The 69,490-nt window shown below is 54.0% G+C and overlaps 3 protein-coding genes and 1 gene segment (V, D, J or C); 3 read left to right on the forward strand and 1 right to left on the reverse strand.

Annotated features, from left to right (window-relative positions):
* Positions 1 to 18,440: 18,440 nt before the first annotated feature.
* On the forward strand, positions 18,441 to 21,120 carry LOC123351355. The segment is given in 3 exon segments: positions 18,441 to 18,459; positions 20,413 to 20,548; positions 20,643 to 21,120. Coding segments are annotated over 2 exon segments (423 nt in total).
* Positions 21,121 to 27,030: 5,910 nt separating this feature from the next.
* LOC123351890 (sulfotransferase 2B1-like) lies at positions 27,031 to 30,793 on the forward strand. Its single transcript, XM_044991570.1, has 6 exons — positions 27,031 to 27,538; positions 28,125 to 28,333; positions 28,598 to 28,724; positions 29,205 to 29,299; positions 29,810 to 29,990; positions 30,311 to 30,793. Exons 1-6 carry the CDS (start codon positions 27,403 to 27,405, stop codon positions 30,418 to 30,420), a joined length of 858 nt encoding a protein of 285 aa, XP_044847505.1. The 5' UTR covers positions 27,031 to 27,402; the 3' UTR covers positions 30,421 to 30,793.
* A 6,716-nt stretch (positions 30,794 to 37,509) lies between these two features.
* On the reverse strand, positions 37,510 to 42,558 carry LOC123351889 (sulfotransferase 2B1-like). Its single transcript, XM_044991569.1, has 7 exons — positions 42,499 to 42,558; positions 40,076 to 40,218; positions 39,233 to 39,441; positions 38,842 to 38,968; positions 38,426 to 38,520; positions 38,058 to 38,238; positions 37,510 to 37,853 (listed from the first exon to the last, which is right to left on the reverse strand). The coding sequence occupies exons 2-7, from the start codon at positions 40,209 to 40,211 to the stop codon at positions 37,744 to 37,746; spliced, it is 858 nt and encodes a 285-aa protein (XP_044847504.1). The 5' UTR covers positions 40,212 to 40,218; positions 42,499 to 42,558; the 3' UTR covers positions 37,510 to 37,743.
* Positions 42,559 to 67,271: 24,713 nt separating this feature from the next.
* Positions 67,272 to 69,490, forward strand: part of LOC123351887 (sulfotransferase 2B1-like) — a 3,342-nt gene continuing 1,123 nt past the window's right edge. The window contains exons 1-4 of the mRNA XM_044991568.1: positions 67,272 to 67,422; positions 67,836 to 68,044; positions 68,300 to 68,426; positions 68,939 to 69,033. Coding sequence (XP_044847503.1) covers positions 67,287 to 67,422; positions 67,836 to 68,044; positions 68,300 to 68,426; positions 68,939 to 69,033 — 567 coding nt within the window. The 5' untranslated portion in view covers positions 67,272 to 67,286. The remainder of the gene's footprint in view (positions 67,423 to 67,835; positions 68,045 to 68,299; positions 68,427 to 68,938; positions 69,034 to 69,490) is intronic.

The following is a 69,490-nucleotide window of genomic DNA, read 5'->3' on the forward strand; positions in this document are numbered from 1 at the left end:
ACCCAACCAGGAAGTGGATAGCAACATGGGCCATCATCCTTCGTTTTCTCAGCAAAAGGTTCTCTTGGACACTTGTCAGATTGCCAGAGGTGATGTTCCACTCTGAAGATGAGCTCATGGAATCCCAGAGATCACAGTACTGCAAGCTCAATGCAAGGGATAGGATCCATATGGCCAGAATAACCAAAGAAGCCAGGTGGGGCGACCTGTGGTTCTGGGACCACACAGGGTAGGCCATGGAGATGCAGTGGTCGGCGTTGATGACAGTGAGGAGGAAAACCCTAGTGAACATGTTGAGCGAGGTGACAATAATGGTCAACTTATACATCACGGTGCCCAAGAACCAACGAAAACCCAAGGTTGTGTAGATAACTCTGAAGGGTAGGAAGGAGGTGAAGATGAAGTTAGCAATGGCCATGTTAAGGAACCACATAGGAGTGACTGTCTTCTTCACCTGGAAGCCAGTGATGAGGATGATCCAGCCATTTCCCACCATGCCCAAGAGGAAGGCCAGGCTATAGGCCACCATGAAGATTATGTGAGTCATGTCCAGGAGAACGGGATTATGAATAAGTGCTGCCATCTAGGTGTGGGTTCAGGCGGTGCAGATCTTGTACTGACCAAACAAAGAACAAATGTCATGTCTCTGGAAGCTTATCTTGATGAGGATAAAAGGTCAGGCCCACTGGAACAATTTGTATAGTGGGGGTGCTGACAGCCATTGCACCAAACTATAACCCTGTTTATGATGGAAACCACTTCAAGCCCCAGAGAGTGCAGCAGCATCCCTAGGACCTATGTAAAAGCTAGAGTCTGCAAATACATTTATTAGAATGCGCATTGATTAGCTAATCAAACGTGGACATTTTTCATTAAAATGATTTTTCAAGGACAAATAGTGTTTTAGTTGAAATCGAAATATCTAGAAAAAAACCTGCTGATTTTGATAAAATTTCCTTTTGAAAAACAAAACAAAGTGAAGCATTTCAACATTTTCAGAATGGAGTATTTTAATTTTTTATTTAAAAATGAAATTCATTATTTTGCATATAAAATGTTGACATTTTAAAAAGTTGAAACAAAAGATTTCAAATGACCTAGATCAAAAAAAGAATTTAGAATTTTCTTTCATGGGAAATATTGAATGTTTTTGTGTTTCAGTTGAGACTGGAATTCTTTTTAATAATCCTGAGAAATGAAATATTTGGTTCCTGTCCAGTTCAACTAGCTAATATGTTCTAAAATCATTCCACAATATATCTTCATCCATACCATCCTAATGAAGGCAAGTGGCTACAGGATTTCTAAGCATCTCACAAGCTACGGAGGAAATATATAAACTCCCCTCTGCATCCCAGGACCAGGCAGAGCTCCGAGAGGTTCATATTTTCAGAGCAATTGGCACCAACATTTTAAACTCAAGTTTGTTAAAATAAACCCCAATCCTGTGGATTTCATCAGGGCTTCTCAATCTTTTTCACAGAATGAGCCATGGTTTAAGAGAGACTGTCTCATAGACACCTCCCTGCCCATTGGCCATTTCCAGGTGAAAACGCCTCCCCTCCCATCTCCACTTTCATTCCCATTCACTTGATACCTGACATCTCATTCCCCATCGCCCAGCCACCACCGTCCCCACCCGCCAAGCCTCCATCTACCCTCCCGTTTCCCTTTACCCGGTCCCACCTCCCCTCCCATTCCCCCTCACCAGACCTTGCCTACCCTCCCGTTCCCTCTTGCCTGACCCCACCTGCCCTCTGGCTGCCCCTTGACTGCCTCCCATCTCTCCACCTGGTCTCCAACACCCAACCCTGTCTCCCTTCCCATTTCCAATCCCCAAGCCCCGCGTGCCCTCCTGTTCCCCACTGCCTTGCCGTCCCCACTCTCCCATTCATGGCCTCATAATGTCACTGTGGCAGCTACAGGAATTGCTCACCGACCAAATACTGTTCAGAAAACATTTCATGTGTCTCTGGCTCCTGTTACCATAAGACGGGTCAGCAACACGTAATCAGCCAGCTCCCTATAGACCACCAGGGGACGGGGCCTATTCCCAGTACTGATCCAGCCTCCGATGTCCTGAGGCAGGGTTGAGGGGTTTGGTACTTTCTTACCTGCGTGTTGGTAGGATGTGGCTTCTAAGGGTTAATCTCTGTCCAGGGCCAGGTCCCTGACACAGTCGCTGCAGTCCGCACAGACTGACTCTGCCCGGGGCAGGAAGCTCTTCTTTTGTGGGTTTTTTAAGGGGAAGGAAGGGGCGTTCGTGACTGAAAGGTGCGAAGGGATTGGTTTTGATGGTCTCTCCTGAGTGTGACGGACAGGCAGCTGTCCTGCGATTGTGGGCTTCTAAAGATTCCTTAACACTGACATTTCCTCTGTTGTGTGCAACGCTGAGCCCCTGCTGTAACCACTAAACACTGTATCCCTCCCAGGGTCAGGGAAAAAACCCAGGAGTCCTGTCTCCCAGGCCCCCTGCTCCAACCCACTAGACCTCACTTCCCTCCCAGCAGGGGACTGCGCAGAAATTTACCTTTGACCCCTTTTTTGCAATCACACCTGCCCAGGCCCCGGCAGGAGCTCACTCTTCCCTCCCTCCCTCCAAGCACAGCCCCAGGGCTGGACGAGTTCTGTGCCCCTGACGATTATTGGGGGGGGGAAGGGAGTGCCCCTGCTTACCCCTCCTTGTGCACACTCCTGCCTCCCCCAGTTGGGAGTAGAACCCAGGAGTTCCTGCTTTAACCTACTAGATTCTACACCCTGCGAGGCACTGAGAATAGGACCCAGGCGTCCTGACTCCCAGCCCCACATCTCTCCCCCGACTGAAGACTGTACAGCTTTTTAAAAGATCATTTCTGATTGGTCTATAACTTATGGGCTCGATGCAGAAATGATGGGTGAGGCTCTTTGGCCCGTGTTACTCACGAGGCCAGACTAGATGATCCTAATGGTCCTTTCTGTCCTTAAAAAGCTGCGAATCTATTAACCACTAGGCTCCACCTTCCCCCACCACTGGGAATAGAACGCAGGTGTCCTGGTTTACAGTCTCACTGCTCTAACTCACTAGATTACATTCATTAGTCCAAGAATCTTTTGAGGATTGACACAGAAGATACAGAACTGGATTGGGATATACAAGACTAGTTCGAATTAGGCTGTTGCACAAATCGTGCTCAGGATCCATAGGGTCAACAGAGAAACATTCCCTACGGAGAGCTCTTGCTTCCAGGGAGATCTATGGAGAAAGAGCGCTGGGATGAAAAGGCGGAACCGGTGTGGAAGCAGGGAAAGCTTCAATAAGGATTTGAAGCGGATTTTAATGCGTGTCAGTCAGTTAGCAAGAGTCAGGCCATACTGTAACCCTAATGACGTGAGATTTGTAGGAGCAAAGATAGTGCGAGGCGACAGGACAAGAACTGTGTACAAAGTTATTACGACCTTGCAATCACTAACCAAAATGCAGGCTTGCTTTTTTTAAGAGAGAGACAAATAAGATAAGCCTCTCTGCTATGTATAAACAAAATGTATTTGTTGCTTTTTACTGTCTCCATGATTGCTAGAAATTGTCTGTAACAAAGGTATAAAGGCTTGATGTAATTGTTTACCAGTTGAGAGACCTGTCCAGGACTGGGGCGACCCTGTGTCCTATGGCACTCTCTCCCTCCATTGTAATTACTGGAGAAAATAATAAAGTATTTGATTTTGCTGCACCCAAACAAAAAGCGAGAACTGAGTTTTTCTTCGACACCGGTGAGAGGAATTCTGAGATAGACTGGAAAGAGAAACCTCTGCAGCCGCAGCTGGCTCAGTCACAGATACTAGGCCAAGGTCTGCTCCAGCCAATTCAGGACATTTTAACCCCTGAGAAGCCTGAGGGAACTGGTAAGTCAGCAGTACTAAGACAGACAAAAGGATGGATGTGTGTCTACTGTGGACAGCAAGATCATTTAGTACAAGACTGTGAGAACTCACCTCACCGCAGTTTGGTGCACCAACAGCAAAGCTGCCTGCTGGAGGATTTGTGGGACGAGGACAGCCAGCAAAGCAACCATGTAGATGCACAGAGTACAAACTGGGTCTCAGGAGGACAATCCTGGAGAAGACTCAGCATATCACAAGTTTCAAACACCGAGACCATACCTTGGAAGGACAAATGCCCAAGATTCTATTCCCATTGACTGGAAAGTTTTGCAGTGACAAGATAGGCATATAGGACACGTGATTCACTTCCTGGAGTCTGGCCCTAGGCCCAGTCAGGGTGAGGAAGTGAAGGAGAAATATAAGACCTGTCTATACTTACGAGAAAGGCCAAAGTTTTTTGTGTCCAATGGAGTTTTGTACAGAAAGATTCAGAAAAGGGAAGATTTGGGATAGCTAGTGATTCCCTACGCTCATTGAGGCAGCATTAGAAGGAATCCATGAGAAGATATGCACCACGTGAATAGAATAGAAAGAACACTAGAGTTCGTTAGAGGTCAGTTTTATTGGCCTCAAATGACCCGAGCCGTAGAAAGGAAACGTCTGCAATCAGAACTCAATCCTCAGTCAGAGGAATTTGACCCAAACAAGAGGAGTCAACTTCATGAAGATCAACTGGAAGGGACACAAACCAGGGAAACTTCCCACCACAACAACATCTGTAGAGAGTACTGCAGAGGTACCTATTGGATCTCACAGAACATGGAAAGTTAGAAGCCAGCCAGTCCAATTTGGGGACCATCTCCCTCCTTGTTATTAATCCAAGGGCTGGAATGTAAGGAACCCTAGACTTTGGTTTGCTGACAAGGAAGAGTTTGGGAAAGAATCAAGATGCTGCCGTTCTTTTCAAGCGGTGATGGTGACACATGCTACATGTTATGGAGACTGAGACCTCATCTCAGAAAGAAGATCGGCGAGCAGCAGGTTTGCTCTGTGTGTGCTAACGTGTAAAGGCTAATTGAAAGCTTGTATTTAAATATATGCAACAGCACCAAAGCGGAGAGGTTGTAAAAGGGCTAGATTTAGTACCAAATAGCTTGTGTTTAAAAATTATTCAGAAGTATTCCAGATACTATTTGCAGGGTGTTGTGTTAGTTTATAAGAGATTGCACTGGACTCTCTCTCTCTCTGAAGCTGCCTGGGAACTGTTAAGACCTATGTTCAGGGTTTTACAGAAAACAGCCCTGAGGTTTCACTCTGTGAAAAGCCCGTGCTTCCGCAAAGAGCTCAGCTGAGGAGGTGCAAGAAAGAGGGGTATGTAACCAAGTTCTACATTCTAGTGGTGCAGCAACCCTTATCCTGTAACGTGTCATCTAAGCTATCACCTCCCCTCTCCTTTCTCCTGTCTGATGTCACCGCAGAGCCCCTGTCGTTTCCCAGGCGATTGTAATAAACAAGTCCCTGGAGGTTCTGCTTTGCCATGTGAGTAATGGCTTCCTCAGCCCCAGGCCAGTTCAGTTACTCACCTCAGAGCCAAGGTACTGAATGTAAAAACGGGGGATGGGGCGTGGGAAGGAACCAGTCGTTTCTGGAGCTGACTAAGAAGAGGGCATGGTAGAATAACACGCAGGCCAGATGGCTCTCCCAGTCTCAATGGAGGTGGACCATGCCCACGTTCAAGTCAGTCAAGACCTTCTCTGCCTCCCGACCCACCATCCCATCCTCCATCTCTTCTGCTGTCGCTCTGCCTCTCACCCCCATCACTGCCCCTCCACTCCCTTTGCTGCTCCCATGTTGGTCTCCCCACCACACAACACTGCCTGTTCCCTCGTTCCCCTCCCTGGGACTCTCACCTTGTTGTTTTGGTTGTACCTGTGCAGGCAATGGAGGGAACCCAGCAGCTCCTGCCTCAGCCATCACCTCCAAGCCCAAAGGAGGAAGCGGAGGGAGCGGCCAGCAAGAATTCCTGCTCCCCCCACCGCCCATCTTCAAGCAGACAGCTCTGCCAAGCCACAACCCAGGGCTCATCTACAGCCTGACGGATGGCACAGTGTCCTCGCCCTCGGGGCTGGTCCAGACCCTGCCAGGGTCCTTCCCAGACATCTATGATGGAGACACCAAGAAGTGGGAGGAGCATTTCCACAGCATCCAGAGTGTTAGCCAAAAGGGCCCGTTTCCCCCTGGAGCTTACCTAATTACACCAAGGAGGCACGGAGACAGGAAGACGAGTACCACACCCTTTATTGATCGGTCAGCTGAGCGGGTGCTCCTCTCGGCTAGTGCCAGAGAAAGAGACACACCTTACATGGCCAGATGGGCCTACCTTTATACCCCGAAACAAACAACTTAGCCTACGTTTGTCTACGTCATTTGGTTGACCTGTAGAACCTGTACATGCATCTGTTAGGGAATAATTGGATATGCAGGATACATATATCATTTTGTGGGGGCTACAAGATACATACAGCTGTTGAGGATACATTTGTCATTCTGAAGGGGAAACAAGATACACCCGTCGACCCTTTGTGCTATATACTTTGGAAACATTCATGGGAACACAGCTGCATTTACTGGGGAGCCAAATAAAACTGATAAGCAAAATAGCTGACTTAGGTAGATACACGGCCTTCAGTCTAATAAGTTCTGTAAGCTTTCCAACACGGTTTGGGCAAGCATAGCATAACTTTGGTTCACTCAGGCCTAATACAAAAAGGCTTCATTAGCACTATGATTTTCCAACAACTCCCCCCTTTGAGAATACTCACCAAACCTTTTGGCTGAGTTTTCTCACACTTTGAGGCCAAAAAGCAATGAAGCTCTGCAGAAATATTTACAACTGCTCTTTTAAGCTTAGTCACCCCCAACCCAGGAATGAATGCATGGACAAAAGAGTGGAACCTTGTTCATTGAACAACTAAGGGATTGGGGCACTGACTATAACTCAGGTAGGTATACCTAATGGTTTAATTTCCCAGATGTCTCAGTGAATAATTTAGTCCCATATGCATCCTCCCCATGGACCCGGCAGGATTCGGTATGTGGTAGCCACACCCACCCTAACCGGTTCATATGCTTGGAAGGAGCACTGTAAATGTACACACTTTCATCCAGAAAGTGTCCAAATATGTTTCCATGACCACAGATCAGATGGTACTTCAGATGTGTCTGTAAGGGCAGTGGGCCAAGTCTGGTGCTCAAGATTACTCCAAATGGCCATCAGCTGGTCATTCAGGAAATCCTGGATTTCTAAACATACTAGATCCCACTGCAATGCCTTCCCAGTCTTAGTGATATTTAACACCATTTCTGTCAGTAACTTCTGGGTCATAGAACTAAGGGTGGAAATGACATGTAACCTACCAACTCCAGCCTATACTTAAGATAGCTGAGCTTCAAAAATAAGGCTAGTGGCCTTTTCTAGTTGGCCCAATTTCTTAGCATATTCTTGGCTTTGAAAAATAATTCAGATGACTGCAACACTATTGGCCCCAGCCCACAGGGATCTGGTCAATTCCCCTTTCTCCAGAGGAAATAACCCAGGCTCTTTGTTGTGCTAATCTAATGGCAGCCCCTTGTGAGCAATCTGGGTATGTAAAAGTGATCTGAAAACTGGATAAAGGCAATGTCATTTAAAATCCAATTAGGGAGGGCAATACATACTAAAGGATTTATCCAAAACACAGGGCGCAGCCTGTAGAATAAACCCCAAAATTCAATTAATACCACATTTCCAAACAGGATCCCACAAGTTTCTTCCTGCCAGTGTAGAATTTTTGTTTCTTTACCAGGGTCAGTTCTCAATGTCCTTTTTAGTCAGGAATTCCTGGACTTTGGCAATGTCAGTGGAGTGAGCGTTCCTTCTCCTTTCCCAAAACAATTGTAGTTTAGCATTCTACAGGGGAGAGATTATCAGCACATCACCCTGTAATGGTTTTTGATTCTTCTAGAAAAGTTCAAAGGCACAGTAGGTCTGTCAGCGGACAAGGGAGAGGTTAGCTAGCACGTCACCTTGTCCTTTTTCCCTGCTGTCCAGAAGGCACAGTGGAGCTAGAAGAAGGAATAGGCTAATCATATAGGAGAGTTCTCCTTATGTGGACGGGTCTTTTTGCAGTGAGAATCATGGGTCCAAGCAGTCAGTCTTTGGCACTTCACAGCGGTGTTGGTAATCAGCAGGACTCAATAAGGGCCTTTCCAGCGTGGAGCCAAAGCAATCTTCGTTGGTGGACCTGTACATTGATCCGGTCTCCAGGTTCCATGGAGTGGCAGGGCTGCTAGGGTCTTCGGGTAGTGCGTCTTTACCTGTGTAAAAAGGAAACCTAACACATTGCATTAGTGTCTTTGCAGATTTTACAGCTGGTTGGGCATATTCAAGCCCCCCTTTTCTGGTTGTTAGCCAAGTGTCCTTGAACGAAGTCAGTGGTTTGTTTTTTGTTTTTTTTTTGGACTGAGCTTGCTAATTAAAGTTTTTCTCAGTTAACTCGTTCTTTTTCCTTTTCCCCTTTTTGGCTTCTTTTTTTTTTTTTTTTTTTTTTTTTTTTTTAACCTACAAAGGAAACTTTTACTTGTTTTACTTATACACCTTTTGTTAACAATGAACACATACACATTGCTGTTATACAGTACATTAGTCTTATTATTTAATATATGCCACATATACCCTTCTACTAAAATAACATTATTACAGAGCTTTGGAACAACAAGCCAGGACAAGCACACCCACTTTGATGAGTTCATTTAATACAAGCTCTAGTTCAATAGCTTCCCACCATCCCCAGCCCTCTGGCTAGAAATTTGAGGTAGCCAGAAGGATGCCATGCACAATATGGGGAGTGGGTTAACTTTTCATGTCCTCGCTTCCAAAGACTGTTAGTATGCAAATTTTAACAACAATTTTCAATTAAAAGATTTGGCCAATGTAGTTTCTTTCTCTTACTTAAGAAAATATATTAGACTTTAATAGATCACATTTTTCTGATGTATCCAAACACTTTGTATTTTAAGTTGAACAAAACAAATATCTGCATTTCAATTCAAGCCTTCTGCTTTATTTCAAACCAGACCATCCCATGAAAATATTTTTACTCTGCCAGTAAATCACGATACGTTGAATGCTGTTCAGCTGGCATTAGTTTTCTTTGATTATCTGAAAGACCAAAACAGAGGTCTACCCCTTCTGGGCAGTCAATTATTGCTTAAAATATACAAATACCCTTGTTGATTTCAGGCAAAACAAGGGAATTACCCCATATTGTCTTATATGTGTTTCATAGACAGCCCAGATTTCAGTGGCCTCTACCTTATCAGTTAGATAATTTGCATTAATACAGATGCTTTCTGGCTTGCTTTTTACTTTTAACTCCTGCTTTTAAACACTGAAAGAAAACATCACCACTTATAGTGCCTTAGAGCCTAATAAATTTTCATTTACATAGCACTGTATACATTCTTCAGCTAATTCAACAAAATTGTTCATAGCCAAATGATTGCAATCTAATAATTTCTTTGCCTGAATTTATTTACAAACATTTAAAAAAAAAAAACACCAAGAACTTTTCTCTTTAGCATTTTTACAAAGTTCAACTACTATTCCCTCCAGCAACTACAGAGTTAACTTTTCACTCTCCTTCAGATCACTTGCTCTTTCCTTATATCACTTGCTTGGCTCCCAACAGCCACTTACCAATTCAAATCGCCATTCCAAATATCCTTCTGAGTATTTGAAATCCCCATGCTTATACTCACTTACTTCTTCCTTCCACGAGACCCTCAAAAGTTTCCAACCTGTTCTCCAAGCTCTCTGTCTGTTGCCCGCCCGCCTGGGCCCGATCCTTTTTTTTTTTTTTTTTTTTTTTTTTTGCGCTGAACCGTTTCTTTCATGGGCTTCTGCCCCCACCCTTCTGGTCTTTTCCCAAAACATTTTATTCACAAGACGACCCGAGTCCTCCCTCGTGAGGCTTGCCACCTGGGCAAAACGCATGGCCCACTGGCGTTAACTATTTAATTGCCTCTTGTAGCAAACACACTGCTGTTACGGCATATGCTGAGCACGAATGGTTACATTTTAACAAGTCCCTGAAGGACTGGTACTTGCTTAGCCAGGGCTTCCTTTTCTCCAACTACTCTATTGCCCAGTCCTGCTACGACTGGGGGTAGATCCTTTCACCTGCCACCCTTCCTGGTCAACCAGGGTGGAGAGAGGAATGCTAAACCCTTCTCCAGTTCTCAGACTTACTGCAGCTGAGAATGGGCACACCTTTAATTATGCAATCCTCAACATATAACACCAACAGAACCAAATAAAACAAACATAAAACAACAAGGGTAAAACAAATAGATGGTGTAAATTCTACAGGGTTCCCCCATTCTCTATTGCTCACCAAACTGTGACAAATTTCTGTTACCAATTTATGCCTCATGTCAGGTGATCAAACTGACACTGCAGGACGTTGCAGGAGGATAGAGAAAATACACCATATAACCAAATTTTAAAGCTTCATTAAAATGATAAAACAACAATGGAGAGTGTTGGGAATGCTCCCACATCACTCAAGAAAGATATAAATGCCCCATACTTACACATATCCAGACTGGCCACGTCTGTATATAACATTCAGAAAAGGGGAATAGGTGGACGGGAGATTATCCTGTATACAGCTTGTTCAGAATTTTCAACATGCTTTCGCTCTTGGGAGGGCTGTTCTTTTACACCCTGGAATCTCCTGCGGTGTCTCTTTCAGAGATTCTAGTCCAGGTCAGCTACCTCTGGCTTTTCCAGTGTCACCAAGCCACACCAGCACCGGCATCCGTCACAAAGTCAGACTGTTGGATCTCACCAAACAGTTAAGCTTTGCAAATGTAATCTCAGTTCTGTTACTTGTACTGCCTTTGGTTTGCTTGACCTTGAGCATAAAACAACTTTCTCTTTTTATCTCTGGGCGAAGCTGAGTTTTAAATTAACCCGTTTCTAGACAAATTGCTCACACTGTGTCAGAGGCTTTTCTTTGGTGATTAAAAGCTCCTCTGAGATATATGATCCTATCTAGATTAAAGGTACCTTTTAATGGGCATTGTTTAGATGGATCTTCACGCGTATAAAGATTCCAATTCTCTAAATACCTGCAGGTTTTAGAACCATAATGTACGTACATATAATATGCTGGGGTACCCTTAGGGGGTGAGGTGGAATGTTTAGACTGTCCCTTACCCACACGGAAAAGAAGGGGGGGGGGAGAGAAGATGGGTTCACACGCTCCTAGACCCGGTTACAGTTTTGGCTTCCAGCATACCAATAGAACAAGAAACAAAAGTACCCCTACCAAAAAGAAAAGCCAGCCCTGGGGCTGCTCTAAGTCCCAGTAATTGTTCAGCACGGCCCACGGACTCGTGGAGTTAATGGAATTATTCATTAGCCGTGTCTGAACCTAGGTACCTTAACCAGAAAGCTTTTACCCACACACACCTTCCTATCTGTGGGTTCCTTCACCATTAGGGGCCCAATGTCCCAACCCTCACTCTTCGGGGGCGTTAATCCTCAAACCCAAGAGGTAAACGCACTTACCACGCCCGGAGTGGCCACGTCTGGCAGGTGGACTCCCCTCTTCTGGTACTGTCTTGCCTCCGTGTCGTTTGGAGCTCTCTATGGAGGGGGCGTAGCCGTCCCGGCCGATTGCGGCGACCCGGAGCTTGAGCAAACCAATAGCTCAAGGTGGCCACTCTCCTGAGCCGTCCTCGGCCGCCGGTCAGCGCCCCCAACAGGGAGAGAAGTCCCGGCGGAGTCGCCATTTGTTAGCCAAAAGGGCCCGTTTCCCCCTGGAGCTTACCTAATTACACCAAGGAGGCACGGAGACAGGAAGACGAGTACCACACCCTTTATTGATCGGTCAGCTGAGCGGGTGCTCCTCTCGGCTAGTGCCAGAGAAAGAGACACACCTTACATGGCCAGATGGGCCTACCTTTATACCCCGAAACAAACAACTTAGCCTACGTTTGTCTACGTCATTTGGTTGACCTGTAGAACCTGTACATGCATCTGTTAGGGAATAATTGGATATGCAGGATACATATATCATTTTGTGGGGGCTACAAGATACATACAGCTGTTGAGGATACATTTGTCATTCTGAAGGGGAAACAAGATACACCCGTCGACCCTTTGTGCTATATACTTTGGAAACATTCATGGGAACACAGCTGCATTTACTGGGGAGCCAAATAAAACTGATAAGCAAAATAGCTGACTTAGGTAGATACACGGCCTTCAGTCTAATAAGTTCTGTAAGCTTTCCAACACGGTTTGGGCAAGCATAGCATAACTTTGGTTCACTCAGGCCTAATACAAAAAGGCTTCATTAGCACTATGATTTTCCAACACAGAGGGCCTACAAGGAATTTGGCAAGGATGATGACTTCGCCATCCGGGTGCTGACCGAGGACTTCACCCTGCCATTCCCATTCACCTGGCCATCCCTGCAGCCATCCTGTGACCCCACCGACTGCTCCGGCTTCGACTTCTTCCTGCACCCAGGCAAACCCGTCCCTCGGATCCTGCAGCCGCTGCACGCCACCACCCAGGCCTTCTTCAAGAAGAGACGGATTCGACGAAGTGGGGATTCACCCACGAAAGCTCATGCTGCAAAACGTCTGTTGGTCTATAAGGTGCTACAGGACTCTTTGCTGCTTTTACAGATCCAGACGAACACGGCTCCCCCTCTGATACTTATCAACAGTCTGTTCCACCGCTCAGAACAGGCATGAGGTGGGAGACAAAGCCTGCTTTCTGCAACCCTCCTGCCCCCAACAACTCGCTTCAGCAATTCCCAAAATCAGCCCCACTTACCAGAGGCCTCCTCTCCTCTTTGTGCTTCGCCAAAATCTGACTGTTGTGACCGGCTAGGCTTCTCCGGGATAGAAAAGAGCTCCTGGCGGCCTGCATCTCTGGCCTCCGAGTCATCCTCTGCCTCTGGGTCCCCCTCTTCACCCAAGATTTCCTCCTCCTGGCTCAGTCCACTCTCGACTGGCACACAAGCCAATGAAGTATCCACAGGGCCCTTCACAGTGGAGATGGGGTCGCCGCCGAGTATCGCGTCCAGCTTTTCGTAGAACCTGCAGCTCGTGGGTGCAGCACCGGAGCGGCGGTCTGCCTCCCACGCCTTGTGGTAGGTGTTCTGCAGCTCCTTCACTTTGACCCTGCACTGCAGTGTGTCCCGGCCATGGCCCCTTTCTCTCATGCATCGTGAAATCTGTCCGTAGGGATCATAATTCCTACGGCTGGAGCGCAGCTGGGACTGCACAGCCTCCTCTCCCCAAATGCCGACGAGGTCCAGCAGCTCGGCTTTGCTCCAAGCTGGGGATCGGCTGGTGCATGGAGCAGGCAGGGCCACCTGGAAAGATGCGCTGAGACCTCTGCACGCGTCACCGAGCGAACGGGGACTTTCAAATTTGCAAAGGAATGTACAGGGCTGGTCACCCGAGGGCAGGGCAGTAGAGTTCAAACCGGTGACCAGAGAGGCGAGAACAGGCATTGTGGGACACCTCCCCGAGGCCAATCACAGCGCTGTAATCACCATGGTGTCTACACTGTAGCCCCAGCGCAGGAAGCTCTATGCCTCTCGTCCGAGTGCTGCTGCAACGGCGCAGTTCTGCGCACTAAGGGGCTTGGCAGCGTCTGCACCTCGGGAGTTACAGCGCTCAGAGCTGCTTTGCTGCTCAGACCAGGGCCGGCTTTAGGCCAATTCAAACAATTCCCCTGAATCGGGCCCCGCCCCTAAGAGGGCCCCGCACCCAAGCCCCGGTACAGCGTACGGGCAAGAGCCGGTGCGCTGTACCGGGTGGCCTGGCTTCTCCTGGAGCCCCAGGCCCTTTAAATTGCCACCAGAGCCTCACTGCTGGAGCCCTGGGGTAGGGCTGCGGGGCTCGGGGGCTATTTAAAAAGTCTGAGGCTCCTGCTGCTTCTACCGCCCTGGCCCTTTAAATAGCCGCCGGAGCCCCGCTGCTTCCCCAGGGCTCCCGCGGCTATTTACAGGGCTGGGGTGGTGGAAGCAGGGGAGCCCCGGGCCCTTTAAATAGCCCCCGAGCCCCGGGCTGCTGCTGCTGCTACCCCAGTGGAGGAGGGGGCACTCACCATGCTACCCTGGTAGAGGGTGGTCTGTACCCCCTGTACCTGCACCCCCTGACTGCAGCCAGCCCCTGCTGCACCCGCCGCCCTGCCTGCACCAGCCCCTATCTGCAGCCAGCCCCACACCCCCTGCTCACAGCCAGCCTGTCTCCAGCCAGCCCCTGCCGCACCCCCTGCCCTGCCCGTATCAGCCCTGCACCCCCCGCCCTGTCTCTAGACAACCCCGCTGCCCCCGCTGCCTGAAGCCAGCCAGTCCCGCACTCCTCTGTCTCCAGCCCTGCCAACCCCTGCTGCACCCCCTGCGGCCCTGCCTGAAGCCAGCCAGCCCACCCCACACACCCCCTGTCTCCAGCCAGCCCTGCACCCCTTGCCCTGCCTGCGCCAGACCCTACCTCCAGTCAGCCCCTGCCCTGCCTCCAGCCAGCCCCATGTCCACTGGTGCCCTGCAGTTCCCAGGGCAGTAACCCTGCACACCTGCTTCAATGAGGGGGGCAGGGAGCAGCTGGGACCCACACATGTGCACACCACTAAGGTGACCAGACAGGGGGTCGGGAGATCCTTTATAAGAAAAAGACCCAAAAATCGGGACTGTCCCTATAAAATCAGGACATCTGGTCACCCTAGCACACCCCCGGAGGCGGGGGGGATGGGGACCCACACGTGTGAAGCTCATTTCTAGTTCAGGCCCATCTTTTAAAAAAAGAACTTTAGGTCGGGGTAACATACAGCCGTATTTTCCCGGACATGTCAGGCTTTTTGGTTCTTAAATCGCCGTCTGATAGGAATTTTTAAAATTGTAAATAGACATACGGTAACCCTATTGGTACAAAACATACACACTGTGGCACATCCCTTAAATCAGAACTTTTTATAGGGACCCGGTTGCTAAGAAATGAAAGGCTTTTTTTTGCATTTTTTTTTTTTAGTCATCCCTGCCGGGGCCCCGCCGAAAATGTCTGAATTGGGCCCCGCACTTCCTGAAGCCGGCCCTTGCCAGTGTAGACGGTGAGGGGAATCCAGATACTGCTAACAGAAAAACTCAAGCTGCAGAATTGTGCTTCTCTTGTGTGCCGGTTGGGAGCAGCACTCCCCCAAACAATCCAGCACGAGGCACAGGACCGGGATCTAGAGACAGTGAAAAAATACCTGTCAGCAGGTATCAGAGCTGTAGCTCCAGCTATGATCACGTGTCCATAAAAACTGGAGTGTCTTGAATAGTCACATGTCTGAATGTGGAATTTATCTGACAGCAGAGTAAAAATGCGCAGCGCAGAAGAGGGAGCTTTGGGGAATCGATCGGTCAAGGTGTCACAACGAGGACTTGGATTTCAAAGGGGCCGAAAAGTGCCGGGTGTCAAAATCCTATCGCAGTTTGTTGGGAAATAGGTACAAATGCTCTCAGCTTCCTTTGAAAACTAACCAAACGCAACAATAGTTCTAACGTTCTCTTGAAAGGAGGCATCGGGTCCCAAACACCTCTGCCCTCAGTACAAACACAGGTTTCCACATGCTGCTGCCTGTACACCAGCCGGATACTGTTCTCTCTACGGGCCTGACCCACCGTCCGCTAAAGCCAATAGTGGGTCTTTACATTCCCTTCAACAGACGGTAGCTCAGCCCTTGCGCCTGGAGGGATGTGACTCCAGCCCCTTCCCGGGATCCTGTCGGATCCCGTTCATAGATTCTAGGACTGGAAGGGACCTCGAGAGGTCCTCAAGTCCAGTCCCCTGTCCTCATGGCAGGACCAACTACTGTCTAGACCATCCTGGATAGACATTTATTTAACCTGCTCGTAAATATCTCCAGCATCGTAGCAGCACCTGGCTGGGCTGGATCAGACAGGAGCTGGGAGAGGGGAGTGGCTGGTGCTGTATCACGACGAGGGGAACAGGCAACAGCAAGTACTAGGCCTCCTCCGTCCACGGCTAGTGGAGAGCAGAGCAGAGAGCAGGGCGGCTGGTGGACAGCGGAGCGGAGTGGATAGCAGGGCGGCTGGAGGAGAGCAGAGCAGATAGCAGGGCGACTGGCGGAGAGGGGAGCGGAACGGATAGCAAGGTGGCTGGCGGACAGCGGAGCAGATAGCAGGGCGGCTGGCAGAGAGGAACGGAGAACAGAGCAGAGAGCAGGGTGGCTGGTGGACAGCGGAGCGGAGCGGATAGCAGGGCGGCTGGCGGAGAGGTGCAGCTGGTGGTGAAGGTTGCAGCAGAACCCCACGGAGAGACGTGGCATTCGGCCATCAACCCAGGCAGTGGAGCATGTAAGAAGCCCCCCAGACCTCCCTCACTTCCACCCAGGCTGGGAGATAAACTCCACAGAGGAATTTCTGAACTCTGGGGCTGCACTGACCAAGGCCAGAAGCCGTGGGAGGGGTGACGGTTGGGTTGCTGGACTTAAGACCCTGAGGGGAAAAGGACACTGCCACATTCACTTGGGGTGGGTCTTTGCTCATGGTTTGTGTTATGAATCCTGGTTGTGGTGTTTCCCCAACGTGATGCCACATTGTTTCCCTCCTTTATTAAAAGGCTTTTGTTACACTCAGACTCTGTGCTTGCGAGAGGGGAAGTGTTGCCTCCTAGAATTGTCCCGGGTCACTGGGTGGGGGCTGAAGCCGGGTTTTCATTGCGTTATTGAAACAGAACCCCTGGATACTGCACCCGGCCCTTGTTGCTGCCAGCTCTGACGGGCAGAAGGCTTACATACGTACTACGCTGATTCTGTCAAAGGGCGATTCACCATCTCCAGGGATAATCCCAACAACACGGTTTATTTGCGAATGAACAGCCTGAAGCCCGAGGACACCGCCCGGGATTACTGCGCAAGACGCACAGTGAACCGAAACCTATAAATGATCATACAGAAACCCCAGCTGCGGATTCCCCCTTATCCCATGGGCTGCGGAGGGGCTGCAGCTCCATAAACAAGACCCCACTGGGCGCAGGAATGGGAAGGGTCACCAGGCCAGGCATAAGGCAGGTCTACACTACGGGGGAAAATCGATATAAGATACGCAACTTCAGCTACGTGAATAACGTAGCTGAAGTCGAAGTATCTTATATTGATTTACCTACCGTCCTCATGGCGCGGGATCGATGTCCGCGGCTCCCCATGTCGACTCCGCTACCGCCGTTCGAGTTGGTGAAGTTACGGAGTTGACAGGAGTGCGTTCGGGGATCGATATATCACGTCTAGATGAGACATGATATATTGATCCCCGAGAAATCGATTGCTACTCGCCGATACGGCGGGTAGTGAAGACGTACCCATAAAGTCTCTCATTCCCAGGCAATGTTGCCTCTTGTTGCCCATCGCTCCATAGTGTCCGTGCCGGGATTTCGAAAGGAAACTAATGGATTGCGGCAGCTCTTTCTGATTTGAAAAATAACCCAGTGGAGACTGTCAGTTGGCCCCAGGGTCACTTAGTAAGGACACGTGTGAAGGGGTGTGGGAATATTCCTGGCAAAAGGAGTGACTCCGAATTGTGACGGCAAAGGCAACATGAGAGTCGGTGTGAAAGGTCATAGATATAGGGATGTTGCCCCTCAGTGTTCCATGATGGGAATGGGATTTTGAAGCCTTCAGGACACAACAGAAATTCCAGCATAAAAAGGAGAAAGTTACTGTCTACCATTTATTACTTCTTCTTCTTCTTCCTTATTATTACAATGACTGATTATTATTGTTACTTATTAGTGGTGGTGGAGTAGTTGGAGGTTGTGGTCCTAGCGCTTAGGGTCTCCAGTCATGGTCTAGGAGCCCATTGTCCGAGGCACGGTACAAACACAGACCATAAGGCCTCTCGCTATCCCACTTACTTTACAGTTCTAGCATAAATGGGAAGTGGAGCGTGAATGGGAATGGGAGTGTGAATATCAATCGTCAATAATAATCTCCCTTCAGCGCTCCCTGAATCCTCCCTCGACTCTCCCCTAAAGAAAGAGTCCCAGGCAGGCCGCTCTCGGCACGCTAATCTCAGGGAGGCTCCACTACAAAACCTTTACTCTGCCCTCAGCCTTCACCCCACAGAGTCTCCCACCTGCACCCACAGGCGGCCCCCAGGCCTGTTAAAAAGCACGAGCCAGGCTTGCTCAGATCACGTTCCTAGTGTCACGGATCATTTCAATGTAGCCGGTCACTGCTGGGAAGGGAAAGGGCCTTCCGTCCCAAATCCCTCCCAGCGCCATGGGAAATCTTCCCTCTCCAGCGGCTGTCCCAGCCCAAAGGATCCCCGGGACACGACCATAATACAGATGATAAATAATAATCATAATCTGACCCGGTATGGGAATTCCTACATGGTTTCTCTAGGCTCCTTGGTGACACCACCCAGCTCTGAGCTGCACAGCCTGCTAGACTCTGGAGAGACGTCTCCCTGAACAGCGGGGAATCAGCAGGAGTGATCCTGAGAACCTCCTACAGCAAGGTATTTTAGGGTGAGTGACCCATGCGAAGAAATGTCCTTTCTGGCTGACGTGGACTATCCTTGTTATATCACCATCTTTGAATGGCAAACGGCTAAAGCTCTTGTTCTGAGGTGATGCTGGTCACACTCTGAACAGGCTCCTATTGTTTGTCCACTGGACAGTTCATTGGGTTTTTAAGACAGTCAGTCACGAAGAGGAGGAAGCAGAACCCATGGCTCTTATCAGCGTGAGATCGGTGCCTGCCGGAGATGAACAAGGACAGACAGGGAGAACAGGTGTGGGTGTGTTTTCAGAAGAGCTCCTGCATGAAAGCGTTGTGCCACAGTTTCCCATCGGTAAGAGAAGGATAAGAGCCCTGCCCTTCCTTGAAGGGGTTTTGGAGGTTAAGGATATGAACGACTGGCAGATATTTCAGCTATGGGGGCCCATATTTTCACCTATGGTAGACACATCTCCAGTGGCGGGGGCTGGGGGGCAGGCCTTTCACAGAGGGAAAGAAGAAATGTTCATGACTTCAACGAGACAATAAAGTGGCAGGAGTTGCCGGCTACAAAGTCTGGGGAATAATGGGAGGGTGAAGACAGACTTGTTGGTTCTACTGGACAGAGCCAGTGGTGCAAGATGCTGGGCTTGAGAGAGCAGGGCAAGATCAGACTCATTGTCCCTTCAAGGGAACAGCCCGTAGGGCCCGGGAGAAATTGAGAGGCTGCAGGGCGAGGGCTGGGATATTTGATTAATTAGCAGAAACTGTGGGCGTGGGGACTGGGGAAGTGTCATAAACATACAGCTCAGGGGAGCATGAAATCCCTCCTTTACCTGTAAAGGGTTAAGAAGCTCAAATAACCTGGTTGGCACCTGTCCAAAAGCAGGGCCGGTTTTAGGCCGATTCAACCGATTCCCCTGAATCGGGCCCTGCACCTAAGAGGGCCCCGCGCCCAAGCCCCGGTACGGCGTACGGGCAAGAGCCGGTGCACTGTACCGGGGTGGCCTGGCTTCCCCGGGGGGCAATTTAAAGGGCCGGGGTGGTAGAAGCAGGGGAGCCCTGGGCCCTTTAAATAGCCCCCAGAGCCCTGGGATAGTGGGAGGCTCAGGGGCTATTTAAAGGGCCGGGGCTCCAGCTGCCTTTGCTGCACCCATTGCCCGCACCAGCCCTGCACCCCTTGCCCTGCCTGCAGCCAGACCCTACCTCCAGTCAGCCCCTGCCCTGCCTCCAGCCAGCCCCACATCCACTGGAGCCCTGCAGTTCCCAGGGCAGTAACCCTGCACACCTGCTTCAATGAGGGGGGCAGGGAGCAGCTGGGCCCCACCCATGTGCACACTCCAAGTGGTCCTTTTCCTTGAATCTTTGTCTAACTCACTTGGTGGTGGCAGCAGTACCCACCCAAGGACAAGGAAGGATTTGTGCCTTGGGGAAGTTTTTACCCTAAGCTGGTAGAAATAAGCTTAGGGGGTCTTTCATGGAGGTCCCCACATCTGTACCCCCGAGTTCAGAGTGGGGAGGGAACCCTGACATGGTGGCTGGGTCTCTGTGACTCTGCTCCCAGCTCTGCTGCTTCTGCTTCCCTGGCCCCTCTGGCCGGCGCGGCCCTGCTCCCCAGCTCAGCTCGGGCCCTGCTCCCTCCTTAGCTCGACCCCACTCTGTCTGACCCAGGCAACTCCAGCTCACAGGGAGGACGGGGCCCCCCCCGGCCTCCTGACTCCCTGATCAGCCTGCCCGCCCCGTCCATCCCGCTCAGAGGCTGACTGAGGCTGACCTGGAGCATTGGCCTCTCCCCATTCTTTTGTGCTGGGAGCTGGCCAAGCAAAACACCCCACTGAATGTCAGTAAGGGGACAACAGCCCCCTCCCACTGGGGCGAGTCAATAAGATCCCTGGCAGGAGGAGAGTGTGTCTCGTACAAGGCGGGGGCATGCAAATGAGGGAGACGGTGTCCTGTTTAAATCTGTGCCTCTCTCTGCCCAGGCTGCACCCGGAGACCCGATTCGCAGCCTCCTGGGTCTGAGCAGTTCCCAGCCAGTCGCCTGAGAACTTTCCGCTCCAGCACCAGGAAAAATGAGATTTTTGCTCCTTTTAAGTTTCGTGGCAGCAGCTTTAGAAGGTACGTTCCTCCCTCTGAATAACTGGCAGAGTTAGAGGAACATTGTGTTATCGCTATTTCTATGCCGATAGTAATGGCCTGTCTTTATTCTCAGGTGTCCGGTCCCAGGTCAAGCTGGTGGAGTCCGGAGGGGGGGTGAAAAGCCCCGGAGAGTCTGTTTTCCTCACCTGCAAAATCTCCGGGTTCGTCCTCAGCGATTCCTACATGAGCTGGCTCCGACAGGCTCCAGGAAAGGGACTAGAATGGGTCAGTTCTATAAACCCCGACGGGAGCCAGACACGCTACCGTGATTCAGTGAAAGGCCGATTCACCATCTCCAGGGATAATTACGAGAATGAGCTGTATCTGCGACTGTCCCACCTGGAACCCGAGGACACCGCCATCTATTACTGTGAGAAAGGCACAGCGACACCCCCTTCTCCCAGCAGCCACGTGGGGGCAGCAGTGACAGTCACCCCGCTTCGGGCTTAGACAGGAGACCTGGCAACTGGGTGAATGTAACACAAACCTACCGTTTGTGTTACATTCACCCTACGGTTACTCACATCTTCTTGTCAAGTGTTTGAAATGGGCCATCCTGAGGATCACTACAAAAGTTTTTTTTTTCTCCTACTGATAATAGCTCACGTGAATTGATTTATCTCATTAGAGTTGGTAAGGCAACCTCCATCTTTTCTTGTTCTCTGCATATATATCGCTCGCTACTGTATTTTCCACTGCGTGCATCTGATGAAGTGGGTTTTAGCCCACGAAAGCTTATGCCCCATTAAATGTGTTAGTCTCTAAGGTGCCACAAGGACGCCTCGTTCTTTCTGCCGTCGGTGTCTCCCTTTCCTTCCCAGAGCCCCCCTGAGCCTGCGGTGCGCAGGTCCCTCCCTTTATGGGGGAACCCCAATCCGGAGTGAGTCCGGTTTTGCGTCACTCTCCCCGCCGAGACCCGGCACGTTGGCTCTCCCGGGACCCGTCGCGGTGTCAGACTCACAGGACAGCCCCCGCCAGTGTACAGGAGACAAGCGCATTGCGGGACTGCTCCAGTGCCCGTCAGAGTCAATAGGGTTCACCCCCCTGCCCTCATTGGGGTTTGCCTCACACCCAATGGATGGAGCAAATTCCTCATGGCGCCAAACCCTCCGCTAGTGCAAAGTCACTGCAACTGCTTTCAGTGTCCGCGAGTTACTCCTGACTGACACCAGGGCGGCTCTGGGCCTTTCAGCAAACCGGGACCTTTATTGCATTAACGCAGCGGAAGGTGATTAGTTCATTATAACCGATGTGGGGCCCCTCGCCGTGGCGTCGCCCCCCTTCACAAGCGGTTATTGCCTCTATCCCCACAACCCCCCCACGGTGAGGCCGGGGAACTCTCACAGCCCCTGGTTCAAAGAGGCGGGACTGAGGCAGAGAGGTGGAGGCTGCGGTATGGAGGAGCCATTCCGCGTCCGGGCGGGGCTGAGGGGCAGAGCTCACCCCGCGCCCGAATAAACCCCACGCCGCTGAGCCTGGGAACGTGACACCGCTGGGACTTTCCAACGCGGCTCGTGGATTGTTTCCACCCACCCGCCATTGGGAAATCCCTGCCCGGGCTCTGCGCCGGTGTCAGTGGGTGGAGCTGAGACGTCCCAACCCACAATAAAGTTCCACGATGTCCTGGAGTCCCCATGGAGATAGACCCGCCCCTCAGCCCTCGGTGACATCACTCAGCCCAGGGCTGGCACTCGGGGCACTGGGGGCAGTCGCGTGACTAACGGGGCCGGATGAACGTTTTGTGGGCCCGGCGCCAAACAGATTTGTGGCCCCGATGGAGTCAGTTGCCAGATGCACAGGGCCCCACCTGGCCCTGTGCTGCCAGGTTCCCCTTCCCCTCGGGGGCAGGCCCATGCTGCGCCACATAGCCCCCCCGGCCAACACCGGAACACCCCCTGGTTCCCTATGGCCAGAGCCCCGACAAACTCACTGTGACCTCCCCTCCCCCACAAATGCACAGCACCCTGCACAACACCCCCCTCGCCCAGCACCCCCCTGCCCCCAGCCCCACCACCAGGGCCGTCCTTAGGATTTATGGGGCCCTGCACAGTATTATTAAACTGGGCCCCCTATGTCTGAGTTGCGGCACAGCCACCACTCCCTCCCGGGGAGACAGGCCATACCCGGAGCCGGAGGGGCTCTGGGGTCCAGACAGGGGGCAGAGAGGAGCAGGGAGCGGGGCCAGGGGGTGGAGAGGAGCCCTCAGCCTGAGGAGGAAGTGGTGGGTGGGGGGAGCCAGCGGGGTCTCGGGGTGCAGGGCAAGTGGAGCAGGCTGGGGCCCCTCTGAGCATGGGCCCGGCTCCATGGAGCCACTGGGGCCATTGTAAACCCGACCCTGGTGACTAAGGGTTGTAGAAAGGAACACGACGGGATTCACTGGGATGGCTCAGGGAGAGGCGGCGCTGAGGGAGAAGCAGAGGCATGTTCGTGGGGGATAACGGGGGCACTAGGGTCACACAACGCAGGTCCCACTGAATGAGATTTGGCCCAGGACTTCCCAAAGTCTCATGTGACACGTGACACAGAAACCTCTTTGTGCCACCTGGCAGAAGCCACAGGGTGAGGGGGGGGGGAGTTTTACAGGGATCCCCTGGGTGAAGTATATGCAGAACAATTCACCAAAGGATGGCAGGGAAGGTGTCTGCTGAGAGCCAGGAGTCATCAGCATCTTTGTGAAATGTATGTAGGATCCTGATCTTTTACCTCGGCTGGCCACCATATCACGTCTTCTACTTCCTGCGGGTCTTAGGTGATGCACTACATTCAGTGATGAAAAAATTCCTGGACATGGGCATCCTCTTTGCCGATGGCCTCCTCTATTTTCACAGCTGCCTCACTCCCATCGTCTTCCTTTCCATGGGCCAGGAGTTCATGGCCTGCAGAGAAAATGCATGTAACTACCAAAATGCTGTGCACTTGGCAGGAGAGCCAGCTGAATAGGGGAGAAATGTTCACGGGGAGATGGGATCCATTCACGAACTATACGCTAGCTCCAGATAACGAGCTTCCTAAGTGTGTTGTGTCCCCCTATAGTAACTGAACTGTACAAGAAGATGACAGCCTACTACTGCTAATGCACTTAGCTGCTCCTTAACCTCTGTGCTTAAAGTGTGGTGCTGAACGTTCTAGGTCCAATCCCTGCTGATGGCACGTGCTGGGGGAGGGGGATCACTACACAAAAAGGGATCGAAATTCATGACCAATATTTTTCACAAGGAATGGCTGGGCCTGCAGCGCTTGGGGCACTTGACCACAGGCCTGAGCCGACGGGCGGCTTCCCACCGCTATCAGTGGGAACTGGATCAGACCATTGGCAGCAAAGCTTGCTCAGGATGCTTTGCTATCGTGCCACTAAAATGCTGGTCTGTAGCATTCTCTGGTGTTCGTGTCCCTGCTGATTTTCTAGGCTCAGTGTCGACATCTAACAGCCTCACAGAACAGCTGGGGTGATTTTCTTTTGCCAATAAAGGGATTTTCTCCCCGTGATGCTCTCATTTGAAATAAGTGGCAGTGGCTCTGTGTTGGGGATGGTCGGTCTGAGCATCTTGTGCTTCAGATGGGGTGGCCACCTAGTGGCTAGAAGGGAACAAATTCCAGTGTTCCAGAGTCTGATCCTGCAGCTTCCCTCGCCCATGTGAGGGGCCGTGAGGCTCAAAGCCCAGCCCACAGAGCAGTTCAAAGACAAGAGCTGGACCAGATGAGCTGAGGAGTCAGGACTCCTGGGTTCTACCCTGGAATTCTGAGGGGAAAGGGGTCTAGTGGTTGTGGGGGGCTGGTGGGAGTCAGGAGCACCCGATGAAACTACTGAGCAGCAGCCACAAGGACCATGGGAGCCCAGACTGTCTCTCCAGCAGGCAGCCGCGGTGACACTGGGTCCGTGTTCAGTGCTCAGAGCGAGGTTGCTTTATCCTGCAGTGGTGTGTCGGGCTGGCGGTTTTGCTTTCTCATACAGTGGGCCACACATAATGCAGTTGAATAGTGAGGGTGGTTTGCTCTTCTGTTCCCCTGTCTTTGGTGGCACTTGGAGCACATTGTAGGCAGCCATTAGCTCAGTCTTCATGCCTGTGTGCGGTGGGAAAGGAAGTTGACTTGTCCGAACGTCAGGCAATGGCAGTGCTGGGAACCAAATCCTTTCTACCCACTTCCCCTGCTCGAACCCTGCAGACCCAAATCCCTCCTCGAGCTGCAGATGGGACCCAGGAGTCCTGATTCTCAGCCTCCTGCCCTCCCCCAACTCTAAGGAGGAGACACAACTTCCCTCCCAGTACTGAAATGAAATGAAATGGAGATATCCTATCTCCTAGAACTGGAAGGGACCTTGAAAGCTCATCGAGTCCAGCCCCCTGCCTTCGCTAGCAGGACCAAGTACTGATTTTGCCCCAGATTCCCTAAGTGCCCCCTCAAGGATTGAACTCACAACCCTGGGTTTAGCAGGACAATGCTCAAACCACTGAGCTATCCCTCCCCCAATAATGAGTTGTATGTGTAACGTAGGAGGCCCTCCACTCAAAGCATAACAGATGACCCAAACCCAACCTGCTCGGGCCCATCACTATGAGGAGTCTGACACACAGATTGGAAAATACTTGCAGTAGGTCGGCACGAGGGAAGGTGCAGGGCACCCAGGGGGCAGTGGGGCAGATGGAGCACTGACACATGGCATCTTGATACCTGGCACTATCAGGAAATGTGCCGCCATACGGCCGATGCTTTTCCCGGGACACCTGGGAAGGTGGGTCCCAGAAATAAAAGAGGTGGCGTGTTAGGAGTATTAGTGTCAATGTAGGATCCAGGCCTGTAGTTTCGCCTGAGATAGGACTTTGAGTTCGGCTCGCCTGGTGGGTTCTGGATGTACAGTTCTACTAATATGTGTGAACAAAGACAGACGCTGTAACTGCAGCTTTTGCCTAAACCCGCTGGGTTTGTGAGTATAATGGGACTAGATAAGAGCAGTTAAAGTGTTACTGGGCATGGGGGGAGGGTAATAGACAAGCCCACACTTGAAGGCTGCCTCAACTCCTTGCCCCTCCCAGGGGGTACCACAGGGGTGGGACGAAGACCCCAACTCACGACCCTCCAAAATGGAACATGACCATAGGCTGTAAGGGGTGGGACTAGGGCCGTGCCTTGCAGGCATATTTGGGCCTACTAAGAAGGAGGAGGTGGGAAATGGGGAGCGGGGACACAGGCGCAGTCAGAGCTGGGAACTAACCCCAATAACCGTGGCATTTGCCTGCACTTCAGACTTCTGGTCTTCTGCTTTCTGTCTGCGCAACAGGAACCGAGGGAGGGGGTGAAGGGGAAGCCCTCTAACAGCCCCTCCCAGAGCTGCAGCTAGAACCCAGGAGTCCTGGGTCCCCTCCTGGGTTCTCTGGGCTGCACTGTGCTGCCCCTGAGTCTATAACCCTGTGTCCATCCTGCACAGCCCAGACCACATCAGGCCAAGGCTGGGCTGCGATCCAGGCAGCGGGGCTGGAACAATGTGTATAGGGGAGCTGAGAGCCACTGTAAACCCTGGATATAATGGAAACCACTTCAAGCCGCACCCCCCTGTACTGCTAGTGCCAGCACCTATGGGTCCAGGGCAGAGTTAAGGGGATTTCAGGCAGCACCTTCACTCTGCATTGCCAGGGGAGTCAGTGCTCAGCCCCGTGACTGGGTCCCAGCTCAGCTTGACCCTTGACCTGGGGATTCACGAGGTTCTGGGGGTGATGCCCAGTCTAGTACTTGGTGTAGGAACCGTTTCCCCAGCACAGGGAACCCAGAGGGTCTGATTCCACCCAGCCGAGCGGGAGCTGGAGTGGGTCTGGCCCTGCTTTAACCCTTTGAGTTCTCAGCACAGCCTTCAGATGGGCAGCTCTCAGCCCTGGGGAGAGGGGAGCTGGATGGGCCCAGCCATGGGCAGTGGAATGGCTGTGGGGGCAGGGAGGGTGGGGTAAGACACCCAGGGGTGCAAGAGAGGGAGTGGCCCCAGTAACTCCTGAGGAGACACGTACACACAATCCCACACACAGACCTACACACGCTCTCTCCCTATGCCCTGGGACGGTGCCCACGTTCCCAGTCTCTCCCTGCCTAGAGACCACGGACAGTTCCCTTCACTGCAGGGAGATCTCAGCAGCGACCAGCAGGGGCTTAACCCCCGCACCACTACCTGCAAGCATAGTAACCATCCCCCACTGCCATGAAAGCACATAGATCAGTGACCCCTCCCGGCGGGGTGTGTGGGGGGGGGGCAGGATCTGCCACACCCCTGCCCCCTCCACTCCCACACAAGACCCTGGGCACAGTGGGGAAGGGGTGCAGGGACCTGCCAGGAACAGGCAGCCCAGCATCATGAGCTGCTGCGACAGTGCAGGGGCCTGGGGGGTTAAAGGCACCGGCTCCTCCCAGGTCCAAGGGTCGCTGTGCCTGGCAGGGCCTCCAAAGGCTGAGTGGCGCTGGCTTGGCCCGAGTCCAAGGGTTGCTGAGGGGGGAGGGGGGAGCAGAGGGCCTGGTCGTGTTACACAACCCCACAGAGGGCTCCCACCCCAGGCACGGGACTGTTCTCCCAGCTGCAGACACCAGCGCAGGCCCTTGAGTTGTTCCAGGAGCGCGCCAAGGAATCAGCTCGACTGGTGCCAAGGTGCAGCTGGCTCTGGGGTGGGAGAGCCAAGTAACAGCCTCACCCTGCTCCCTGCAGATTGAGCCTCCCATTGCCAGGCTGAGGCGCTGGAGCCCCCTGACTTTCAGGAGAGAGGACCCCCCCACACCGCTCCCTGCAGCACAGCTCCCCGAGTAGCGCACAGGGACCCACACTGACGCCGGGAGTCTGTCTCTGTCCCAGCCCTGCCATGGCGCGTGAATACTTCACCCACAAGGGAGTGCTGTTCCCACGCCTGGATTATTCCCCCGAGAAGCTGAGCTACGTGGAGGATGAATTCCAGGTGCAGGACGACGACGTCTTCAACATCACCTACCCCAAGTCAGGTAGGGGAGAGCGTGTGTGTGTGTGTGTGTGTGTGTAGGGGGCTCCTGACACACACAGGGACATTAGATGGAAACACCAAACCCGTCACATGACCTGATTTCCTAGACGCCAGACTCCGGGTACCCCCCTTCCCGCCCAGAGTGAGACAAAGCAGGCTGCTCCCTGGGGCCCAACTCGCCCACCTGGTGCTGGGCTGGCTCTCTGCAGACCCACTCTGATCACAGGCTTTCTCCAGAGCCACCGGCAGGGCCAGGAGACCCCTGGCACAGCAAAGTGAGAGCTTCTCATTTTAGCATTGAGGGGAGGGATAGCTCAGTGGTTGGAGCATTGGCCTGCTAAACCCAGGGTTGTATGTTCAATCCTTGAGGGGGCCATTTAGGGAACTGAGGTAAAAATCTGCCTGGGGATTGGTCCTGCTTTGAGCAGGGGGTTGGACTAGATACCCCCTGAGGTCCCTTCCAACCCTGATATTCTATGAATGCACCTCGGGGGCTGGGGGCCAGGTTCTCTCCCTGGCTCTGGGAGCAGAGGGGGACCTAGCAGGTTGAGGGGTTGTTTCAGGCCCATTAACCCTTTCACCCCCAGGCACTAACTGGATGCTGGAGATTCTGAGTCTGATCCGTTGTGGCGGGGACCCCGGCTGGGTGCGCAGCGTGCTGAACTGGGAGCGGGCGCCCTGGGTGGAGAACCTCCTGGGGCTGGAGGCTGCCCTGAAATACCCCCCGCCCCGTCTGCTCTGTTCCCACCTCCCCGTCCAGCTCTTCCCCAAGTCCCTGCAGCGCTCCAAGGCCAAGGTGAGAGACGGGAGAGCAGGGGCTGCGGGTCGGGATTGAGGGGCACCGACAGGGCTGTGTGTCGGGAGGGGGGTGAATCCAGGGCTGCTGCTGGGTGTGAGTTACAGCAATGTGGGCGTGCGAAGGAGCAGGCAGTGGGGTGCGGCGACTCCTTCTCCCTCCAGAGAGGGTGGGGAGGTGACGGCCCGGGGTGAGTGGCTAATTGCTGGGTTCACTTGGCATCCCCCTCCCCTGATTGGTAGTGACCCCCCCCACTCCCGCCAGATCATCTACACCCTGCGCTGCCCCAAGGACATCCTGGTCTCGCTGTACCACTTCTCCAAGCTGCTCCGCCTCTTCAAGGACCTTGGCTCACTGGACTCCTTCCTCGAGGACTTCCTGAGCGGGAACGGTGAGCAGCACCCCGGGGTCCTCGGGGGCCCTGCTGCAGCTAGGGATACGCAGGCAGCCTCCTCCCACCCAATGCCTGGGCTCCCAGCCACTCACTGATGGGATCCAGTTTGTGCATCCCCAGCCAGCTCTGAGCTGCCCTTTGCCCAGGGCCCAGCACAGCTTAATAGGCTGCTGCACGGCCGTCCGGCTGCGCACCATGGAGGGAACTTAGGTGGAGGTAGTGCTTAAGTTGTGCTAGGGCCCTGGCACCTCCGGGCCTGGCAGTTCAGAGCCCGGCACCGGTGGGCCTGGCAGTTCAGGGCCCCGGCACCTCCAGGCCTGGCAGTTCAGAGCCTGGCACCTCCGGGCTGGCTGCATCAGTTATGAATGTAAAAAAATTGCTTGAGCCCTGGCACCACTTTAATTATAAATTAAACAGTGGGTGGAGGGGCCGGGTGGTGCCAGCTCTGGGGTCACTGTGCTGCTCTCCCCTGCACAGTGCTCTATGGCTCCTGGTTCGACCACGTCACTGGCTGGATGGGGCTGAAGGGCAACGAGAACTTCTTCTCCATCACCTACGAGGAGCTGCAGCAGGTAGATAAACCCCCCCTTGGGCCACACCCACATAACTCCACCCCCTGGTGACACCCTCACATAGCCTCTCCAGCCACCCCACACATAGCCCCCCCGAGCCACCCCCACACGTAACCCCGCCCCAAAGGCATCCCCACATGTAACCCCTCCCCTGATCCACCCCCACACGTAACCCCGCCCCCGAGCCACCCCACACGTAGCCCCGCCCCAGGCCCCCAGCCAGGTGGTGTTCTAGGGTGTTGCCAGCCCCAGCTCCCCAGGCCTCGGCGCCCATGCCCCGGGTGTTGGCTCCTCCTGGCTTTTGCATTCCTCTGCCCCTGGCCTGGAACAGGGTCTGACCTCAGGTGGCCAACGTGGCTCATGGCCAAGGCCCTCTGCCCTTGAAGGCGTCTCTTCCTCAGCGCCCAGTGGGGAGCAGGACCCTGCGGGGGGAGGGAACCGAGGCACATGTGGGCCATAAAATTGTCACCCTAGAATCACCCTCTTCACGGCAGCGGGTGTCTCCCCCAGGATCTGCGGGGCAGCGTGCAGAGAATCTGCCACTTCCTGGGGAAGGAGCTGAGTGAGGAGCAAGTGGCCGCGGTGGTGGAGAACGCCTCCTTCCAGAGCATGAAGGGGAACAAAATGTCCAACTACTCGCAGCTGTCGGACAAGTACATGGACCACCAGAAGGGGGAGTTCCTGAGGAAAGGTGAGTCCAGGCCTGGGCTAGCAGGGGGCTGTGGGTTGGGAGTGAGGGGCACCAGCAAAGCTGCGGGGGCAGGGCTGGGGGGCAGGGGCTGTGGTTTGGGAGTGAGGGGCATGGACAGAGCTTGCGGGGGCAGGGCTGGGGGGGGTGATGTGGGTTGGGAGTGAGGGGCACCAGCAGAGCTGCGGGGGCAGGGCTGGGGGGCAGGGGCTGTGGGTTGGGAGTGAGGGGCACCAGCAGAGCTTGCGGGGGCAGGGCTGGAGGGCAGGGGCTGTGGGTTGGGAGTGAGGGCCACCCTAGACCATACCCCCTGTGGCTTGCAGGGATCTGCGGTGACTGGAGGAACCATCTCTCGGAGGCACAGAGCCAGCGATTCGACACCGTTTACCGGGAGTGGATGCAGGGTCTGGGCATGACCTTCCCCTGGGACTGACGGCCTCGCGCCCGCCACATCTGTACCCGCAATACACCGGCCCTGTGCCACCCACGTGCTGCTGCTCTTACTGTGCCCTGGGAGATGCCCCCTGGGGCAGCCTCACTAGAGCGTCAGCAATAGGCAGAGCTGGGCTGGAGCATGTGTCCGGCAGAGGTCAGTGAGCGCACGCATGGCAGGGCTCAGCTGAGGTGTATTTAAAATCTGTCCATTGCAGGGCAGTGTGAAAGTCTGCACAGAGCCAGCCTGGAACATGATGCGGGAGATGGGCCTCTGTGCAGGGAGCAGCCTGCTCTGTCTCTCTCGGGTTTGAGTTCCTGTGCGTGAGGGCGCTGGATTCGAAGAAATAAAAGCAGGTGATGTGGCAACCTTCCAGCAAGAGGATTTGGTTTTTTAATCTAACTTCTCTGGGTTTGCCATGAACAGAACATGATCCCATCCAGCAGGAAGCAGCAGGAACAAACACATGCACGCACGCACACACACACACACACTCTCTCTCTCTCCCCCCATACCACCCGCCCCCATTCCAAAGGTTGTGATTGCGGGTGACCAAGTTCCCAGGTAGATCCCTGCAATACCCCCAGGGGCCAGGATGCTGTCGTAGCATATGACACAATTCTCATAACTTCACATGCATTAATGATACACATCTATGGATAGAAAAATGACTTTCAGCAGATCATGCCCTTTCCCCTGATGCCTCACACGCCCTGCTTTATATGCAATATCACAATTATATATGTAAGCAGAGTCAGGATGAGCTCTAACCTGACATCTAGTGATGAATTATGGCTAGTGTGGAAAAGAATTTCAGGGGCTGATGGTGTTTGCATAGGCACACCCACCCCGCCTAGCATAGCCCACGGCAGCCCAAAATGTGGGATCCCCAATTTCTCTGTTATTGGGGCAGGAGGAATAAAGTGTTGTCACCCTGATTATGTGAATGAGGAGCTATGAAACTGCTTTATGACAGAGGGTCTCACCATCAATTAAGTAGCACTCGCTAGACAAGAGACATGGGAGCCAAAACCCAGTGAATTGAGAGAGGGTGTGGACAGGTGTGTGTATCTGATGGTATGGGCCCCTTCTGAGGGCACTGGCATACCAATTGTACCTCCTTTTCTCTCTTCATAGTTGAATAGCAGAGCTAATTTTGATTCTATTAGGAGTCTAGCTAGAGGCTTCTGAGCTGAATTTACTTTGGGCCAATGGTGCACCAGCACTGGGGCTCTCCTACTACAGGCTGAAATCACTTAGAGCTGCAATCACTAAAAGAGCTAAGCTTACTGAGCTGAGATCACTGAGGGCTGTGTTAACTAGTGGGGGAGCCTGAAGATCTATCGCTAAGTGGCTGGCAGAGCAGTTTGCAGGACAGCTGGAGCAGTGAGCACAGCAGAGTGGAGCTGAGCAGTTTGTGGTGTACAACTGTACATCTGTACAACTGCGGTGTACAACTGCAGATTCTCCCAATCCCGCTAGGAGACCATCTACAAGTCTTTGGAAGGTGGCAGGTGCATTTCGCAGCCCGAAAGGAAGCACATTAAATTCATACACCCCTGCATGGGTGATGAAGGCTGACCTTTCCTTGGCGGGTTCACCTGCCAGTACCCCTTGGTTAAGTCTAAGGTAGAGATGAATTGGGCATGTCCCAGTTTCTCCAATAGCTCATATGTGCGTGGCATTGGATAGTTGTCAGGATGAGTTACAGCATTTAGCTTATGGTAGTTCACGCAAAAGCGTATTTCCCCATCTGGTTTGGGAACTAGAACCACTGGAGATGCCCATACACTGCTAGAGGGGTGGATTATACCCATCTGTAGCATGTCCTGGATCTCCCGTTCTATAGCAGCTTGGGCGTGAGGAGACACCCGGTAGGGTGGGGTTCTAATTGGGTGAGCATTACATGTGTCAATGGAGTGGTACACCCGTTCGGTCTGTTCTGGGATGGCTGAGAACACTGGCACAAAGCTAGTGCACAGCTCCTTGATCTGCTGTCGCTGCAGACGTTCAAGGGTCAGGGAGAGGTTCACCTCTTCCATGCCACCGTCACTCTTTCCTTCATAGTAGACACCTTCAGGCCACTCAGCGTCATCTCCTCCCTGGGCTGTAAACTGGAAAACCTTTAATTCTCTGGAATAAGGGCTTAAGAGAATTAACATAGTATACCTTAGGCTTTATTTTGCAGGTGGGGAATGCTATGAGATAGTTAACAGCTCCTAGGCGCTCCTGGACTGTGAATGGCCCTTCCCACGACGCTTCCATTTTATGGGCCTGGAGTGCCTTTAAGACCATGACTTTGTTTCCTACTTTGAAGGACCGTTCTCTAGAATGTTTATCATACCAGGCCTTCTGCTCTTCCTGAACCTCTGTTAGGTTTTCTCTAGCAAGGGCTAAAGAGTGTCGGAGGGTGTTTTGTAGTCCCTGGAGAAGGCGTAGAACCCTCCCATTGCTGCTTCACCAACTGTAATGGCCCCTTAACCTCGCGGCCATACACAAATTCGAATGGTGAAAACCCTAAACTGGGATGTGGTACAGCCCTGTAGGCAAAAAGCAACTGCTGCAACACTAGGTCCCAATCATTGGCGTACTCATTTACGAATCATGGCCCCCAAAGTTCCATTAAATCTCTCCACCAGGCCATTTGTTTGATGGTGGTAAGGGATGGCCACCATGTGGTTCACCCCCATGAGCTTCCCAGAGATTTTTCACGGTCCCTGCCAAGAAATTAGTTTCCGAATCCATAAGGATGTCGGAGGGCCAACCTACCCTGCCAAAAATGTCTGTTAGTGCCTGGCACACACTTTTAGCCCTGGTGTTGCTTAGAGCTACTGCTTCCAGCCATCGGGTAACAAAATCCATGAAAGTCAGTATGTACTGCTTTCCTCTGGGGGTCTTCTTTGGGAAAGGACCTAGAATATCCACAGCTACTCGCTGAAATGGGACCTCAAATTATGGGGAGTGGCTGGAGAGGGGCTTTGACCTGGTCTTGGGGTTTTCCCACTCGTTGGCAAATCTCACAAGACCAGACATAATTAGAAATGTCTTTGCCCGTTCCCTCCCAGTGGAAAGACTTCCCCCAAACAGTCTTTGGTTCGGTTCACCCCAGAATGGCCACTGGGATGATCATGGGCTAAGCTCACGAGCTTTACCTGGTACTTAGCTGGAACCAGAGATGAAAGTAAGCCGGTACGGTACGGTATGGTACAGCGTACCAGCAAGAGCCAGTACACCGTGCCGGACCACACTGGTTTCCACGGTGGGGATTTAAAGGGCTCAGAGCTTCCTGCCGCTGCGGGCAGCCCAGAGCCCTTTAAATCCCGGCCGCGGCTCCGGCAGCTGGGCTGGGGCCAGGATTTAAAGGGCTCGAGGCTCCCCACAGTGGCTGGGCCCCGGGCCCTTTAAATCCCAGCCCCAGCCCGGCAAAGCTCGGGGTTCCCCGTGGTGGCTGGAGCCCCAGACCCTTTAATTTGCCCCTGAACCCCGGGGGGGCTCCCAGACACCTCTTCAGCTGGGAGCCCCTGGTTGATTTAAAGGCCCTGGGGCTCCTAGCCACTGCCAGTGCCCCAGGGCCTTTAAATCTTGAGAGGCCACGCCCCTTCCGCTTGAGGCCACGCCCCCTCAGGACTCCGGCAGTACCGGTAAATCCTGTAAGTTACTTTCACCCCTGGCTGGAGCTACTAACTGTCTTTGAGGATGCCAGTCTTCCTGGTGTCCACCAGAAAGAGTCTCCTTGTGTAAAAGTTCTTGTTCTACAACAAACCGGGATCGGTTAGAAGAGCTGAGGCGGTGGGGTGCTCCATGCCGCCGCCCAAGCTTTCTGAAGGCTGTCACCTGCTTCCTGCTCAGCCTGGAACTGTTCCCTTGATGCTGGAGACATCGGTTCCTCCTTGGACTGTGGACTTGGGCTTGGTCTCTCTTGAAGCGATGCAGGTGATGAGGTTGTTTCTGTTGACTGTGAACCGCTCTCCGCTGGTGCACTATGTGGTATTTCAGGCTCTAGCTGAGCCTCTTGGGTAGGGTTATCTGCTGCTTCTGCCAGTTCAGGCTCACTGGTGACCTCTGGCGTTGGAGTTGTAAACGGGTTTGCAAGCGCTGGACTCAGTGCTGGCAACGGTTCTGGTGCTGGTTGCTTTGCCAGTTCCGGGACTGGCTTTGGCTGGTCTCTGGGATTGGCTCCACTATGGCTGTTGCAGCCGTTGGCAGGGGATCCAGTTCCACCACCTGTCTGGGTCTCTGGTAACACAGACGGGGCCCTGGTGGAAGGCTCGGGAACAGAGATAGGTGTGAAGGCTGGCTTAGCCTGGCTGCAGGTGACCCTTCCCACCCTCTTGGCTAGCTTCACATGGCTGGCCAAATCTTTCCCCAGCAGCATGGGAATGGGATGATCGTCATAGATGGCAAAAGTCCCCATTCCAAACCAGCCCTTGTACTGGACAGGCAACTTGGCTGTAGGCAAGTTTAAAGAGTTTGACATGAAGGGTTGAATTGTCACCAGGGCTTCTGTGTTGATGAATTTGGGGTACACTAGGGATTGGTGGATAGCTCACACTTGTGCTCCAGTGTCCCTCCACATGATAATCTTCTTCCCGCCCACACTCAGTTTCCCTTCGCTCTGAGGGTACCTGGAAGGCATCTGGGCCTGAGGACCTTGGGTGTGATTCTGGTGTAATGAACTGCAGTCGGTTGGGGTTCTTGGGGCAGTTGGCCTTCACACGCCCCAGCTCATTACATTTAAAACATCGCCCAGCTGACTGGTCACTGGGGCAAGGTGCAGGGCTGGTGCAACCATTTAAGTGAACTAGGCGGTCACCTAGGGCAGCAACCGCGGTGGCCGGATCTTCGGCCGCCCCTGTCGCCGCCGGCATTTAGGCAGAGGGAACTGGGGCAGGGGAGTGCGGGGAGGGACGCCTGCAGCAAGTATATGGGGAGGAAGGAGGTGGCACCAGGGGAACTCCCTGCCCCAGCTCACCCCTACCCCGCCTCCTCCCCAGCACACCGTGGCTGCTTCACTTCTCCCGCCTCCCAGGCTTGCGGCGCCAATCAGCTTAGGCGCCATAAGCCTGGGAGGCGGGAGAAGTGAAGCAGCGAGGGCGTGCTCGTGCTCAGAGCAGGGGTGAGGTGGGTGCCTCAGGGTGGGGAGCTGCCGCAGGGGAGGAGACGTCTCAGGGCAGATGGGGGAGCAGCCATGGGGGGGGCGCCTCAGGGCAGAGGCGGTGCAAGGTAGAAGTTTCGCCTAGGGCGTGAAACATCCTTGCACCAGCCCTGGCGAGGTGGGTTGCTGGAGACGGGTGTGGTGGGGCAATAAGGTGTCTGGGGTTTTCCTTGGGATGGAGGTGGGGTCTTGGGTTGCCCCTGGTGATAGGGTTTTGTTTCGGGTTGCCTCTTCTGGTATTTGCCCCAACTACTACTAGTTTTTCTTCTTTTCTGCCACCTCCACCCATTTGGCTCCAATCTCCCCTGCCTCAGTTACAGTTTTGGGCTTCCCATCTAGGATGTACCTTTCTATTTCCTCAGGAAAACCCTCTAGGAACTGCTCCATTTTTATTAGGAAAGACAGCTCTTCTGGAGATTTAATGCTTGCTCCTGATATCCAGGCATCCCAATGTGGTAGGCGTGCCGGGAAAATGCTTCATCAGGTTTCCACTTTAGGGCTCTGAACCACCGATGGGCATGCTCGGGTGTTAGCCCCATTCTGATTCTGGCCTTGTTTTTAAAAAGTTTGTAGCTGTTCATGTGTTCCTTAGGCATTTCAGCCACCACCTCTACTAACAGTCCACTGAGCTGCAGCCTCAGCTCACATGTACTGCTCTGCAGAGATGCTGTACCCAAGGCAGGCCCTTTCGAAGTTTTCTAAGAAGGCCTCGGTATCATCACCTGCCTTGTAGGTGAGGAATTTTCTGGGATGGGAAGCGGTACCTGGAGAGGGGTTGCTAGGGTTGTCTGGTAGATCCTGCCTAGCCCTTACTAACTCTAGTTCATGCTTCATCTCTTTCCTTCTGCTCCATAGCTCTCCTGTGGGCAGCCTTCTCCCTCTCCATCAGTCTTGTGTTCATTTTCTTGCTCTGTGGCTTCCAGACTGGCCAGCTCTAGTTTATTAGTGGCATCACTGGTACTTATTTTCCTGCTCTCTTTTGCTGGGTCACACCCCCTCTGCAGTTCACTGAAACTGGGATGCACCCAGCTCAGGGCTGCTTAGTTAAAACTCACTATATCAGAAAGGTAGAGAAAAAAAACCCCAAAAGCCCCACAATTCAGCTTGTAAATTCCTTTTGCCAGCTGCTTGCTCACAGCTTGAAACCTTCTCTTAACAAAGACCCTTGTTAAAAAACTTAACACCTCTGCCTTCAGCTCTGCTTTCTAAGCAGCTAAAAAGAAGAACAAAAAAAATCTTATGACTTTTGGTTTAAAATGATCCCACCGCTCTGACACCATGTCAAGGTTCCTTTCCCTCCCCTGAACTCTAGGGTACAGATGTGGGGACCAGCATGATAAGCCCTAAGCTTAATTACCAGCTTAGATCTGGTTGCTGCCACCATCCAAATTGTTAATCAGTCATTTGGGAAACTCTGTCTACCTCCCTCACAGAATATCTCCCTCCCCAATACTATAACCCTTCCCTGGGTAGCCTTGAGAGACTCCTCCACCAATTCCCTGTGGAACACCGATCCAAACCCTTGGATCTTAAAACAAGAAAAAAAAATCAATCAGGTTCTTAAAAAAGAAGGCTTTTAATTAAAGAAAGAAAGGTAAAAATCTCTGTAAAAGTCAGGATGGAAAATAACTTTACAGGGTAATCAGATTCATAGAGCCCAGAGGAACCCCCTGTAGCCTTAGGTTCAAAGTTACAGCAAACACAGGTAAACTCTTTAGCAAAAGGAACATTTACAAGTTGAGAAAACAAAGATAAAACTAACACGCCTGGCCTGGCTGTTACTTACAAGTCTGAAATATGAGAGACTGGTTCAGAAAGATTTGGAGAGCCTGGATTGATGTCTGGTCCCTCTTAGTCCCAAGAGTGAACAACCCCCAAAACAAAGCACACAAAGCCTTCCCCCCCACCAAGATTTGAAAGTATCTTGTCTCCTTATTGGTCCTTTGGGTCAAGTGTCAGCCAGGTGACCTGAGCTTCTTAACCCTTTACAGGTAAAAGGATTTTGGTGTCTCTGGCCAGTCGGGATTTTATAGTATTGTACACAGGAGGGCTGTTACTATCATAGCTATAAAGAGAAAAGGTATCTCCCAGGGCACAGTAAGAGCAGCAGCATGTGGGTGGCACAGGGCCGGTGTATTGTGAGTGTAGATATGGCAGGCGCGAAGCCATCAGTCCCAGGGAAACGTCATGCCCAGACCCTGCATCCGCTCCTGGTAAACAGTGTCGAATTGTTGGCTCTGTGCCTCTGAGAGGTGGTTCCTCCAGTCACCGCAGATCCCTGCAAACCACAGGGGATATGGTCTAGGGTGCCCCTCACTCCCTACCCACAGCCCCTGCCCCCCAGCCCTGCCCCTGCAAGCTCTACCCACACCCCTCATGCCTGACCTAAAGCCCCCTACTTTCCTGGCCCTGCCTCATGCAGCTCTGCTGGTGCCCCTCAGCCCCAACTTACAGCCCCCTGCTAGCCCAGGCCTGGACCCACCTTTCCTCAGGAGCTCCCCCTTCTGGTGGTCCATGTACTCGTCCCTCAGCTGGGAGAAGTTGGACATTTTGTTCCCCTTCATGCTCTGGAAGGAGGCGTTCTCCACCACCGCGGCCACTTGCTCCTCACTCAGCTCCTTCCCCAGGAAGTGGCAGATTCTCCGCACGCTGCCCCACGGGTCCTGGGGAGACACTCACTGCCGTGAAGGGTGGGATCGGGGGTTCCTCAGTTTCCCCACCCAGCAGGTTCTGCTCCCCACTGGGTCCAGACAAACTGGTACCTCTGAGGGCCCTGGCCACAAGCTACGTCGGCTGCCTGGGGCGGGGTTAAGTGTGAGCGCGGCCCCCAGGGGGCGGGATTATCCCTACCTGCTGCAGCTCCTCGTAGGTGATGGAGAAGAAGTTCTTGTTGCCCTTCAGCCCCATCCAGCCGGTGACGTGGTCGAACCAGGAGCCAAAGGGCACTGTGCAGGGGAGAGCGGCACAGTGACCCCAGAGCTGGCACCACCCGGCCCCTCCACCCTGGTCTGCTGGGGACTGCAGGGGCCTGGGACACCTGGGTTCTATCCTGGCACTGGGAGGAGAGGCGGGGCTGGAAGTCAGCAGTGTTTGCAGACCCCCGGTTGTGCTGCAGCTGTTTGGGGAGGGGGGCTCTGAGCTGTGCCAGGCCCTGGGCAAAGGGCTGCTCAGAGCTGGCTGGGGATGCACAAACTCGAAGCACTTGTGACTTGCTTGGAACCCAGGCGTCCGGCTCCAGAGTGCCCCCTCCCCCGAGTGCTGCTCACCGTTCCCACTCAGGAAGTCCTCGAGGAAGGAGTCCAGTGAGCCAGGGTCCTTGAAGACGCGCACCAGCTTGGAGAAGTGGTACAGCGAGACCAGGATGTCCTTGGGGCAGCGCAGGGTGTAGATGATCTGGCGGGAGTGGGGGGGGTCACTACCAATCAGGGGAGGGGGATGCCAAGTGAACCCAGCAATTAGCCACCCACCCTGGGCCGTCACCTCCCCACCCTCTCTGGAGGGAGAAGGAGTCGCCGCACCCCACTGCCTGCTCCTTCGCACGCCCACATTGCTGTAACTCACACCCAGCAGCAGCCCTGGATTCACCCCCCTCCTGACACACAGCCCTGTCGGTGCCCCTCAATCCCGACCCGCAGCCCCTGCTCTCCCGTCTCTCACCTTGGCCTTGGAGCGCTGCAGGGACTTGGGGAAGAGCTGGACGGGGAGGTGGGAGCAGAGCAGCCGGGGCGGGGGGTATTTCAGGGCAGCCTCCAGCCCCACCTTGCTCTCCACCCAGGGCGCCCGCTCCCAGTTCAGCACGCTGCGCACCCAGCCGGGGTCCCCGCCACAACGGATCAGACTCAGAATCTCCAGCATCCAGTTAGTGCCTGGGGATGAAAGGGTTAATGGGCCTGAAACAACCCCTCAACCTGCTAGGTCCCCCTCTGCTCCCAGAGCCAGGGAGAGAACCCAGGAGTCCTGGCTCCCAGACCTTCTGCTTTAACCCACCAGACTCCCCTTCCCAGATCTGGGGATCGGACCCAGCAGTCTGGTTCCCAGCCCCCACACCACATTTACTGAGATGCTAAAATCAACTCTTGTTTTCATGGAATATCACTCTAGGTGACTCTGAGGTGGCAACTCCCTTCAGGGGACGCTACCCAGGGCAAAAAGTCTCACAATCACAGACTATCAGGGTTGGAAGGGACCTCAGGAGGTATCTAGTCCAACCCCCTGCTCAAAGCAGGACCAATTTCCAACTAAATCATCGCAGCCAGGGCTTTGTCAAGCCGGGCCTTAAAACCCGCTCTGTGTCAGGGGTCTCATGGCGCTGCCAGCGGCTCTGGGGGAAGCCTGTGATCAGAGCACATCTGCAGAGAGCCGGCCTAGCACCAGGGGGGCGAGTTGGACCCCCAGGGAGCAGCCTGCTTTGTCTCCCTCTGGGCTGGGGCCATGTGAGCCGAGGCTCTGACATCTAGGAAATCTGGTCGTGTCTCACACACACACACACACACCCCGTACCTGACTTGGGGTAGGTGATGTTGAAGACGTCATCATCCCGCACCTGGAATTCGTTCTCTAGGTAGCTCAGTTGCTCAAGGGCGTAATCCAGGCGTGGGAACAGCATCCCCTTGTAGGTGATGTACTCACGTGCCATGGCAAGGCTGGGACAGAGACAGACCTCCCAGCGTCAGTGCTATCCCCTGTGTGATACTAGGGGACACTGCTGCAGGGGGCAGGGCGGGGGGCTCAGTAGGGGCGCTGTGGTGCAGGGACGGGGGCGGAGGCTCAGCAGGGGGCATCATATTCCAGGGTGAGGGTGTTACTTGGCTGTCCCGCCCCAGAGCCAGCTGCATCTCAGCACTGGTTGAGCTGATTCCTTGGCATGTTCCCAGAATGACTCTAGGGCCTGTGCTGGTGGCTGCGGCTGGGAGAACAGCCCCGGGCCTGTGGTGGGAGCCCGCTCTTGGGCTATGTAATAGGCCCAGGCACTCTGCTCTCCCCGCGTCCTCCCCAGCTAGGCTTGGACCCAGGCAGGGCTGGTGCCATTCAGCCTTTGGAGGCCCTGTTGGGCGCGCCCTGGCCAGCAGTGACCTTTGGACCCGGGGAGAGATGGTGCCTTTAATCCCCCCCAGGGTCTGTCATCTGGGGCGGCTCCCTGTCCCAGGCAGGTCCCTGTGCCCCTTCCCAGCTGGGTCAGGTGCCCGGGGTCTGGTGTGGGAGTGGAGGGGGCAGATCCTGTCATTCCCCCCCATGGAGGGGCTGCTTTCATTGTAGCACATCATTAGCCCACCTGAGTCACCCCCCATCCCTGCTCCACATCAGCCCCTCCATGGGGAACTGGGAGTTCAGGCTCCATGGCCCATTCAGCATCTCCCCGGGGGGCACTGATTGGTGCCTGTTGTGGGTTTGCAGATGTCTCCACCCTAGGGATACAGCTGATCCCTGCACTGCCTCTGCCTGAGCCTGCCAGGCCCTGCCCTGGGACCAGATCCCAGCTGGCTGCACCCTCTGTGTCCCATTCCCCATCCCATGGGGCCAGCCAGGCCCTGCCCTGGGGCTGGATCAGAGCTGGGGCATCCTGGGGGAACACACCCTTGGGCGGGGAAAGGGTCAGGCTAGGGACTCTTGTGGATGGGGCAGGAGCTGGGAGGGGATTTGAGAAGGGCCCTGCCGGGTCAGCCCAGGGTCCATCCAGCCTGGGATCCTGTCTGACAACGCTCCCCGAGCTGCAGTCACGGGGTGACCCTGCCGGCTTCTGCTGGTGAGAGGTGTAGGGACCCCCAGAGCCTGGGGCTACATCCTGCCCACCCTGGCTAGTGGCCAGCAAAGGTCCTGTCGTTCAGGCGCTCACCCCATGCGCCCTTGAACCGGTTACCACAGCCCAGCCAGGGAGGGGCACAGGTTGGCGGTGGGCCGGGCGAAGGGGGGGGGATTCCTTAGCTTTGTCGGGCAACCCCTGGTCCTTGTGTTACGTGTCCCTAGTCACGGTCTCCATCCCAGGCAGGAGTCAGAGACGCCCGTCACCCCCGCGCAGCCGCCTCTCCTCCAAGCGGAGCCGTCCCAGGCTAGAATCTCCCCTCCCACGGAAGCTCTGCCACCCCCCTCAGCATTTTTCTGCCCCGTTTGCATCCCCCTGTACCCGCTGGGAGACGGGGCGGCCAGCACTGAACGCAGTGTTCCCGGTGAGGGCGCACCTGGAGCCGAACTAAGCAATTTGCTGTCTTAGCGCCCGGCCCTCTCATTCTGCAGTGCTGCTAGTTCCCAGCTGGGCTCCTTCCTTCCCAGCTCCCGGGGGAACCCGCTGGGCCAGGCCGGGGGCACGTCAATCTATCAGTTTGTTCCAAGCCCCCCACCCCCTTAGTCAGCTAGTCCCCCCGACTGGCCACCAGGCTTCCTGCTCCTCAGGGACTGAACCCGCCTGCTGGGTTTCGAGTCGTTAGAAAGCTGCTTCTCCCCGTGCTTCACACCCAGCCCAGAGTCCACTTTCCCCCCTTCCTCCACCCCGCTAGGCTCCGACGTGCAGATTTGAATGGATCCTTCTGCCCCCACCCAACCCCACTGCGGTCACAGGCCAATCCCCCTCTTGCTGCCCTGGTGTAGGGAGCTGAGACTCGCCGGGTCAGCACAGCAGCGCCACTCGCTGGTGATCCTGGGAATTAGCTCCGTTTCAGCCCCGAACACCCACTGCAGGCTGGTGGCTCACCTGCCTCAGGCCCCATGTCCCACCTGTACCCCAGGCCCCTGCAGTGCCCCCACTCTGGGTCTCCCCTCCCAGGGGAACCCCCAACCCTCTAGCCCCACCTTGCCTCAGTGGCTACGGCCAGTCACCAGCCAACCCTGCTCACTGGGGCAGACGGCAGGCTGTGAACCACTCATCACTGCTGGGGGGTGGACCAGCTGCCTCTGCCTAACCCCGGGCTGCACCTCCGCAACCCCAGTACCTGTTTGGGCCTTAGCAAGGCCTCAGCCTGGGGATGTGCCGTGCCGTGCCGTGCTGCCAGGTCCTTCTCTCCCAAGAGCTAGAGTGAAACTGACCCAGGTCCTGGCTCACAGCCCTTTTATAGGGCCAGTTGTCTCCTAATTGGGTGTGGCCCCAGCTGTGGCGGCTTCCCCCAATTGGCCGGTTCTTGGCTCTCAGCCCCAGCCCTCGCCAAGGGCTGGCTTTAACCCTTTCAGGGCTGCAGCGAGGTCACTGCCTGCTACAGCCGGTGTAAATCAGGAGTGATCCCATTGCAGTCACGGGGCCAGTTCCGCTCTCGCTGCCCCAGTGTAAATCAGGAGTGATCCCATTGCACTCACTAGAGCTCCCCCCACCGCAGCCCCTTGGGGTGGCTCTGGATTTGCCCCCAGCTTGGGCAGCGACTCTGGATGCTGGGAAGGGGCCAGGATCTCCTCGGGGGAGCAGGGGGCTCTGGGCTGGGAATTCCCAGGTACTCACCCCAGCTCCCACAGGTCTGGTCTGGGTTGCCTCTGTCCCAGGCTCCGGCCCAGCCTCCTGCCTCCCCACCTTGGCACCAGCATTAACCCTTCGGTGCCCAACCTGCTACAGCTCTGTCCTCCCGCACCGCACTCTCGGCCCCCAGGATTTCTGTTGCTTTCTTCCCCCTCCCCACACCCTCCACCTCCTGGCCCCCAGGTGTGTGGTAGTTCCACTGCCCAGGAGGGGTGGGGGGGCAGAAAAGGCGGGGGAAGGGGAGCTAGGCAGGGGCCGGGGAAGGGGCAGCGTGGGCCTGGGGCGGGCCAGGGGGGCTGCACTGGGGGTGGAATCGGGAGGTCTCTGTTTAGTAGGATTTTCTTAACCCAGGAAATAACGCCAGGACTTGGTGGTGCCCCATCCCAGCTCAGACCCCCTCCCCTGGCTCCCAGCCCCCCATCCACGGCCAAGCTCCTTCCCCGGCTCCCAGCCCCCTCCTGCTGCTCTGAGACCCACAACCATGTCCCAGGCCCCTCCTCCCTCTCCCAGCTCACAATCCCCTCCACCGCTCCCCCTGCTTCCAGCCCCAAAATCACAGCTCAGGCCCCTCCTCCTCCCTGCCTGCTCTCAGCCCCCTAATCACAGCCCAGCCCCCTTCTCCCTACCCAGCTTCCAGCCCCTCCCCCACAGCTCACCCCCACCCCACACTACTCCCTACCCAGATTCCAGCTGCCCTCCCGCTTCCTGTGTTCAAAAACAAAGACAGGTGCAGCTTAGAACAGCTGGTGCAACAGGTGTGTTCTCCGCGCCTTGGCAGGTTAGTGCCCTGGTGTAAATCAGGAGTGACTCCATTGGAGTCACTGGAGTCAATCTCCCGCTCGTCACCCCGACTCTTAGCTCACCCTCTCTGCCCCCACCTCCACTCTTCTGCCCATGGCTGGGCCCATCCATCCCCAGGACTGAGGAACGCCCTCCCCCAAAGGCTGTCCTGAGAACTCAAAGGGTTAAGGCAGGGCCAGACCCACCCCAGCTCCCACTTGGCTGGGTGGAATCAGACCCTCTGGGTTCCCCGTGCTGGGGAAACGGCTCCTACGCCAAGTACTAGACTGGGCATCGCCCCCAGAGCCCTGTGAATCCCCAGGTCAAGGGTCAAGCCGAGCTGAGACCCAGTCACAGGGCTGAGCACTGACTCTCCTGGCAATGCAGAGTGAAGGTGCTGTCTGAAATCCCCTTAACTCTGCCCTGGATCCATAGGTGCTGGAACGAGCAGTGCAGGGGTGCAGCTGCGGCCGCCCTTCCCTCCCAGTCCCCGTCCCACCCCCGCGGCTTGAAGTGGTTTCCATCATATCCAGGGTTCACAGTTTAGTTCAATGGCTCTCAGCACCCCCACGATACAAATTGTTCCAGCACTGCTGCCTGGATCCCAGCCCAGCCTTGGCCCGATGTGCTCTGCGCTGTACAGGATGGACACATGGAGTTATAGAGGCAGGGGCAGCACCGTGCAGCCCAGAGAGCCCAGGAGTGGGACCCAGGATTTAGGGCTTAGAGTGTGGGGCTGGGAGCCAGGACGCCTGGGTTCTAGCCTGACCTCTGCTCAAGCCTCCTTGTGAGTTTGTGCATGTTCCTTCACCTCCGTCTCTCAATGGCCCCCTCTCTGCAACGGGGCTGCTGCATAGAACGCCTGGAGAGCGAGGATGACCCTGCCCCAGGTGAGCACCACACAGCGTGAGTAAGAGGCCAAAGAATGATACAACTCCCTGACAACAAGCTGAGATGACACCCATGCAACTGGAGAGCAGGTGCTGAAGGGTTACGGTTCTGCCAAGCAGGACTGAGGGAGGTTCGGGAGGGTGCAGGTGGCCACATGGCTGCTGGTGTGGTGTTGGAGGGCTGCCTGGGGGCTCCCCCCAGGTGTGTAATGATGGAAAGAGGTGCATGGGGGATGCCGGGTGCCTCATTTCACCTCAGCCTTGTGTCAGGAGCAGGGCCAGGGTGGGGAGGGGCTGGGCAGCAGTGAGCTGGGAGAGGCGCACGGCTTGTGGGTTGGGTGTCAGGGTTTGTTCTGCGATTTTAATGACCATGGAAGCTGGCGGCCCAGGCACTTCCATGCCCAGGGCCTAAGCCGCACACAGAGCTTGTCCAGAGCACTTCTTGTCATGGGTAGGGAAACTGAGGCACGGGGCACAGCCATAACTCGGCCAAGCTCACCCAGCGTCCCTCCCCCAGCCTGGGTGAAAGTGTGACAAAGTGGGGGCTTTCCCTTGTTATGTTGTATGTAAGCCTGTGAGTCTTACTGTTTTGTATGAATACTGTGTGTGCCTCAGTTTCCCCATGTATTGCATCAGTGCCTAGACGGTGGGAATAAGGGGGCCTGACTTTTGCTGAAGCCCTCAGGACACATGAAGAGGCTCCAGCTGCCTGCACATAAGTGATGGCTGATGCCTTTCGTAACCTGAGACCCAGGAGGGGGATGTGACCAGGTGACACTTTGCCAGAGAAGGGTGTGTCGGAGGCTGGGTCCCTGGAAGCTGGGCAGTCTGTTGTTGGGGTCTCACGGGGGGGAGTCCAGGGCACCCAGCCCAGGGTCCCCCCCAAAATGGACTTTGCTGAAAGTCACTGATTCCTGTGCTAACAAGTTCTGTGCTACACTGTGTTCCTGTCAAGTAATAAACCTTCTGTTTTACGCTGGCTGGGAGTCACAGCTGGCTGTGGAGTGGGGGTGCAGGGCCCTCTGGCTTCCCCAGGGGTCCCGTCCAGGTGGACCTGCCATGGGGAAGTGTACAGGGATGCTGGATGCTCCAAGATCAGACCAGGAAGGCCAAAGCCGGGGAGGGGAGCATTGACCTGCTAAACCCAGGGTTGTGAGTTCAATCCATGAGGGGGCCATTTAGGGAACTGGGGTAAAAATCTGTCTGGGGATTGGTCCTGCTTTGAGCAGCAGGTTGGACTAGATACCTCCTGAGGTCCCTTCCAACCCCGATAGTCTGTGATTGTGAGACATTTTGCCCTGGGTAGCGTCCCCTGAAGGGAGTTGCCACCTCAGAGTCCTGGCTGGCTTCATACAGAGCAGCTCCAGAGCAACAGACCTTCACAGAGAGTGATTAACCTTTGATCTGGTCAATGGGGGAGTCTGTATTACAGCAGAGCCGAGGACACGGGCTGAGCAAAGTGCAGGACGGTCGGTGCCATGGCAAAGCTGTCTCAGCGCCCGGCTGCCTGGCAGGTGGGAACTTGGGACAGCTGCCCGCCTCCGTCCCCAGGCCACAGCGACGACCCCCTGGGCACCCTGGCAGCCAAGGCCTTCGCTGCCAGGGTTGGTGACAGGGCCGCCCAGAGGATTCAGGGGGCCTGGGGTCTTCCCCGCCGCCAAATTGCCGTCGAAGACCCGGCACTTCGGCAGCGGGTCCCGGGGCAGAAGGACCCTGCACCGTGGGTCTTCGGGGCACTTCGGCGGCGGGTCCCAGGGCGGAAGGACCCCCCGCTGCCGAATTGCCACCGAAGACCCAGAGCAGAAGAAGCTCCGGGGCCCGGGGCCTGCGAGAGTTTTCCGGGGCTCCCGGAGTGAGTGAAGGACCCCGCTCCAGGGGCCATGAAAAACTCTCGTGGGGGCCCCTGTGGGGCCCAGAGCCTGGGGCAAATTGCCCCACTTGCCCCCCCGCAAGCAGCCCTGGTTGGTGATCTCCTAACCAAATGTGCTCTGGAGTGGGGGGGGGGGGTACAGAGTACCAGACGTGTCTCTAATCAAGACGGTGTTTATTTCTCATTGCAGCCATCACTGTGCAAACATATACAACAGGAGCGACTCGCCCCCAAGGCATGGGGGAGAGGAGCTAATGCAATACGCTATGTACAGGCAGCCCCCACCCCCAGCGGATTGTGCAGGGAGCAGCCGGGTGCAAAATTACAGCTTGGGCTCTGCCACCTGAGCCACAACACGCCGGTGTCACCCGCTGGGCAGGGCTGGGGATTAGCAACAGATTAAGGGGTGCGGGGGGTGGGGGGGATCTGTGAGAATTTGTGTAGCAGGGGTGCAGGAGGGTGTGTGGGGGTGTCCCTGCTGGAGGGGATGGGCCCTGCTCTATGTGCACATTCACCTCTCTAAGCCAAGCTGTTCCCCCTGCCCTCCCCCATCCCTGCTATGGGGCTCCCAGCCCACGTCCACTCCTCTGACCAATGCCCCGACCGGCCGAGCAGGCTGTGTGCCAGCCAGCCTGGGGCTCGCTGCACTGTGTCCCTCCATACACTGCAGGGGGCTCAGCCTGGGGCCCCGCATAGATGCAAGGGGAGCCCTGGTCCCTTCCCAGCCCCCCGGGACCCATTGCTGGGGCAGGCGATCACAGGAGGTGGGAGCAGTGCTGCCCATGGGGGCGCTATGGGGTGGGGGGGGATTTGCTGTTGGCAACCCTGGACTCGGTGCTGGGAGGGAGGCTCCCAGCCCCTGGAGGTGTGTGCGCCCCTGGGAAGGGGGCAGCCCGGCAGGGGTGAGCAGCCCCTCCCTGTGGGGCCCTGCTGGGGCAGGGGGAAGCTCTGTCCTGATTTGGGGCATCAGCTCTGGCCCCAGGTGTCCAGCAGCCCCCAGGGCTGTGTATTGGGATTCCTCCCAGGCTGTGGGTCAGGGTCTACTCCACCCCATGCAGGGCTTTGTCTCAGCCCCACCCCACCCCCCGGGCTGTGCCCTGGTTCCTCCCAGGCTGCGGGTCAGGATCTAATCCCACCAACCACAGGGCTGAGCTGCCGGCACTGGGGCACCCCAGGCTGATGGGGCTGCTCTTGCCCAGAACTGCAGGGGTTAAAGCCAGGTAGCAGGTACTGGAAATACAACTTTGGTGTGTCTTGTTTTCTAGCTGTAAACTCCTTGGGACTCTCTGTTCCCCTATGTTTGTACAACGCCCAGCACAGCAAGGCCCAAACATCAGTAGGGCAGGGACTGTCTCTCGCTGTGTGTCTGGGCAACACCCGGCACAACAAGGCCCAAACATCAGTAGGGCAGGGACTGTCTCTCGCTGTATCTGGGCAGCGCCCGGCACAACAGGGCCCAAATCTCAGTAGGGCAGGGACTGTCTCTCGCTGTATCTGGGCAACACCCGGCACAACAAGGCCCAAATCTCAGTAGGGCAAGGACTGTCTCTCGCTGTATCTGGGCAGCGCCCGGCACAACAAGGCCCAAATCTCAGTAGGGCAGGGACTGTCTTTCGCTGTATCTGGGCAGCGCCCAGCACAACAGGGTCCTAGCACACACAAGGCATCGACCTATCACTATACAGATGTTAAAGACGAATGAAACAATGAGGTTATCTCAGGTCAGATGCTACCGGAACGACTTTTGGGGTCTCTCCAAATCGACTCCTGCTCTACACTGTAACATTTAACCCTCTACAGTAGCGTTTAAAACGCACTTTCCGTCCACACACAAAACTGCTTTAGTCAATTATGGTTGGCTCTAAGCAACATCACAAAGTGACTCTGCTCTTTGAGGAATAAAGAACAATTTAGCCCAGATCATTCCAGGCTCAACTGTTTCATGAGACCTGTAAAGGGGCCTTGAGACTCCAGGCGGCATTCGGAGTGGAGCTAACGACTCCTCTCAGCTCCCTCGTTAGCCCCTCTACATCTATACCCTCCCGTACCAGGGCCCCTACTTCATCCTTCCGCCTCCCAAGGAATATCTCTCTCTGCCCATGTTAATGTAACCAGAGCATGTCCTCATGCTACAAACCACTTGTGGTTGTACCTCCGCTAACATCCCCACCAGCACGCGGCACCACAGGCCCGTGATCACACCTGGGGCTGGGACGGTCTCTCACCATTTGTGTGTGTATCACCTGACACAACAGGGTCCTGATCTCATCTGCCTCCTAGTCGCTACCATCATACAGATGTTAAATAATAATCATAATCTGATCCGGTATGGGAATTCCTACATGGTTTCCTTGGCTACTTGGTGACACCACCCAGCTCTGTGCCACACAGATCCACAGGGTAAGTACTGAAAAGGCAGGTACTTGGGGTTCAGTCGTGTATCTCAAACCCTAGATTACCAGGAGCTGAACAGCCTGCTAGACTCTGGAGAGAGGTCTCCCTCAACAGTGGGGACTCAGCAGGAGTGATCCTGAGAACCTCCTACACCAAGATATTTTAGGGTGAGTGACCTATGTGAAGAAATGTCCTTTCTGGCTGATGTGGAATATCCTTGTTATATCACCGTCTCTGAACGGCAAACAGCTAAGCCCTTGTTCCGAGGTGACACCAGGTCAGACTCTAAAGAGGCTCCTATTGTTTGTCCACTGACAGTTCATTGGGTTTTTAAGACTGGGAACAGTCAGTCATTAAGAGGAGGAAGCAGAACCCATGGCTTTTATCAACGTGAGATCGGTGACTGCCAGAGATGAACAAGGGCAGACAGGGTGAACAGGTGTCAGGTGTGGGTGTGTTTTCAGAAGAGCTCTTGCATGAGAGTTGTGCCAACATAGCAATGCTGCCGGCGACAGGTGAAAGGTGGGATGTCCAGTGAGGCAAAGAGGAGCCTCAGTAGCTCTTTGTTCTACTAGCATTGGGTCCTGGTTGTGGGTGGAGAGAGAGAAAACAGAGGCCCAGATTCTCAGGCCTTGTCTATACAAGAAAGATACATTATTTGACCAGTGGTGGGATTTTAATCTGAGTTAATTCAACCATGAAAACCCCTGTGTGGAGGCTCTTCTTTCCATTCAAATCAGGTTTATGTTGCGTTATCCTAAATCAGTGGTCCCCAAACTTTTTACCTCACCCCCGCTCCTTACTCCCGTCTATGCCCCCCCCACCAGCTGGGAGCGGGGTTGCAGCTTGGGGAGGGGGACGGGGATGGGGTAAGGTGGCCGAGGCTGGGGTCACAGCTGGGGGCAGGGGTGGATCCCCAGATGCAGGACTTAGAGCAGAGGCCCTGGCATGGAGCCGCCAGCCAGGACCCCGGGTGTGGGCCCGGCGGCCAGTAGCAGATCCCTGAGTGCGTGGCTGGCAGTCAGGGCGGGACTAGGAGCAGAGCTGAGTGGCGCTATATCCCCACCCCACATGGGGGCTGGCCTGTGCCCCAGCAGTGGGTGTGTCCCACAAATTGGGGACCTCTGTCCTAAACTGACCAGGAATCGGTTTCAGCTGAACTAAAACCCACCACTGCTAAAGCGAAACAATTATCCACCCAACAGTCTGTAGCACTGGCTCAGCTGACTCACTTTACGCTGCTCTGTCTCTCTTCAATACTTACGTGGCCCCTGCTACCCTAATAGCTGGGAAAGTCACGATCATTAATGTATTTCTCCTGAAGAGCTTCCCAGGAGGTAGGGAAGTGCTGCTACCCTCATTTTGCAGCTGGCAAACAGAGAGTCTCTGTGATTTGCCCAATGTCACACAAGAACTCCGTAGCAGAGCAATAATTTAACTCCTCCTGGGTTAGGGCCCTGACCACTGGACCAGGCTTCCTGTCTAAAGCCTTAAAATGGGTGTGAGTTTAAGGCACTTTTATGTTGCTATTAGGCTTAGAGGGACCTTGAGGTGCATTTTCACTGCAGGGTTAACTTGAGTTATTGTCATTCAAGTTACGCCTCTCCAGTGAGAGCAGCCACGCTGCAAAGTCACCTTCCCGCTGTCATATCCACACTGATGCTGCACTCACCCCTGTGTGACGCTAGGGCTTCCGGGGGCACATCTCCTGGTTCTTTGACCTGTCCTAAACTGAGCTACTCTATGGAGACTTTCCTAGTGAATTGTGGAACAACTAGTCTGTGGAACTCATTGTTTCCCACGACTTCTTCCATAAGTCGTTGAAATGTGGCAGGGCCCCAGAAATCCCTTGCGGCATGCGTTCGAACTGGTAGAACCCTAACGGGCAGATGAAGGCTGTTTTCTCCATATCCTCTTCCCCCAGAGGGATCTGGTAGTATCCACTCCGAAGATCCAACACAGAGAACCACTGGCTACCCAGCAAACAGCCCAAGGCATCTTGTACTCGAGGCATGGTGTATTGATCAACTGTAGTGCGCCTGTTTAGGGTGCGGTAGTCAATACACATCCGGATTTTTCCACTCTTCTTACGAACGACCACAATAGGTGAGGCGTATGAACTGTGGGACTCTGTAATGATGCCATTTGCAGCCAGCTCTTGAAGATGTTGTCGCACATCTTTCATCTCGGAGAGAGCAAGCCTCCTAGATCTCTCTCTGAAAGGTCGAGAGTCATGCAGTCTGATGTTGTGCTCTACTCCTTTGCACATCCCACATCCCACTCAGGCAATGAGAACACCTTGGATCTTTCACAAAGTTTCCTCCTCAGGTGATCTTTCCACTCATTGGACAAGGGTGAATATCCAAAGTCAAACTTTGCTGGGTCTATTGTCGGAACTTCAGTCTCGCGCTGGGGTTTCACAATTGATTCAGGCTCGAAGAGGTCTGCTATCTTTTGTCCTTGCTTCACAACAACATCTCAACTTGTTTCATTAGCTATCAGTATAGTCATCTTTTCCTGGGTTTCAGCAGGTAGGGTGATGACTCCACTGGGGACCAGCACTCCTTCCGGGAGCTCTCCTTCAACCGGCTGCTCTACCATTGCTAATGCCCCTTTACTGCCTTTCAGCCTGGTACTCATGACAAGCACTTCTTGCTCCGTCCTTGCGGGCACTACTAAGGGGGTTGTGCCCATGTACTTCAGTGCCCCAATCGGTAGCTCAGATGTCTCTTTTTTAGCGCTCTCAATCTTCCTATAGGCTTCAGCACAAAGCGTATGGATCATCAGGGTACTCAGGTACTGGTCCCCAGCCCGTCATCTGCAGTAATCCGCAAGCACCTTGAAGAGACTGGAGTTGGTCCCTATCAGCACAGACACATCAGAGGTCCCTTTAGGGTCAGGGCATATTAAGGCAGCTGTGTCTACCTCTTCCCTTACCCCAGCAACCTCCTCTGGGAATTCAAGGTGCACTATCACATACCCTTGATAGGGGTATTCATCCATGCTGAGGCCACACAGGCCAATGCCAGTCAGTGGCTGTATAGGCAGGTGCCTAAGCATCTGTTGGTAGAATGACTGAAATATAATAGTCACTTGAGATCCAGTGTCAAGCACGGCTTTACACTCCACCCCTTCAATCCTCACCATGACCTCTGCTCGAGGCCCTATCAGTCCTGCGGGGATCCCAGCTGGTCAGTCTTTTCTGAGGGAATCTTCAAATCCTGGAGGCCTAGGTGGTCCCCGTCCCCAGACCTTCTGGCAGCTACTGGATCTCTCCCAACTGATCCTCAGCTTTCCATACACTAAGGAGGGGTTCTCTTCCTTATGGCAGTTAGCAGCAATGTGCCCATCCCGACCACACCGGTAGCAAAAGAATTGTCCTTTCCCCCTTCGCCGGGGTGGGACGGTGGCTCTAGATATTGACTTCTCCATTGCCATAGTCTGAGGCTCCTTATTCCTGGAAACCTTAGCTCCGTCAATGGTGCTTTGCAGCTCAGCTATCCGTTCGGTCAGGACCTGCATTTGTTGGGCAAGTTCCTCTGTGGTGCTCACCATCAGTACACTGGCCATTTACAGTGGCGTTGTGCTGGCTGGTTCCAATGTTTGGGCTTCCCAACACTCACTGGCAGCCTGTCTTTCTTCCTCTTCCTTGACCTCCTTTATCAGCTGGGAGTAACTTGGGGGATGTTCCTGCCATTCTCTTAGTTGGAGATGAAGTAGAATTGGGTCCTGATACTGAGTCCCTCTTACAACTTGAGCCAGTCTGGTCTGATTCATCTGCTCAGCAGTCACTGCTCCCCTCATAACAGCTCTCTGAAGTAGTCTCTCCAGCCTCTGTGTATAGGCTGAAATTTTCTCACCCCTTTGCTGTCAGGAATTAAGGAACTTACAGTAACTGTCTTCAGGGCCCTCTACGCTCCCAAAGATATTATCAAGAGCCTCTAGGCAGTCCTTCACACTGACCTTAGGGTCAATGAGCTTCAGGGTGCGAAGTACATCTAATGCTGGGCCACTAAGGCTCTCTATTAGACATCTTTGCTTTTCTACATCGGGTACGGCCCACTCCCGCAGCATTTCAGTGGTATGCTGCAACCAGGGTTCAAACTCCTCTTCCCCAGCACATAACCTTAACTTACGACAAAAGTTTGACGTAGCATAGGCCAACACAATCTTTTCCAATATATGCCCCAGTGCTTTTGCCCAATCATTGGCTGAGGCTGCCGCCCCTGTGCTAGGGGCTGCAGGACTGGGGCCCAACAAACCCAACATATTAGCCATTAGACAAACAGTAATTTCCTTAAAATATAAACACAATTGTTTCCCAATACAGTGGAACACTTAACAGGTGCTTGCGAGGGGTACTGACCCAGGGATCCTGGACGAGCCCCCAAAAATGTAACCCTTCTGCCCCTCTGAGTTGGCAGCAAAAGGGCCGGGTTCGGTATCCAGGGGTTCCGTTTCAATAACACAATGCAAAACCAGCTCGAGCCCCCTGGGACCTGGGACAATTACATACCACCCCACCCCCAGGCGCCTCTAGGAGGCAATACTTCCCCACTCGCAAGCACAGAGTCTCGGTGTAGCAGAAAAGGTTTAATTACATGAGATAAACAATAAGCATTAAATTGGGAAAACACCTCAACTAGAGTTCATAGACCAAACCGTGAGCAAAGACCCACCCCAGGAAATTGGGCCGTGTCCTTTTCCCTGGGCTCTTGAGTCCAGCAACCCCCAAATCACCCCAAGACTCCAATATCCAATACCCCAAATGTCCCTAGAGTCCAGCAACCCAAAGATCACCCACAGTCCCAAAAGTTCCACAATCCAAAAGTCTCTGTCCCGGGTCAGTGCAGCCCCAGAGTTCGAGAGTCTATCTGCAGAGGTCCCTGTTCCCACCCCCAGCCTGGGTAGAAAGGGGCACCTTACGTGGTCTGGGGCCAACTGCCCTGCCTGTCCGTGGGGTTCTGCACCAGCAAGTCCACTCCGCTTCTCCAGCCGTCCTCACAAACTGCTCCGCTCCGCTCCGCCAGCTGCTCTGCTCCACCAGCCGTCCCGTGATCCGCTCCAGCCATCCCCACAAACTGCTCGGCTCCACTCACTCCGTGGCTCCACAAACTGCTCCGCTCCGCTCTGCCAGCTGCTCTGCTCCGCAGTACAGCTTGAGGCTCCCCCACTAGATAGCACAGTACTCAATGCTCTCAGCTCAACAATTCCAGCTCTTTAGTGATTTCAGCTCACAGTAGGGGAGCCCCAGTGCTGGTGCACCATTGGCCCAACGTGAATTCAGGTCAGCAGCCTCTAGATGGACTCCTAAAGGATTCAAAATTAGCTCTGCTCTTCAACAGTGGAGAGAGGAGGCTGTGCAATTGATGTTTCAGGCCCTCAAAAGGGGCCCATACCATCAGGTACACACACCAGTCCCCAACTGCTCTCAATTCACTGGGTTCTGGCACCCATGTCCCTTGTCTAGCAAGTGCTACTTAATGGATAGTGAGACATCTTTGTCCTAATGCAGTCTCATAGTTCCTCATTCACATAATCAGGGTGACAACACTTTATTGCTCCTCCCCCAATAACAAAGAAATTCTGGATCCCAGAGCTGTCAAAATAACCATCCCAGGCTGCCGTAGGCCATGATAGGTGGGGTGGGTGTGCCAATGCAAACACCTGAAATTCCTTTCCACACTCCCCATACTTCACCACCAGATGTCAGGGTAGAGCTCATCCTGACTCTGCTTACATACAGATGTTAAATACGAATGAAACAATGAGGTTATCTCAGGTGAGATGCTACCGGAACAACTTTAGGGGTCTCTCCAGATCGACTTCTGCTCTACACTCTAACATTTAACCCTCTACAATAGCGTTTGAAACGCACTTTCCGTCCACACACAAAACTGCTTTAGTCAATTATGGTTGGCTCTAAGCAACATCACAAAGTGACTCTGCTCTTTGAGGAATAAAGAGCAATTTAGCCCAGATCATTCCAGGCTCAATTGTTTCATGAGACCTGTAAAGGGGTTTTGAGACTCCAGGCGGCATTCGGAGTGGAGCTAACAGATTCCTCTCAGCTCCCTCATTAGGCCCCTCTACATCTATCCCCTCCCATACCAGGGCCCCTACTTCATCCTTCCGCCTCCCAAGGAATATCTCTCTGTGCCCATGTTAATGTCACCAGAGCGTGTCCTCGTGCTACAAACCACTTGTGGTTGTACCTCCACTAACATCCCCACCAGCACGCGGCACCACAGGGCCATGATCACACCTGGAGTTGGGACTGTCTCTCACCATTTGTGTGTGTATCACCTGACACAACAGGGTCCTGTTCTCATCTGCCTCCTAGTCACTACCATCATACAGATGTTAAATAATAATCATAATCCGATCCGGTATGGGAATTCCTACATGGTTTCCTGGGCTACTTGGTGACACCACCCAGCTCTGTGCCACACAGATCCACAGGGAATAACCGGTAAGTACTGAAAAGGCAGGTACTTGGGGTTCAGTCATGTACCTCAAGCCTTAGAGTACCAGGAGCTGCACAGCCTGCTAGAATCTGGAGAGACGTCTCCCTGAACAGTGGGGACTCAGGAGGAGTGATCCTGAGAACCTCCTACAGCAAGGTATTTTAGGGTGAGTGACCCATGCGAAGAAATGTCCTTTCTGGCTGACGTGGAATATCCTTGTTATATCACCGTCTCTGAACAGCAAACAGCTAAGCCCCTGTTCCGAGGTGATGCCCGGTCAGACTCTAAAGAGGCTCCTATTGTTTGTCCACTGACAGTTCATTGGGTTTTTAAGACTAGGAACAGTCAGTCATTAAGAGGAGGAAGCAGAATCCGTGGCTCTTATCAGCGTGAGATCGGTGCCTGCCAGAGATGAACAAGGACAGACAGGGAGAACAAGTGTCAGGTGTGGGTGTGTTTTCAGAAGAGCTCTCGCATGAAAGAATTGTGCCAACATAGCAATGCCGCCGGTGACAGGTGAAAGGTGGGGTGTTCAGTGAGGCAAAGAGGGGCCTCAGTAGTAATTTGTTGTACTAGGATTGGGTCCTGGTTGTGGGCGGAGAGAGAGAAAACAGAGGCCCAGATTCTCAGGCCTTGTCTATACAAGAAAGATACATTATTTGACCAGTGGGGGCATTTTAATCTGAGTTAGTTCAACCATGAAAACTCCTGCGTGGAGGCTCTTCTTTCCATTCAAATCTGGTTTATGGTGCGTTATACTGTACGCATCGAACCTAGAGAAAGGGGCCAAATTCTCCGTCCAGTAACATTACTGTCAATATGTAGTCACTTCCTGCAGTAAAATATAATGATTCTCAATTTTTGCTGAGTGACCAAGAACAGAACTTTACCCAGCACGGAGTGAAAAATGAATTCAGGGTAGAGAGATGGTCCCCTGCCTTTATCGACACTTTAAATGCGTCCCACATCTGCAGTTAACTCCACCAGAGAGGTCCTTTGGGGCCATCTGCCTGTCCCAAGTCAGGGTAAAGGAGGAGGGTTGGGCATGGGGCTAGCAACTCCACCCCGTAAAAAATCAACTTGCTACAGAAACGCCAACAATAGAGATAACAGAGACTTTTAGCCTGGAAAAAGAAGGGTCTTCAACTCGAAGACGCATGACGCTGGGTGGTGAAAGCCGCGAGGAAGCCACTAAGCTGATTACCCTTCTTGCAACCAGGAGGATTAGCATCGGCACATGGAACGTGAGGACCATGTATGAGTCAGGAAAGACGGTGCAGGTTGCAGCAGAGATGAGGAGCAACAACCTGACCCTACTAGGCATTAGCGAGACAAGATGGACGCAAGCTGGACAGAGACGACTGTTGACAGGAGAGCTGTTGCTGTATTCAGGACATGAAGAGAGCGACGCACCCCACACACAGGGAGTAGGCTTCATGTTGTCCAAGCAGGCACAGAGAGCACTGATTGGTTGGGAGGCACATGGTCCCAGGATCATCACAGCATCCTTCAGAACTAAAATGAAGAGGATTAAGATGAATGTTGTTCAGTGCTACGCTCCAACTAATGACAGTGAAGAGGAGGATAAAGACTACTTTTACAACAGACTCCAGAAAATATTAGAGATTCTCCCAGACAAAGACATCACCATCCTTATGGGAGACTTTAATGCCAAAATTGGACCTGACAACACAGGATACGAACAAGTCATGGGGACCCACGCTCTGGGAGAGATGAGTGAGAATGGAGAGAGATTTGTGGATCTGTGTGCACTTAACAACCTGGTCATAGGAGGTAGCATCTTTCCTCACAAGCGGATCCACAAGAGTACCTGGGTATCACCAGCAGGCATGACAGAAAACCAGATCGACCATGTCTGCATTAACAAGAAGTTCAGAAGATCCTTGCAGGACGTTAGAGTTAGAAGAGGAGCAGACGTGGCGTCCGACCATCACTTAGTGGTGGCCAGATTGAAGCTGAAGCTGAAGAAGAACTGGATAGATGCATCAGACAGAAGAGCGAAGTACAACGTCAGCCTTCTGAAGGACCATATGACCAAGGAAGATTTTGGACTGACACTGAAGAATAAGTTTTCAGTACTACAGGATCGGTCTGAGGAAGAGGAAGACAGCGTACTCAACAGATGGCAGAAAGTGAGAGAGACACTTAGGTCAGTATGCCAGGAAGTGCTTGGAATTAAGAAACACCAGCAGAAAGAGTGGATCACAGCAGAGACCTTGACTAAGATAGAAGACAGAAAGAAGAAGAAGGCAGCAGTCAACAACAGCAGGACTAGAGCAGCAAAGGCCAAAGCTCAAAAAGAGTACGCTGAAGCCCACAGAGCAGTGAAGAGGAATATTAGGAAGGATAAGAGAGATTATGTGGATGGACTGGCAGCAGAAGCGGAGCAGGCAGCATACAGCGGCAACATGAAACAGCTGTACGATACTACCAAGCGACTGTCTGGAAAGTTCAGCAAGCCAGAACGTCCCGTTAAAGACAAGCAGGGAAAGTCTATAACAGGAATAGAACAACAGATGAACAGATGGGCGGAACACTTTGAGGAACTCCTGAACAGAGCAGCACCACCAAATCCACCAGACATCGACCCAGCCAACGAGGACCTCCCAATCAATTGCGATAAACCAACCAGAGATGAGATCAGAAAAGCCATCACCATGATGAAGAACTGGAAGGCGGCTGGACCTGACGACATCCCAGCAGAGGCCCTGAAAGCAGACCTGGATGCTTCAGTGGAAATGCTGTACCCCCTCTTTGAGAAGATATGGGAAGAAGAAGTGATTCCGGCAGACTGGAAAGAGGGATACCTCATCAAAATCCCCAAGAAAGGAGACCTCAGCAACTGTGCCAACTATAGAGGAATCACACTCCTGTCGGTGCCAGGGAAGGTCTTTAACAGAGTCCTCTTAGAGAGAATGAAAGATGCCGTCGATCCACAGCTACGAGATGAACAGGCAGGTTTCAGGCAGAACAGATCATGCACGGACCAGATAGCAACACTCCGCATCATAGTCAAGCAGTCTATGGAGTGGAACTCCTCGTTGTACATCAACTTTGTTGACTATGAGAAAGCGTTCGATAGCGTAGATTGAGAGACCCTCTGGAAGCTCCTTCGGCACTATGGCATCCCAGCAAAGGTGGTCAACCTGATCAAGAATTCATACGACGGCATACACTGTAGAGTGATCCATGGAGGGCAGCTCACAAACAGCTTCCAGATGCGAACTGGAGTCAGACAAGGATGCTTGTTGTCACCATTTCTCTTTCTCCTCGTCATCGATTGGATTATGAAGACATCCACTTACGAGCATAGGAATGGAATCCAGTGGACGTTGTGGACCCAGCTTGATGACCTGGACTTTGCCGACGACCTTGCACTCCTTTCGCACAGTAAACAGCAGATGCAAGAGAAGACCAACGTAGTGGCAGCCACGTCATCACAGGTTGGCCTCAACATCCACAAGGACAAGACCAAGATCCTTAGGATTAACTCCATCAGCAATGACCCAGTCACACTGAATGGAAGCCCCCTGGGAGAAGTGCAGTCCTTCACCTACCTAGGTAGCGTCATTGACCAGCAGGGTGGCACAGACGCAGACATCAAAGTAAGGATTGGTAAGGCAAGAGCAGCCTTCTTACAGCTTAAGAACATCTGGAGCTCCAGAGAGCTGTCTTTGGCAATAAAAATTCGACTGTTCAACTCCAACGTGAAATCAGTCCTACTGTATGGAGCTGAAACCTGGAGGACAACCAAAACAACCACCAGGAAGATCCAGACCTTCATTAATAGCTGCCTCAGAAGGATTCTTCAGATCCGCTGGCCAGACACCATCAGCAACATCCACCTCTTGGAGAGGACCCGTCAACTCCCAGCAGAAGAAGAAATCAGAAGGAGAAGGTGGGCCTGGATAGGACATACACTACGCAAGCAGCCAACTAACATCACCAGACAGGCACTGCGGTGGAACCCCCAAGGCAAGCGGAAAAGAGGCCGTCCAAGAAACACCTGGCGACGTGACCTTCAGGCTGATAGCAAAAAAATGGGCTATACTTGGAACCAGCTAGAGCGAATGGCCCAGGATAAAGGACTCTGGAGATCTGTGGTTGGCGGCCCATACCCCGATTGGGGTGACGGGCATGAATGAATGAATGAATGACATCTGCAGTTGGCTGCAGAAAGCTTTCCTGTAGTGGTTAACCACTGGGCTCATGGGGACTGGGTTCTACTATCACCTCTGCCAGAGAATTACTAGGCGACCTTGGGCATGTCACTTCTGGATGGTTTGGGTCCGTCAGGCCGCCGGGATGGGACTGGAGTGGGTCGCCCGTATCAGCAGTGGCAGTGGGAGTAGCACGCACTATGCTGATGCAGTCAGAGGGCGATTCACCATCTCCAGAGACAATCTCAACAACCCTGCTGTATCTGCAAATGACCGGCCTGAGGCCGGAGGACACTGTGCGAGATTCACAGTGTGGGGAAGCCGGTCTGAGTTGAGACGAAAACCTCCCGTTGCGGTTACCGGCAAAAGTGCCAGCCGGTTTGATGCAGACAGTCCGCGCGCTGGGAGCTCACAAGTGAAAGGTCTATACGAGAAAATGAGATCAGTTATGGGAAGGGGTCTAGCACCAACAATCCCTTTTTCTTCTCATTATTATTCCTCTTCCTTGATTTCACTGAAGAGCAAAGAGTTCACAAAAAAAGAGGGAAACAGTGAGGTGGCAAAACGGGCAGACGGGAAAAGCTACAAAGGGATCTCACGAAACTGGGAGACTGGGCAAGGCAGTGTCAGCTGAAATTCGACACTGGTAAATGCACATTGGAAAACCTAATCCCAATTATACATAGAAAATGATGGGGTCTAAATTAGTTGTTACTGCTCTGGAAAGAGATCTTGGAGTCATTGTGGAGAGTTCTCTGAAAACATCCACTCAACGTGCAGCGGCATCAAAAAAGCGAACAGGATGTTGGGAATCATTAAGAAAGGGGTAGATAATAAGACAGAAATATCATGTTGCCTCGATATAAATCCATGGGATGCCCATATCTAGAACATTGTGTACAGATGTGGCTGCCCCATCTCTAAAAAGATATCTTGGAATTTGGAAAGGATCAGAAAAGGTCAACAAAATGATTAGGGTGTGGAGCATGAGTGGGAATGGGAGTGTGAATATCAATCGTCAATAATAATCTCCTGTCTGGCAGAGTCCTTGTAACCCCGACAAGGCTGGGCCCAGGATTCCTGGGGGCTCGAACCTCAACCCTGCTGTGGTCCCCTAGGACAGGGGCCTGGGTGTCCCCACTCCGGGGGGCTCTCTCTGCACTGGGCACCTCCCTGACCCACTGATCATTACATAGAATTTAAAGCAAATACAAGTTATTTAATCAGCAATTAATTTAAAAAGGAATAAGGAGAAATGGGAAAGGTTAAAGGAAACACGTCACCCCGCTCTGTGGCAGGGACCATCACAAACAGTGTCTCTGGAACGTCAGGGCAGTTCACAGTCTGTTCCTTGTAGGTCCCAGGCCTCCTTCTCAGGCCCTGGCTGTGCTGCAGGGATGCTGCAGGTGGGACACTTGCTCTGGTGGTGGCCACACACCTCTGGGCTTTGGGTGGTGGGACCCTTCTTCCCGGTAAGACCCCCTCCCAGTCTGGCCTGCAAGGACCCTTGGCGGGGGGTGTCTTTCTGCGCTGGGCCCTTTGCCCAGGGTCCCCCCTTGGCTGGCCCCAGTTGCTCACCGCACCTGGCTCCAGACTGCTCCAGCTCCAGCCCCAGCTCCACTGTTCTAGCTCCGGCTCCACTCGACCTCAGCACTGATGCTGCTGCTCTGCCTCCAGCTCCCCTGGGCGGCTTCCCTGGCCCCTCTGGCCGGCCCGGCTCTGCTCCCCAGCTCAGCTCGGACCCTGCTCCCTCCTTAGCTCGACCCCACTCTGTCTGACCCAGGCAACTCCAGCTCACAGGGAGGACGGGACCCCCCCGGCCTCCTGACTCCCTGATTAGCCTGCCCGCCCTGTCCATCCCGCTCAGAGGCTGACTGAGGCTGACCCAGAGCATTGGCCTCTCCCCACTCTTTTAGTGCTGGGAGCTGGGCAAGCAAAACACCCCATTGAATGTCAGTAAGGGGCCCGTCGCGGTGTCAGACTCACAGGACAGCCCTCGCCAGTGTACAGGAGACAAGCGCATTGCGGGACTGCTCCAGTGCCCGTCAGAGTCAATAGGGTTCATCCCCTGCCCTCATTGGGGTTTGCCTCACACCCAGTGGATGGAACAAATTCCTCATGGCGCCAAACCCTCCGCTAGTGTAAAGTCACTGCAACTGCTTTCAGTGTCCGCGAGTTACTCCTGACTGACACCAGGGCGGCTCTGGGCCTCTCAGCAAACCGGGACCTTTATTGCAATAATGCAGCGGAAGGTGATTAGTTCATTATAACCGATGTGGGGCCCCTCGCCGTGGCGTCTCCCCCCTTCACAAGCGGTTATTGCCTCTATCCCCACAACCCCCCCACGGTGAGGCCGGGGAACTATCACAGCCCCTGGTTCAAAGAGGCGGGACTGCGGCAGAGATGGAGGCTGGGGTATGGAAAGGAGCCATCCCGAGTCCGGGCGGGGTTGAGCTCACCCAGCGCCTGAATAAACCCCACGCCGCTGAGCCTGGGAACGTGGCACCGCTGGGACTTTCCAAAGCAGCTCGTGGATTGTTTCCACCCACCCGCCACTGGGAAATCCCTGCCCGGGCTCTGCGCCGGTGTCAGTGGGTGGAGCTGAGACGTCCCAACCCACAATAAAGTTCCAGGATGTCATGGAGTCCCCACCCGCCCCTCAGCCCTCGGTGACATCACTCAGCCCAGGGCTGGCACTCGGGGCATTGGGGGCACTCGTGTGACTAACGGGGCTGTGTAAGGGTGCAGACTCACCCTTGTGGCGCCTTCTGCTGGTCTCTCAGGGAATTAGCTCAATTTCCAACCTGGAGCGCCCTCTGCAGGCTGGTGATCCACTATTGCTTGGACCCCATGTCCCTCTGTGGACTCCGTTGGCCTGTTAGCTGGGGTGCTGCCCCCTGGCTGTAACCCCTTTCTCTCAGGGTCTCCCCTCCCCAGGAAACCCCCACCCACTATCCCCACCTCAGCTCAGTATAGGGCCATTGCCAGTCATTGTCTAGCCCCCACGCCCTGGGTATCAGCCTACTCAGCACTGGCAAGGAGGGTTTGGATCTGCTGCCTTGGCCTGCCCCTGGGCTGCCTCTGCAACCCCCAGTACCTGTTAGCCCAATGCTAGGCCGCAGCCTGGGGCTTTCCAGGCTGGAGCTCCCCAGCTCCTCTGCCTTTCCCCAGCCCTGCTCCACTCAGGTACCTTGTGTCCAGCTCCCCAGAGCCAGGCCCTTCTCCCTGTACAGGCAGAGGGAGACTGTCTGGGCTCCTGGCTCTCAGCCTTTTTATCCAGGCCAGCTGGGGCCTGATCGGTGCCTGGCCCAGCTGCGGCTGCTTCCCCAATCAGCCCAACTTTTAGAGCCGCAGCCCCCTCCAGGGCTGCTTTTTAACCCCCTCGGGGCAGGAGCGGGGAACCACCGCACCACAGGCTGGATTGATGTTTTGTGGGCCTGGCGCCAAACATATTTATGGGCCCCCATGGAGGCAATGGAGCCTGGCGTTGGGGGTCGGTCCCCAGAGCGAGGGGCCAGCCAGAGGCAATGGGGCCTGGCATGGCAGGAGCACTGTTTACCAACGGGCATGAGCCAGATGCACAGTGCACCACCTGGCCCTGTGCTGCCAGGTTCCCCTTCCCCTCGGGGCAGGCCCCCTAGGGATGGGGGTTCCACGACCACCAGTCCCAAGAGGAGGAGGAGGAGGGTGGTGGTGGTCGGGGACTCTCTCCTCAGGGGGACTGAGTCATCTATCTGCCGCCCTGACCGGGAAAACCGAGAGGTGTGCTGCTTGCCAGGGGCTAGGATTCACGATGTGACGGAGAGACTGCCGAGACTCATCAAGCCCTCGGATCGCTACCCCTTCCTGCTTCTCCACGTGGGCACCAATGATACTGCCAAGAATGACCTTGAGCGGATCACTGCAGACTACGTGGCTCTGGGTAGAAGGATAAAGGAGTTTGAGGCGCAAGTGGTGTTCTCGTCTATCCTCCCTGTGGCAGGAAAAGGCCAGGGTAGAGACCGTCGAATCGTGGAAATCAACGAATGGCTACACAGATGGTGTTGGAGAGAAGGGTTTGGATTCTTTGACCATGGGATGGTCTTCCAAAAAGAAGGATTGCTAGGCAGAGACGGGCTCCACCTCACGAAGAGAGGGAAGAGCAGCTTTGCAAGCAGGCTGGCTAACCTAGTGAGGAGGGCTTTAAACTAGGTTCACCGGGGGAAGGAGACCAAAGCCCCGAGGTAAGTGGGGAAGTGGGATATCGGGAGAAAGCACAAGTAGGTGAGTGCAAGAGGGGAGGGCTCTAGCCCCATACTGGGACACCAGGACGATCAGTGAGTTGTCTTACATGTCTATACACAAATGCAAGAAGCCTGGGGAACAAGCAGGTAGAACTAGAAGTCCTGGCACAGTCAAGGAATTATGATGTAATTGGAATAACAGAGACTTGGTGGGATAACTCACATGACTGGAGTATTGTCATGGATGGATATAAACTGTTCAGGAAGGACAGGCAGGGCAGAAAAGGTGGGGGAGTTGCATTGTATGTAAGAGAGCAGTATGACTGCTCAGAGCTCCAGTATGAAACTGCAGAAAAACCTGAGAGTCTCTGGATTAAATTTAGAAGTATGAACAACAAGGGTAATGTCGTGGTGGGAGTCTGCTACAGACCACCGGACCAGGGGGATGAGGTGGACGAGGCTTTCTTCCAGCAACTAACAGAAGTTGCTAGATCACAGGCCCTGGTTCTAATGGGTGACTTTAATCACCCCGATATCTGCTGGGAGAGCAATACAGCAGTGCACAGACAATCCAGGAAGTTTCTGGAAAGTGTAGGGGACAATTTCCTGGTGCAAGTGCTGGAGGAACCAACTAGGGGAAAAGCTCTTCTTGACCTGCTGCTCACAAACAGGGAAGAAATAGTAGAGGAAGCAATAGTGGATGGGAACCTGGGAGGCAGTGACCATGAGATGGTCGAGTTCAGGATCCTGACACAAGGAAGAAAGGAGAGCAGTAGAACAGAGACCCTGGACTTCAGAAAAGCAGACTTCGACTCCCTCAGGGAACTGATGGGCAAGGTCCCCTGGGAGAATAACATGACGGGGAAAGGAGTCGAGGACAGCTGGCTGTATTTTAAAGAATCCTTATTGTTATGAGAAAGTAACAGATTTTTTAGACAAGAGAAATGCGGTGGATCTAATATATCTTGATTTCAGTAAGGCGTTTGATACGGTACCACATGAGGAATTACTGGTTAAATTGAAAAAGATGGGGATCGAAATGAAAATCCAGAAGTGGATAAGGAGCTGGTTAAAGGGGAGACTGCAGAGGGTCGTATTGAAGGGTGATCTGTCGGGTTGGAGGGGGGTTACCAGTGGAGTTCCTCAAGGTTCGGTTTTGGGTCCGATTTTATTCAATCTATTTATCGCTGACCTCGGAACCAAAAGTAGGAGTGGGCTGATAAAGTTTGCGGATGACACCAAGTTGGGAGGTATTGCCAATTCGGAAAAGGATCGGGATATCCTCCAGGGAGATTTGGATGACTTTGTAAACTGGAGTATTAGTAACAGGATGAAATTCAATACTGAGAAGTGTAAGGTTATGCATTTAGGGATGACTAACAAGAATTTTAGTTATAAGCTGGGGACGCACCAGTTGGAAGTAACGGAGGAGGAGAAGGACCTAGGAGTCCTGGTTGATCGTAGGATGACTATGAGTAGGCAATGTGATGTGGCTGTTAAAAAAGCTAATGCGGTCTTGGGATGCATTAGGCGAGGTATTTCTAGTAGAGATAAGGAGGTGCTAGTCCCATTATATAAGGCGTTGGTGAGACCTCATTTGGAGTATTGTGTGCAGTTTTGGTCTCCCATGTTTAAGAAGGATGAATTCAAACTGGAACGGGTACAAAGAAGGGCCACTAGAATGATCCGAGGAATGGAAAGCCTGTCGTATGAAAGGAGACTTGAGGAGCTCGGTTTGTTTTCCTTAACCAAAAGAAGGATAAGAGGAGATATGATTGCACTCTTTAAATATATCAGAGGGATAAATACCAGGGAAGGAGAGGAATTATTTCAGCTCAGTGCTAATGTGGACATGAGGACAAACGGATATAAATTGTCAGTCAGGAAATTTAGGCTTGAAATTAGACAAAGGTTTCTAACCATCAGAGGAGTGCAATTCTGGAACAGCCTACCAAGTGTAACAGTGGGGGCGAAGGACCTCCATGACTTTAAGATTAAGCTGGATAAGTTTATGGAGGGGATGGGATGATAGGATAACGGGTTTAGTCAATAGGTCAATAACGTGCCACACTGGTAATTAGTACAAAGGGTCAATGTTGGGATATTGTTAGCCTTTTTCCAGAGGGTCTGGCTGGAGAGTCTTGCCCGCATGCTCGGGGTTCAGCTGATCGCCATATTTGGGGTCGGGAAGGAATTTTCCTCCAGGGTAGATTGGCAGTGGCCCTGGAGGTTTTTCGCCTTCCTCCGAAGCATGGGGCAGGGGTCGCTTGCTGGTGGATTATCTGCTACTTGAAGTCTTTAAATCATGATTTGGAGCATTCAACAGCAGAGTCAAGGGAGAGAATTATTTCAGGAGTGGGTGGATCGGCTTATGTGGCCTGCATCTTGCAGGAGGTCAGACTAGATGATCATAATGGTCCCTTCTGATCTTGAATTCTATGATTCTATGATTCTATGATTCTATTGAGGTTGCAGGAACAAACCATCCCGATGTGTAGGAAGAAAAGTAAATATGGCAGGCGACCAGCTTGGCTTAACAGTGAAATCCTTGCTCGTCTTAAACACAAAAAAAAACAGCTTACAAGAAGTGGAAGATTGGACAAATAACCAGAGAGGAGTATAAAAGTATTGCTCAGGCATGCAGGAGTGAAATTAGGAAGGCCAAATCACACTTGGAGTTGCAGCTAGCCGGAGATGTTAGGAGTAACAAGAAGGGTTTCTTCAGGTATGTTAGCAACAAGAAGAAAGTCAAGGAAAGTGTGGGTCCCTTGCTGAATGAGGGAGGGAACCTAGTGACAGAGGATGTGGAGAAAGCTAGTGTACTCAATGCTTTTTTTGCCTCTGTCTTCACAGACAAGGTCAGCTCCCAGCAGGGGCGGCTCTAGTAATTTTGTCGCCCCAAGGAGGGCGGCGCGCTGCGGGGGGCGCTCTGCCGGTCACCAGTCCCGCGGCTCCGGTGGACCTCCCGCAGGCATGCCTGCGGATGCTCCACCGAAGTCGCGGGACCAGCGGCCCCTCTGCAGGCACATCTGCGGGAGGTCCACCGGAGCCGCCTGCCGCCCTCCCCGCGGGACGCCGCCCCAAGCGCGTGCTTGGCGCGCTGGGGTCTGGAGCCGGCCCTGGCTCCCAGACAGCTGCACTCTGCAGCATGGTAAGGGGAGGAGGTGACCAGCTCTCTGTGGAGAAAGAAGTAGTTCGGGACTATATAGAAAAGCTGGACGAGCACAAGTCCATGGGGCCAGATGCGCTGCATCCGAGGGTGCTAAGGGAGTTGGCCGATGAGATTGCAGAGCCATTGGCCATTATCTTTGAAAAATCATGGCGATCGGGGGAGGTCCCAGATGACTGGAAAAAAGACCCCTGACTTTCAGGAGAGAGGACCCCCCACACCGCTCCCTGCAGCACAGCTCCCCGAGCAGCACATAGGGACCAACACTGACGCCGGGAGTCTGTCTCTGTCCCAGCCCTGCCATGGCGCGTGAATACTTCACCCACAAGGGAGTGCTGTTCCAATGCCTGGATTATTCCCCCGAGAAGTTGAGCTACGTGGAGAACGAATTCCAGGTGCGGGACGATGACGTCTTCAACATCACCTACCCCAAGTCAGGTAGGGGAGAGTGTGTGTGTGTGTGTGTGTGTGTGTGTGTGTGTAGGGACATTAGATGGAAACACCAAACCCGTCACATGACCTGATTTCCTAGACGCCAGACTCCGGGTACCCCACCTCCGGCCCAGGGTGAGACAAAGCAGGCTGCTCCCTGGGGCCCAACTCGCCCACCTGGTGCTGGGCTGGCTCCCTGCAGACACACTCTGATCACAGGCTTTCTCCAGAGCCACCGGCAGGGCCGGGAGACCCCTGGCACAGCAAAGTGAGAGCTTCTGATTTTAGTGCTGTCAATGCACCTCAGCTGATGGGGGCTGGAAGCCAGGACTCCTGGGTTCTCTCTCTGGCTCTGGGAGCAGAGGGGGACCTAGCAGGTTGAAGGGTTGTTTCAGGCCCATTAACCCTTTCACCCCCAGGCACTAACTGGATGCTGGAGATTCTGAGTCTGATCCGTTGTGGCGGGGACCCCGGCTGGGTGCGCAGCGTGCTGAACTGGGAGCGGGCGCCCTGGGTGGAGAACCACCTGGGGCTGGAGGCTGCCCTGAAATACCCCCCGCCCCGGCTGCTCTGCTCCCACCTCCCCGTCCAGCTCTTCCCCAAGTCCCTGCAGCGCTCCAAGGCCAAGGTGAGAGGCGGGAGAGCAGGGGCTGCGGGTCGGGATTGAGGGGCACCGACAGGGCTGTGTGTCGGGAAGGGGGTGAATCCAGGGCTGCTGCTGGGTGTGAGTTACAGCAATGTGGGCGTGCGAAAGAGCAGGCAGCGGGGTGCGGCGAATCCTTCTCCCTCCAGAGAGGGTGATGGCCCGGGGTGGGTGGCTAATTGCTGGGTTCACTTGGCATCCCCCTCCCCTGATTGGTAGTGACCCCCCCATTCTCCCCAGATCATCTACACCCTGCGCTGCCCCAAGGACGTCCTGGTCTCGCTGTACCACTTCTCCAAGCTGCTGCACGTCTTCAGGGACCCTGGCTCACTGGACTCCTTCCTCGAGGACTTCCTGAGCGGGAACGGTGAGCAGCACCCTGCGGTCCTTGAGGGCCCTGCTGCAGCTAGGGATACGCAGGCAGCCTCCTCCCACCCAATGCCTGGGCTCCCAGCCACTCACTGATGGGATCCAGTTTGTGCATCCCCAGCCAGCTCTGAGCTGCCCTTTGCCCAGGGCCCAGCACAGCTTAATAGGCTGCTGCACGGCCGTCCGGCTGCGCACCATGGAGGGAACTTAGGTGGAGGTAGTGCTTAAGTTGTGCCAGGGCCCTGGCACCTCTGGGCCTGGCAGTTCAGAGCCTGGCACCTCCGGGCCTGCTAGTTCAGAGCCCCGGCACCGGTGGGCCTGGGAGTTCAGGGCCCTGGCACCGGTGGGCCTGGCAGTTCAGGGCCCTGGCACCTCCGGGCTGGCTGCATCAGTTATGAATGTAAAAAAATTGCTTGAGCCCCAGCACCACTTTACTTATAAATTAAACAGCAGGTGGGGGGGCCGGGTGGTGCCAGCTCTGGGGTCACTGTGCCGCTCTCCCCTGCACAGTGGCCTACGGCTCCTGGTTCGACCACGTCACCGGCTGGATGGGGCTGAAGGGCAACGAGAACTTCTTCTCCATCACCTACGAGGAGCTGCAGCAGGTAGATAAACCCCCCCTTGGGCCACACCCACATAACTCCACCCCCTGGTGACACCCTCACATAGGTCCTCCAGCCACCCCACACGTAACCCCTCCCCTAGAGCCATCCCCACATGTAACCCCTCCCCTGAGCCACCCCCACACGTAACCCCGCCCCCGAGCCACCCCACACGTAGCCCCGCCCCAGGCCCCAAGCCAGGTGGTGTTCTAGGGTGTTGCCAGCCCCAGCTCCCCAGGCCTCGGCGCCCATGCCCCGGGTGTTGGCTCCTCCTGGCTTTTGCATTCCTCTGCCCCTGGCCTGGAACAGGGTCTGACCTCAGGTGGCCAACGTGGCTCATGGCCAAGGCCCTCTGCCCTTGAAGGCGTCTCTTCCTCAGCGCCCAGTGGGGAGCAGGACCCTGCGGGGGGAGGGAACCGAGGCACATGTGGGCCATAAAATTGTCACCCTAGAATCACCC

The sequence above is a fragment of the Mauremys mutica genome, chromosome 17, assembly GCF_020497125.1.
Source record: "Mauremys mutica isolate MM-2020 ecotype Southern chromosome 17, ASM2049712v1, whole genome shotgun sequence".
Lineage (NCBI taxonomy): Eukaryota > Metazoa > Chordata > Testudines > Geoemydidae > Mauremys > Mauremys mutica.

Excerpts from the sequence above, each read along its gene's own strand:
- LOC123351890 (XM_044991570.1), top strand. The coding sequence starts at position 27,403 with ATGGCGCGTGAATACTTCACCCACAAGGGAGTGCTGTTCCCACGCCTG. Across the intron at positions 27,539-28,124 it reads CATCACCTACCCCAAGTCAG|GCACTAACTGGATGCTGGAG; the intron begins GTAGGGGAGAGC and ends TTTCACCCCCAG. Across the intron at positions 28,725-29,204 it reads GGACTTCCTGAGCGGGAACG|TGCTCTATGGCTCCTGGTTC; the intron begins GTGAGCAGCACC and ends TCCCCTGCACAG.
- LOC123351889 (XM_044991569.1), bottom strand. The coding sequence starts at position 40,211 with ATGGCACGTGAGTACATCACCTACAAGGGGATGCTGTTCCCACGCCTG. Across the intron at positions 38,969-39,232 it reads TGCAGCGCTCCAAGGCCAAG|ATCATCTACACCCTGCGCTG; the intron begins GTGAGAGACGGG and ends CACTCCCGCCAG. Across the intron at positions 38,521-38,841 it reads GGACTTCCTGAGTGGGAACG|TGCCCTTTGGCTCCTGGTTC; the intron begins GTGAGCAGCACT and ends TCCCCTGCACAG.